Source organism: Felis catus, chromosome B1 (genome assembly GCF_018350175.1).
Source record: "Felis catus isolate Fca126 chromosome B1, F.catus_Fca126_mat1.0, whole genome shotgun sequence".
In the NCBI taxonomy this organism is placed as follows: Eukaryota; Metazoa; Chordata; class Mammalia; order Carnivora; family Felidae; genus Felis; species Felis catus.
The window spans coordinates 137,900,581-137,972,669 of record NC_058371.1 but is presented as its reverse complement, the minus strand read 5'-3'; the positions used below and the strand labels follow the sequence as shown (position 1 = coordinate 137,972,669).

General features: G+C 38.5%; 1 long non-coding RNA gene across 1 annotated transcript; it reads right to left on the bottom strand.

Annotated features, from left to right (window-relative positions):
• Positions 1-30,714: 30,714 nt before the first annotated feature.
• Positions 30,715-43,661, bottom strand: LOC123385024. Its single transcript, XR_006596986.1, has 4 exons — positions 42,499-43,661; positions 38,945-38,975; positions 38,091-38,216; positions 30,715-31,650 (listed from the first exon to the last, which is right to left on the bottom strand). It is a non-coding gene; the product is annotated as an uncharacterized LOC123385024 (long non-coding RNA).
• Positions 43,662-72,089: the final 28,428 nt, after the last annotated feature.

Here is a 72,089-nt window from a genome sequence, read left to right as displayed (position 1 = left end):
GGTCTGGAGCAGAGGAGAGCATCTCTGTGGCCCTCCTTGTTAGATCAAATTGGCCAAGGGATACCTGAAGCAGACCCTGTGAGTGGTCAAGACCACTGGGGCTTGAAGTGGACCTCATTTCTCTATCAGTAGGAATAATCTTGGCTGCAAGAAATGGCTCACTTAAATTTCATGAACAATTAAGGAAATTTTTACTTCACAGCTCTCCAAGCAGTGATCAGAGATGACTGGGTCAGGGTCCTGGTTCGTTTCTCTTTGATTCTCTCTATTCTCTTTCCATGTCTCTGCTTCAAGTTGGCTGTAGTAGTTCCAGGACTAACATCGTAAATGTGCCCAGAGGAAGAGATGTCTGGTGCCCACTCTTAAAGCTAAAGAAAATACTCTACCCAAGGTCCCCAGCAAGCATCTGTTATTACGACACATGTCTATTCCAGAACCAATCGCTATGACAGTAGGGACAGAATTACCCTTACACCAATCAGAACCCCCTGGAACTGAAGATGGGCCCATCTGCCACCAGAGTCCATGAGCCATGTTGGCAAAGGTGGATTCCTAGATTATAGGGAAGTTACTTTGGGGAAAGGGAAGAAAAATAGAATTTTTTTTTTTTTCTGAGAGAAAACTGACAATATCCTCCGCATTCATGTAGCAGCTTAGTGCTCTCTGGTCTTTCCTTTTTCTTGATCAAAATTCCTGGGTCCAAGAAGCATAACAATAACCACAGCAAGAGTCCAGAGAAGTCTTGGATTCTGGCATTGTAGCCGAGGCTGTGGGCTTGCAGTTTACATAGAATTGAAAATCACTGACCCATTCCATTTCCTCCAGTAATGTGCCAAACTGTCAGTTCTGTATGCTGACAGAGGCTTTTAAAAGCTCTATACTCAATTTTTGCAATTGAGAATACTGAGTGTTACCAATAATGAAGTCATATCTTTACAACACCTATCTTCATTCTTCATTGTCATTAAGCTGGAAAATTCAACTATTCAGTATGATGATCATTTCTAGCCTTTGATAAGATTTTTCCATTTTCTCTCTTTTTTAATGCTTTTAAATTGTAATAAAGCTTTAAAGACTGAGCTACCAATAGTTTCATTTGTCTATCTTTCAACTATAATGAATACAGATGGGCAGAGAGGAAAAGAAATCCTGGATTTGGTCTAATCCTATAATCTTTCTCATTTGCTTCTGAAAGGTTGAATAATTCCAGATGAATACCTTGTAATGCCAGTGTTTTCTCATACCAATGATTTATTTTCTCATCGACACTAAAGAAATATTCAATATAATGTGCATATATAAACTACAAAATGATAATAACCCACATATGAAAAGTCATAAGTAACCAGTGTAATCAGAAGTAATGTGTAAGTCTGTATGCACATATATACACACATTATTAATACAGAAATACATCCTAGGAAAGAGACCACAGATATCACTAAATGGAAGAAAAAAAAAAACACTGAGTGCATTTTCTGCCCCATAAAATAAGAAATCATGGTGTTTTTCTTTCTAACCATATTTGTCCAAATATCATAGTTGATATATCCATATTGTGATAAGCTGTGACATTAAAAATTCTTCTACTGGAGTCCACTTTGAAAATTTTATTTTACTTTACTGTCATTTACCGAGTCATTTGTCAGTCTAGTTATGTATGTGGAAAAAAAAATTGACTCTGGGTTCTTCATATATCTCCAGAGAATTGACGCTGTCTACACATAAATTTTACTATTTTCCTAGTCAAAAAAAAATGAAAGCCCAAGTGCGCTAGGTCCAGAAAGTCAGGAAAAATAAAATCAGCTCAATTTCCCTTGGGTTGGTATCACACTGTGGTAAGGGATAATAATATAGTAATATGATAAAACAATGATAAGCAATGATTTTCTGATCCACAGTGAGCTCTGTGTACTAAATGAGAGAAATTGCATGAAAATGAACAACCTTTCCAATGAGGGAGAAAAAATAAACTCTGGGGGCACCTGGGTGGCTTAGTCAGTTAAGCATCTAACTTGGTTTCAGCTCAGCTCACGACCTCACAATTTCGTGAGTTCAAGCTCTGTGCTGGACTCTGCACTGGATTCTCTCTTCCTCTCTCTCTGCCCCTTCCCCATTCACACTGTTGCTGTCTCTCTCAAAATAAGTAAATAAACTTTAAAAAAGAATAAGCTCTGGAAGGAAAATTTCTGAGTGAGCAGTGGTAGGTATGTAAGTAGTCTGTTTATTTCCTCTTCAGTTTCATCTATCTCTTGCTGAGTCTCTTACTCCAATTCTACCTTGTTGTCAACATTCCGACTCTCAGGGCAATACTCTTCCCTCTTCGATATTCTGACTCGAGTATATATACAACCAAAATCCATTTCATTCATCCCCAGATCAAAGAAGTTTGAGCTAATTTCCAAATGAGATGAAAAAATACAAGAAAAACTTACAAAGCATAGTGTCCTGATCCCCAGCTTATTCAGTTCATAAGCCCTGTTTCATTTAACATCCAATCTCAGATGTGTTAGAAAGGACTACCAAGAAGAATTTGGGGTTATTTTGCCTATGATTGGCACAAATTTGAAAGGGAAATGGGGATCTAAAAAGGTGATATATAGTTCAATCATGAAAATTCATTATTTTATAGATAGGCATATCCTTTTAATCAAACTCAAGCAAATTTAAAGTAATAATCTCACCTTAATTTAAAGCATTCACTTGTGTTTCTACAGAAATTCTTGAGTGGTAAGAATACAATTCTTTGAGCATTAAAGGCATATTTAAAAAGGCTTTTACTTTCATTAATACAGATTGGATGATTTAGACCAAACTTATTGCTGAGAATGACTTGAAAAATTGATCAAATATTTTTTGAATGTTTGAAGGCACAGATAGTAAGACAGTAAACAATTACACAATCTTGGCCCAGAAAAATAAGGAAACCCAAGAAGAAAGCCCGGAATTTGAAGCCACTTTTCTACCAGAGAATTGTGCCAATGTTCCACTAGTAGCAGCTGAGAGGCTGAGAAGCTGATCAGAGGTGGTTTTGTTTTGTTGGCAAGGTTTATTTTATTTTTGAGAGAAAAAGAGAGAGAGAGTATGGGGGATGGCAGAGAGAGATGGGGACAGGGAATCCAAAGTGGGCTCTACACTGACAGCAACAAGCCTGATGCAGGGTGTGAACTCATGAACTATGAGATCATGACCTGAGCCGAAGTCAGATACTCAACTGACTGAGCCATCCAGTCAGGTGGCCCCAATTAAGAGGTTTTAACAGACTCACAGGGCTAGGAGGACAAAAATTGGAATTCAGGGCCAACTGGGAAATGAGTAGTGGCTGATAAAAGCCTCCCCCAACCCTCTAAACATACAATTTGAGATCCTTGAGGACCTACCCACTATAACCAAGGGTAAACTGAAAACAGATCAGCCCCTATAGAGGTTGAAGCTCAACTTCTTTGCATTTCAAACACTGATTGGATTAGGAAGATGTGGGATTTCCAGCATACCTAGCCTACATAAATGCAAATATAAATTCTCCCAGAGGGGAAGGTAATATCCAGAGCTGCAAATTATCTCTAGTTTTTCATAATCTTCAGCACTTAATCAAAATAGCTAAGGGACCTGAGATGACAAGACAATATGACTAAAGACAAAAGTAAATAGCAATCAAATACAGACCTACTAGAGAGGGTCTCCAGACTCCCCACAGAGTTAATAGGCATAGACTTTAATATAACTATACTTAATATGTTCAAGGCTATAAAAGACATGATTCTTAATTTGGGAAGAGAACCAGAAATTGTGACAGAGAACCAAAGGAGAATTACAAAGTTTTTAAATAAAATAATTAAAATTCAAGATTTTATGTGTTATATGTAGGATTTAAGAAACAAAGCAAATGAACAAAGAAAAAAAGAGACACATGAAAAAACAGACTCTTAAATATAGAGAACAAACTGGTGGTTATCAGAAAGGAGGTGGGGGGGGGAATGGATAAAATAGGTGAAGGGGATTAAGAGTACACTTGTTTTGTTGTGTGCTGGTTTTTTTTTTTTTAAGTTTATTTATTTATTTTGAGAGAGAGAGAGAGAGAGAATCCTAGGCAGGATCTGCACTGTCAGCTCAGAGACAGATGCAGGGCTCAGTCTCACAAACTGTGAGATTATAACCTGAGCAGAAGTCAAGAGTTAGACGCTTAACCAACTGAGCCCCCTAGGAACCCAAGGGTACACTTACTGTGATGAGCACTAAGTTATGTATAGAATTGTTGAATCACTATATTGTACACCTGAAACACTGTATATGGTACTGTACATTAATTCTACTGAAATTAAATAAAAATAAAAGGCAAACTTAAAAAAAAAGCTTTTATGTGTTAAACAACATTCAAGACACAGTCAAAAAGAGAATTAATGAATTGGAAGATAAGTCAAAAATTGCTCAAACTATAAATCCACACTGATGTGATCAATTAATCTATGACAAAAGAGGCAAGAATATACAATGGAGAAAAGCCAGTCTCTTTAACAAACGGTGCTGGGAAAACTGGACAGCTACATGCAAAAGAGTGAAACTGGCCACTTTCTTACATTTAGGTCTTAGATTAAAGACCTAAATGTGAGACCTGAAACCATAAAACTCCTAGAAGATAACATAGTAGTAATTCCTTTGACATAAGCCATAGAAACATCTTTCTAGATATGTCTCCTAAGGCAAAAGAAACAAAAGCAAAAATAAATTACTGGGACTACATAAAAATTAAAAGCTTCTGCACAGCTAAGGAAATCATCAACAAAACAAAGAGGCAGCCTACTGGATGGCAGAAGACATTTGCAAATGATATATCCAATAAGGGGTTAATATCCAAAATATGTGGACTAATGCAACCCAGCAACCAAAAACCGAATAATCTGATTTAAAAATGGGCAGAGACCTGAATAGGCATTTCTCCAAAGAAGACATACCAATGGCCAACAGACACATGACAAGATGTTCAACATCACTAATCCTCAAGGAAATGCAAAGCAAAACCACCATCAGATATTACCTTACACCTGTCAGAATGGCCAGAATCAAAAAGACAAGAAACAAGTGTTGGTGAGGATGTGGAGGAAAAGAAACCCTTGTGTACTACTGGTGGAAATGTAAATTGGTGCAGACACTATGGAAAAGAGTATGGAAGTTTCTCAAAAAAATTAAAAATAGAAATACCATAGGATCCAATAATTACACTACTAGGTACTTACCCAAAGAAAACAAAACACTAATTCAAAAAGATATATCCACCCCTATGTTTATTGCCCCATTATTTACAATAGCTAAAATATGGAAGGAACCCAAGTGTCCACTGATAATTAATGGTTAAAGAAGGCATGGGGTGTGTGTGTGTGTGTGTGTGTGTGTGTGTGTGTGTGTGTGTCTGTATACACAATAGAATATTACTTGGCCATAAGAAAGGATGAGATTTTGCCATTTACAACAACATGGATGGCCCTAGATGGTATTATGCTAAGTGAAATAAGTTAGACAGAGAAAGACAAATACCATAAAATCATTTCACTTATACATGGAATCTAAAAAACATAACAAATGAATAAACACACAGAAAGCAGAATCAGACTTATAAATACAGAGAACAAATGATAACTGTCAGAGGGAAGGGGAGTGGGATGATGGGCAAAATGGGTGAAGGGGAATGGGAGATATAGGCTTCCAGTCATGGAATGGATAAGTCATAGAGATGAAAGGTACCACATATAGTTAATGGTACTGTAATAGTGCACGGTGAGAGGTGGTAGCTACACTTGTGAACATAGCATAACAGAGTTGTTGAATCAAGTGAATATGTTGTTCACCTGAAAGTGCTGTAACATTGTAGTCAACTATAGTCAAAAAATTTTAAAAAAAAAAGGAAAAGAAAAGAAAGAAGGAAACAAGAGGACTGACAGGATAAAAATTGAGTAAGACAGGGCACCTGGGTGGCTCAGTCAGTTAAGCATCTGACTCTTGGTTTTGGTCAGGTCATGATCTCACAGTGACAGCATGGAGCCTCCTTGGGATTCTCTCTCTCCCTCTCTCTGCCCCTCTCCCACTCATGCTGTTTCTGTCTCTCTCAAAATAAATAAATAAACTGGGGAAAAAAAGTGAGTAATACACACAGGAGATACAGTGAAAGGGTAAGTATAATCTAAAAGGAAGAGAATAGAAAGAATAGGTAAATAATGACCGAGAATTTTCCCAAATTGGTGAAAGATACTGTGTCACAGCTCCAAAATACCCTATGACCCCAAGCAAGATGAGTGCAAAGTAAAACACACTTGTGCAAACCATATTAAAACTTCTGAAAGAGAAAGGCAAAGAGAAAAATCTTGAAAGCACTCCCCGTTACAAAAAGAAATAATGCCTTCACAACAGAAAATATCACTTTTCAACAGGGACAAAGGAAATCAAAAGACAATGTATATTTTTTTCAAAGTGCATCAAAGGGAAAAAAAGCTGCCAAACTATACCCAACAAAAATATCCCTTAAGAATGCTGGTAAAATAAGAACATTTGCAGGCAGGCAAACAAACAAACAAAACCTGAGAGCCACTTCTAGAACTATATAAAAAGTATATTGAAAGTTTCCTTCAGGCAAAAGAAAAGTAATCATAGGTAAAATATTAAAGATGCAAGAAATAAAGGAATGAAGAGAGAAAAAACGGGAAGTAAACAAATAGTGATTGTATAAAGTAATAACACTAAATCCTGCAGTTCTTAAAATACAGAGAAAATTAAATAAACAGCAATAATAGATCAGGGTAAGTACAAATGGAGTTAAAGTATTCTAAGGTTCTTGAATTTTCTGGGAAAAGGTAAAAGTACTAATTTACAGGGCTCCAGAGTGGCTCAGTCAGTTGAACGTCTAACTTGGGCTCCGATCCTGATCTCGTGGGTTCAAGCCCTGCGTCAGGCTCTGTACTGACATCTCGGAGCCTGGAGCCTGCTTTGGATTCTGTTTCTCCCTGTCTCTGCCCCTTCCCCACTTGCACTCTGCCTCTCAAAAAATAAACATTATAAAAAAAAATTTTAAGTACTAATTTATGTTAAACTTTGATAAATCAGGGATGCAGATTGTAATCTACAATCAAGAATAGCCATTAAAAGCATAGTAAAATGTCTTATAATTAATCTATTAATACAGAAAAATAATAAAAATACTTAATTCAAAAGAGGACCAGAAGGAGAAAGAAAAAGGAAAATGGTAGATTTATGTATCAGTAATTACATTAAACATAAAAACACTCAATGTTCCAATTAAGAGACAAAGATTGTGAGACTGGGTTTTAAAAACTCAAAAAACACATTGTATGCTGTTTTAAAGAGAAACACTTTTTTAAAGTAGAGATACAAGGGGCGACTGGGTGGCTCAGTCGTTTAAGCGTCTGACCAGTTTAGGTCATAATCTCGCCATTTGTGAGTTTGAGCCTGCGTTGGCTCTGTGCTGACAGCTCAGAGCCTAGAGCCTGCTTCAGATTCTGTGTCTCCCTCTCTCTCTGCCCCTCCCCGGCTCATGCTCTGTCTTAAAAAAAAAAAATTAAGTAAAGATACAAAAATGTGTAAGTAAAAAGTGGAAAAAGATACAATATGCACATACAAATCAAAGAAATCAATGTAGCCATCTTAATACAGATAAAGTAGACTTTAAGACAAAAAAGGCAGAGAAAAAGGACACAGAATCATAATGATAAAAGTTTTAATTGCCCAGGAAATTATAGCAACTCTAAATTTATGTCCCCAATAACATGGCCTTTATCTATACAAACAAAATTTGATACTATTGAACAGTAGGAAAGAAATTAGGAAAGAGAAGGAAATTAGGAAAGAGAAGAAATGCCAAATATTACCAATTCTGTTCAGTATTTCATGGAAGATTCTAATTTATATATTGTGTGCATAGAAAACTCCAAAGAGTCTGCCCCATCCTCATAGGATATCATCTCCATGCTGGTGAATCATATGCACCTTCAAAAGACCATTTCATCCCACTGTGTGGCAGGCAGCTTCTGAATAATGCAGTATTTAACAGGACCAATAGATCTAATGGTCATATGGCCACTGTCTTACCTTCCGTTCTGTAGAGTAGGTTCCTCAGCCCTCAGATGGTGGTGCTGGCTGAAGACCTGAATATATGAAAGACAAATCCATGTCTGAAATATATGTCAATTTTGGTCAAGATGGAAGATGCCCAATGGAATCAATTCTTCACCAAATACCTGGTTGCCTTCCTCAAGGGATGGTGCTGTACTGGGTAATCAATATTCTCTCTGCTGTTGGAAGAGTAGACATTCATCAGTGGCAGTAATTAAGTCTCCTTTGTTAAGTGGGCGTCCATGCATGTGGGCCCATACATAATCACCATCCCTGCTTAACTGGCTACTCTGTTCATGATCCCAATCGTACCAACACTGTGATCATCAATGGCAGAAATTGGTAGATGTCAACTGATTTTATATGGCTATTGAGTGTCTCATCACTGAGGATGCTTTCTGACAGGCATGAATATATGCAGCACTTTACACCCAGTCCCATTGATCCATTTATATGCCTCTTTTCCAGAGATCCTTGTGTCTTGTCTTCTGTTATCTCCTCTAGGCACCTGACCAATCATCCGAGGCATTCTCCATTGCCTGTGAGTCTTTAGGCTTACCTCCGGCCACTTTTCTTTCCAGACAAATTGAATAATCAGAGACAATGACAAAAGCTTTGCCAATTAGGATGATTTCTTCTCACTGCTATCTTTCCCACTCCAAGTGAGGATATGATATAGCTGCAGTCCATTTTTGGTTTACACTCACATCCTGAACTAAACCATCTATGGAACAAATTCAGCCTCTTTCCTTCTTCATCAGCTAATCATAATGAACTCTCCATGAAGTACAAGCTGGGTCAATCAGGACCAACTGTAATCCAATCCAAAGATGTAAGTGCTACATCTGGAATCAGGCATGAACAGGGCCAAGGGCACATGAGCAGGAGGCCCAACATCCATGTCATCCACCACTGTTGCACTGGTACCTCTCACTGAGTTTATACTTCATGGTCACATGGTGCACCACAGTCAGAGGTTTCATCTTTATCATGTGAGCATGAAGCCTGAGTTGCCCATCCTGGACCTAGATCTGTCAAATCCACCAAGTCATGAGCTGAGTAGACTCATCAGTAATCTATCAAGTGTGAGACTCTTTCCTGTCCTGGGCCACACTCAAAACTGGAGGCCTTCTTCTGTGTTACTCAACAAATGGGTCAAAGCAGTATTCCTCAATGAAGAATATTCTGCCTCGACAACATAAAGAAGACCTAAGTTGCTGCTTCATGATTGAAGGTAGAGGTTGTAATAACATGTCCTTTACTTCAGAGAGAATTCCCTGGCATGACCCAGATCATAATACTTTTTTCTAAAACTTTACTGATGTGACAGATGTCTGACTCTCCATCAAGTTTATCCCCCATCCTCTGGAGTGTATGTATCTTACAAAGGTTTCCAACATTCTTGTCACTTATGGCTCATCCAGCAAAATTAATCAATGTCACTGATACAGTAGATCAATATAATGTTCTGAAGAGTACCCAGGTGGACCAGAGCTCTTTGGATTATATTATGACTAAACATGAGAGAACTAACATCTTCCTGGGTCAAGACCATTCTGATGTCTATCCCATATGCCTGCAAATTACTACTGATTCTTCCTGAGAAAAACTGAAAGAATATTTGCCAGATCACTGGTCATCAAATATTAACTATGTAAAGCTTTGTTAACCTACTCTAGAAAAGGTGCCATATCTGGCACAGCAGCTGCAACTACAGATGCAACTTGGTTAATTTGTGGTAGTTTGCCTATTATCATCCATCAGGATCTGTCTGGTTTTTGTGGAGAAAAAACTGATTAATTAAATAGAAATATGATGGGAACTATCACCCTTTCATCCTTTAAGGTTTTTAATGGTGGCATTAATTTCTTCCCTGATGCCCAGGATGTGAAACGACTTTTAATTTACTATGTTGGCCATGGGAAAGGGGACAATCTCAAAAGCTTCCACCAGGCTTTCCCTACTAATACAGCTCTTATCCTACTGGCAAAGGACCCCATTTTGTGGTTCTGCAAAATTTAGTGGAACCCATACCCTATCTCTAGCAAAAGTGTTCCCAACCCTGAATCAGACCTTGGAATAATACCCCTAATGTGGCAGAGCCTAAGGATGTAGGAATAAGATCCACAAATCCCACAAACTGGTCACTGGAACTGATGGCAAAAAAAAAATAAAAAGACCAATCCATCATTTGGAGTCATTGTGCTAATCAGCTGTTGATTTTGTGTATATACAATACCCAGGAGGCCAGCACCCAAACTCTACAAGATGTTCCCAAGCTAGGTCCTTAGCTGACAGCTCTGACAAGATACCACAATGAGATTCAAACCACATTGAGATACCACTACACATACAATAGAATGTAAAAAACTTAAGAATGCCCTTACTAACATTGTGATACTGTGATTTATAATAAGACATATATATTTGGTCTTTGTCCCCTGTTTTAGCACAGAGCTTCTAAAACCCTTAGAATTTCTAAGTAATGAAAGTAATCAAGGTGTCTTTCATTACGTTAATGAGGTGATTTTTGGACCTAGAGATGGGGGCTGGTTGTCAGGACAACCATCTATGTAATTAGAGAATTGGAACTTACAGTCCCACCCTCCTGATGGGAGGTAGTGGGGAGAGAGTCTGGAGACTGAATCAATTGCCAATAATCAATGATTTACTCAACCATGCCTATGCAATGAAGCCTCCATACAAACCCCAAAGACAGGGTTCAGAGAGCATCCAGACTGGTGAATGTGGAGATGTAGGGAGAGCAGTGCACCTGGAGAGGCATGGAAGCTCTGTGTCCCTTTCCCCACACCTTGCCCCATGCATCTCTCCCATCTGGCTATTCCTGAATTATTTCCTTTTATGATAAACCAGTAATCTAGTAAGAAAATAATTATCTGAAAGGCAACCAACAGAATGGGAAAAGATATTTGCAAATGACATATCGGACAAAGGGCTAATATCCAAAATCTATAAAGAGCTCACCAAACTCCACAAACGAAAAACAAATAATCCAGTGAAGAAATGGGCAGAAAACATGAATAGACACTTCTCTAAGGAAGACATCCAGATGGCCAACAGGCACATGAAAAGATGCTCAACGTCGCTCCTCATCAGGGAAATACAAATCAAAACCACACTCAGATACTACCTCACGCCAGTCAGAGTGGCTAAAATGAACAGATCAGGAGACTATACATGCTGGCAAGGATGTGGAGAAACAGGAACCCTCTTGCACTGTTGGTGGGAATGCAAACTGGTGCAGCTGCTCTGGCAAACAGTGTGGAGGTTCCTCAAAAAATTAAAAATAGACCTACCCTATGATCCAGTAATAGCACTGCTAGGAATTTACTCAAGGTATACAGGAATGCTGATGCATAGGGCAGTTGTACCCCAATGTTTATAGCAGCACTTTCAACAATAGCCAAACTATGGAAAGAGCCTAAATGTCCATCAACTGATGAATGGATGAAGAAATTGTGGTTTATATGCACAATGGAATACTACGTGGCAATGAGAAAGAATGAAATCTGGCCTTTTGTAGCAACGTGGATGGAACTGGAGAGTGTTATGCTAAGTGAAATAAGCCATACAGAGAAAGACAGATACCATATTTTTTCACTCTTATGTAAATCCTGAGAAACTTACCAGAAGACCATGGGGAGGGGAAGGGAAAAAAAAAAAGAAGAAGAAAGAAAGGTTAGAGAGAGAGGGAACCAAAACATAAGAGACTCTTAGAAACTGAGAAAAATCTGAGGGTTGATGGGGGGTGGGAGGGTGATGGGTGTTGGGGAGGGCACCTACTGGGATGAGCACTGGGTGTTGTATGAAAAACAATTTGACAATAAATTTCATATTTAAAAAAGAAAAGAAAAGAAAAGAATTATCTGAATTCTAGGAGCCACTGTAGCAAATTAATCAAACCCAAGGAGGGAGTTGTTGAAACCCCCCAATCCACAGCTAGTGGGTCAGAAGCACAGGTAACAACCTGGGGCTTGTGACTGGCATGTGAAGTTGGGGAGAGGCAGTCTTGTAGGACTGAACCTGTGGAATCTGACACTATCTCCAGGTAAACAGGGTCAGAATTAAGTTGAATCATAGGTTGCAGTTAGAGTGCTAGAGTGCAAGAATTGCTTGGTGGAAACTCCCCAGCCCATGTTGACATTGGGGCCAGGAACCCAAAATACAAGTGTTGGAGAATATGTAGAACAACTGGAATTCTCATATACTGCTGGTGGGAATGCAAAATGGTACAACTGTTGGAAAACAGTTTGTCACTTACTTAAAGTTAAACATACACCTAAAATAGGGCCCAGCCATTCTACTCCTAGGCATTTACCAAAGAGAAATGAAAACATATGTTCATACCAATGCTTGTACACAAATGTTTCTAGTAGAAAGGGGAGCTTTTGATATGGAGGAAATATAAAGGGGGATGTAGAGGTACTGGTAATGTTCTATTTTTTGACCAGGGTAAGAAATACACACGTGTTAACTTTGTGATGGTTTGGGGGACCAAATACTTAGGATTTGGTCACTTTCGTGTTTGTTATATAAAATAAAATTTTTTCCAAGCCTATAAAAGAAAATATCCCTAAAATATCACTAAATCAAAATAGTTATTGCTCCTTTCAGTATGTAATATAAAAATATCATCACCATGTAACTAGCAGTGACATTTAAATTGAGGGCTAGCAATTGGGGAGAGTCACTTATGTGAAGGAAGCAGTAATGGAAAATTTAAGGTTTATATCCTTGCCTAAAAATATGAAGAATAAAACCTTGCTTTTCTCAACTGAATGGCAAAATGCATCAGTTTCATTATTGTGAGGTGTTTCTGATAGGAGCAACAAAATTAAAAAAGGTTCAAAACAACAACAAAAAAGGTGTGTGTATATGTCCAAATCTGAAATTGACCTAAAATTTGAAGTAATCTAAAGAAAGTGACAAAAATAAAAGGGACAATCAATTATCTTGCACATGGTTTTAAAAGTTAGTTGCAGAAGAAATCGTTCTTAGTAGAAATTTAAAACAAGTGATATGGAAGGGGAAGTCTTATTTATTGATATTTATACATTCCAATGTCCAAAAAGGATTTAAAGTGACTTACAGGGAAGAATAAAGATACATAAGGAATGGTTCATGAAATAAGAATGAAAAGAGGAGGGGCACTGAGGAATCTATTCCTGAAACCATTGTTGCACTATATACTAACTAATTTGGACATAAATTTAAAAAAATAAAAAACAAAAAAAAAAAAGAAATTCAAAAATAAATAAATAAATAATAAAAACTCATCTTAAGCAGCAACAACAACAACAACAAAAAGAATGAAAAGAGGAAAGCGGTGTTATTAAAAATAAGGGGGAGGAATAAATATGCCAACCAAAAATAAGTTTCCAATTCAGATTTTTCCCCTGAGCCCCACTCTTACATATATCTTATTGCCTATTGGATTTGAACTATGGCATTTGTACTTTAACATGCCCCAGCATAGACAGAGATACCTATATATCTGCGTTGGTAAATTTAAGTTGCACCTTAGGTATTACCAATTAACCTAACCAGGAATCCATGTCCTAAGGGTGGTCAGCTAGTGCTCCAATCATGAAGCCCAGCTCCAGCTGTGACTATTACACATTCTTCTCTTATCTTTATCTTCCATCAACACCAGAGTTCACTAATTAGCATAATGAATATTTAAAAAATGAGTTTCACTGGTTGAGTAGCCCAAAGGAAGTCAGAAATAAGCTCTCTTGATGGAGAAATGAGTACTATTTCATTGATATTTATTGAATAAAATACATTCAAAACACTCTCCTCCCTCACAAGGGTAAGGTTTAAGGAGACAGCAGAACCTAGAGTATGAATCTTTATGGACAGTGGTTGAGATTTTATACCTCAATAGTCCTCTCTCCAGCCACTGGGACTAAGGGCTTGTTGCTTCATGTATCTGCCACAGCTGAACCTCTTATGGAGATGGCATTGTGACAGCTAATGGGACAGAGGACAATGATTCTATCAACCTTACAAAACAGCTTATATTAATTATTTTGTGCCTTCTTGCCAATAAATGCCCACCTTAAATATAAAAGTCTGTGTGCATGGAAGAAATTGCTCTAAAACTCGCTACCAGTGTGACCTGATATCAGTCTATAGAATAGCTGACCCTCATCCATCTTAGATTTTCGGGTCCTTACTATATCAACCAAAAAAACCTAATAGTTTTGCAAATTGAACTGGCTTAGATCAGTGCACAATTTACAGTTGAGATTCCTCTCAAATGCAGAAAGCCAAAACTAAACTCAAGCTACCCTGCCTCCAACATGCTATTCCTTCTCTTTTCTTTTTTCCTCAATTAACAAGACTCCCATTATCTTGTCATCCGAGCCAACATCTGGTGTCATCCTAATTCCATCCCTGCCTCACCCAATATAATTTCCTATATGCCAATACCTCTCTAAGTTGTTGTGGTTTTTTTAATGTATTAAGTAATATCTTACAGTAGGGTATGAGGAGGGTATGAGAAGAAAACTGAAGCACCAAGCTTAAGTAGTAACAAGGTCACACAGCTACTAAGAGGTGGAACTAAGATTCATACCCAGGCAGCCCAGCTCCAGAATTTTCACTCTTACCCACAACCCCTACCAGTCTTACCTTCTTACACATGTTAATCTATATCCTTATCTCCAAGCCCAAAACCATCCCTTATGCCAGGCATTGTTTCTTGCCTAAATAATTGTGAGAGCCTCTGGTCTCAGACCTCTCAGATCTATTTATACTATCTGTATAAAATATACAAATTATATGTAAATATGAAAATTACATAATGGTGCTCACCTACTTCAACCTTTCAGAGGTTTGTCATCACCACAGGGTGATGGCTGAACTCCTTGACAAAAGCCTTAGGGTCCTTATGATCTGGTTGGCTGACTCTTCCCACTGAGATCAGCCCTGATCCACATAGCCCTCCAAGCCCGAGCTGTGGCAGCCTATTTAAGGACCCAGAAACTCTCTCCTACTCCTTGCTGTTTCCTCTACTGGGAATGCCTTACCTCTCCCTGTCCACTTGAAGAAATTCTATCCATCCTTCAAGATGCAAACCCTCTGTGATAGCTTACCTATACCCCCACGGAATTAGTCAGGCCTTCTGCTGCATTCCAAGAGAGCTCCTTCGCTTGGTTTCATTATAGCATGTGTACTCACATGTCTGTTTCTTCTATTAGCATTCCTGGAGGGCAGGAGTCACATCTTCTCTTGGCATCTCTAGTACCTGGTCTCTAGTAGCCATGTAAATAAACAGGTATTTAATTTAAAAAAAAAAAGGGGGGGGGCGCCTGGGTGGCGCAGTCGGTTAAGTGTCCGACTTCAGCCAGGGCACGATCTCGCGGTCCGTGAGTTCGAGCCCCGCGTCAGGCTCTGGGCTGATGGCTCGGAGCCTGGAGCCCGTTTCCGATTCTGTGTCTCCCTCTCTCTCTGCCCCTCCCCCGTTCATGCTCTGTCTCTCTCTGTCCCAAAAATAAAAATAAACGTTGAAAAAAAATTAAAAAAAAAAAAAAAAAGGTGATTGAAACAGCCACCATATTCAGGTGAAAGATTTGGCTCTAGGCTTCCAGGCAGCCATGGCAAAATAAAGGAGGAGTGGGGAGGAGAAGAAGGAGGCGGGAGATGCAAGAAAGGAAGGAGGGAGGGAGAGGGGCAAGGAATAGAGAAGAAATACACAGTATTATATTACTTCCAATTAAAGCTTACTATAAAAAACAGACCTATAAATTCTGCTTTTTCATTTTCTACACTGTTTTTGAACTGCAGTGAAAGTAAAGGAATGAGAGAGTTAGAAAGACTGAAATTGTCTTCAGAATGTGTTATGTTGGCATCTGAGGTTTCACAGAAAAGTCTGGATGGTGATAGGGGCTGCCAATGAGTCCAGGACTCAGAATGGCTACAGTGCTGTTGAAATTCCTTCCAGTCTCTGTGCTAGATCCAGGTGCAAAAACAGAGCCCCTGACTTCATGGAATTTTCTTGCTAATTGGAGGGGGGAAAAGGTATATATTTATCAGTCAAGATCTAATCAGGGAAAACAGAAACCACCTCTCCCCAGTTCTGCTTTATTCCCTTCCACAGATGATGATCTCTTGAAGAGTTTCAAATTACCATGCTAATCTCCATTTTAGAAGCTGCTTCCAGGGAGCACAACCTGTGTCACTAGCATTTCTGGAATTTTCGGAACAGACAAAGGCCCAAGAATCTCCCTGAGACCCAATGTATTCACTGCCTTTGGACTTTGCCCAGGGTTCCAGATACAAATTAGTAATAATAGCCAACATTTACCAACTACTTACATGTGCAAACAATTTATACATGTTAACTCATTTCATCTTTACAACTTCATTTTAAAGATGAGGAAACCACAAGGCACATAAAGTTAAGAAACTTGATTAAGATCATACAGCTGGTATGTTAGTGGTGCCAGGTGACAAACACAGACAGTCTTTGATGTAGGCAGACCTTCACTATAATTCTCCTCGTGCATATGGGTTTGGTAAAGGTTTGTTTTCCTGTGTTGGTGAATGTAGATACCCACATTCTCTTGGTGGAACCAGATTTTTAGAAGAAAATTGTACATACTTTCTATTAATAGATATTTCTTTCTATTTGTGTTCTATTTATGTGAATACCAACATTTCTTTGCATTAATCAGAGACACCACCTAGAAGGTGTAAGACAGACCCAGAACTAAACATCTGTTGGAATAACTCCTAGAAGTACTCAAGTAGATTATCAAGAGGCAAATATGTGGGTATATTAAAATTATTCTTAACCTTTTCTTGCTTTGAGTTTTAAATTATTTTTCACCTTTATCAAGGTATAATTGACACATAGGAATTGTATGTATTTAAAGTGTACAACTTGATGTTTTAATAGCAAAGCACTGTATACACTGTGAAATGATCACCACAATCAAGCTAATTAACATACCCATCACTCCACAGTTACTGCTTTCCTTCTCTTTCTTTTTTATTAAGTGAGAACTAATATAGTGAGAAAACTTCAGAAACTGCCTTCTTAACAAACTTCAAGTATACAATACAGTATGTTAACTGCAGACCATGTTGTTCCAAAGAGACAACACCACACACCTGTTAGAATGGCAATTATCAATAAGACAAGAGATAACAGGTGTTGGTGAGGCTGTGGAGAAAAGGGAAAGTTTGCACACTGTTGGTGGGAACACAAACTGGTGCAGCCACCAAGGACAAGACGGAGGTTCCCCAAAAAATTAAAAATAGAATTACCAAATGGTCCAGCAATCCCACTTCTTTATATGTACCTGAAGGAAATGATATCACTATCTCAAAGGGATATCCATTCTTCTATGTTCATTGCAGCATTAGTCGCAATACCTGAGATATGAAAACAACCTAAATATCCATCAAAGGAAGAATAGATAAATAAAATGTGGTATATGGAATAGAATAGAGACTCCAGAATTGGACCCACAAATGTATGGCCAACTAATCTTTGACAAAGCATGAAAAAATATCCAATGGAAAAAAGACAGTCTCCTTAAATGGTGTTGGGAGAACTGGACAGCGACATGCAGAAGAATGAAACTAGACCACTTTCTTACACCATTCACAAAAATAAACTCTAAATGGATAAAGGACCTGAATGTGAGACAGGAAACCATCAAAACCCTAGAGGAGAAAGCAGGAAAAACTTCTCTGACCTCAGCCGCAGCAATTTCTTACTCGACACATCTCCAAAGGCAAGGGAATTAAAAGCAAAAATGAACTATTGGGACTTCATGAAGATAAAAAGCTTCTGCACTGCAAAAGAAACAATCAACAAAACTAAAAGGCAACCGACAGATTGGGAAAAGATACTTGCAAATGACATATTGGATAAAGGACTAGTATCCAAAATCTATAAAGAGCTCACCAAACTCCACAAACGAAAAACAAATAATCCAGTGAAGAAATGGGCAGAAAACATGAATAGACACTTCTCCAAAGAAGACATCCAGATGGCCAACAGACACATGAAAAGATGTTCAATGTCACTCCTCATCAGGGAAATACAAATCAAAACCACACTGAGATACCACCTCATGCCGGTCAGAGTGGCTAAAATGAACAAATCAGGAGACTATACATGCTGGCAAGGATGTGGAGAAATGGGAACCCTCTTGCACTGTTGGTGGGAATGCAAACTGGTGCAGCTGCTCTGGAAAACAGCGTGAAGTTTCCTCAAAAAATTAAAAATAGATCGACCCTATGACCCAGCAATAGCACTGCTAGGAATTTGCCCAAGGGATACAGGCGTGCTGATGCATAGGGGCACTTGTACCCCAATGTTTATAGCAGCACTTTCAACAATAGTCAAATTATGGGAAGAGCCTAAATGTCCATCAACTGATGAATGGATAAAGAAGTTGTGGTTTATATACACAACGGAATACTACTTGGCAGTGAGAAAGAATGAAATCTGGCCATTTGTAGCAACGTGGATGAACTGGAGAGTATTATGCTAAGTGAAATAAGTCAGGCAGAGAAAGACAGATATCATATGTTTTCACTCATATGTGGATCCTGAGAAACTTAAGAGAAGACCATGGGGAAGGAGAAGTGGGGGAAAAAAAGTCACATAGAGGTAAGGAGGCAAACCATAAGAGACTCTTAAAAATAGAGAACAAATTGAGGTTGATGGGTGGGGAGAGGGGAAAGTGGGTGATGGGCACTGAGGAGGGCACCTGTTGGGATGAGCACTGGGTGTTGTATGGAAACCAATTTGATAATAAATTTAAAAAAAAAGAAAATGTGGTATATATAAATAACAATAAAGTGTTATTCGGCCTGTAAAAAGAAGAAAACCCTCGGGGTGCCTGGGTGGCTCAGTGGGTTAAGCATCTTGATTTTGGCTCAGGTCATGATCTCATGGTTCATGAGTTCCAACCTCATGTCAGGCTCTGTGCTGCAGTGCGGAACCTGCTTGGGACTCCCTCTCTCTCCCTCTCTCTCTCTCTCTCTCTCTCTCTACCCTTTTGCCATGCACGCTCTCTCTCTCTCAAAACAAACTAAAAAAATAAACATTTTAAAAAAAGAATAAGAAAACCCTGCCATTTGCAACAACATGGATGAAACTGGAAGACATTATGCTAAGTGAAATAAAGCAGATCCAGAAACACAAACATTGCATGATCTCGTTTATATGTCGAATCTAAAATAGTCAAACTCATAGAAGCAGGGAGTGGAACAGTGGTTGCCAGAAGGGGAAATTGGAAATGTTGATCAAAGGTGATGATGTCTCAATGACTGAAGTTCTGGAGATCTAATGTATTCTTAACTTTTTAATTGAAATAATAGGTAAAAGTGCATGATTCATCAAACTCATGGCGAGAAGATACGGTATCCCATACACTACATTCCAAAGGTCAAGAAATCATGGATGGTTTGCAGTTACCATGACTTGTCTATTTCCTAAATTTCCATCTAGAAAAATATCAATTTGACAGAACTCAATACAAAAAGAAACTATTATGTAGGAAACAAATATAGTAAACCAAACTTCCTAAAAAGATCTAATTGGCTTGGTCTTTAAGGTTCAGTTTCCTTTTGTGACTGGGACAGAGTCCTAAACACATTCTTGATTATGTTAGTATTCATATAATTAAATGACAATAAAACAATTCTCCTTTATATATGTTTTCTTTTTCATCCTCTATAGTGTGAAATAAACATGAAGCTGTCAGAGAGAATGAACTGAGACAGGCTGAACTAATTTGCCACTGATTATAGTCATTATAAACAATCTGAATACTGTTCTACCTCACTAGGATTTAAATAATCTGTCAAAAAGCCACTTTATTCTAAAATCTGCATATGGAATCAGGGACATGAGGAAGAAATGAGGGTATAGTTAGTAAAGCCAACAGAAATACCCTCTTTCTGACACCAAATCAAAAGAGACACTCTAGGGGCACTTAGGTGGCTCAGTCAGTTAAGCATCTGACTTGTGCTCTCAACTTAGGTCATGATCTCACGGTTCATGAGTTCGAGCCCCATGTCAGGCTCTGTGCTATCAGCTTGGGATTCTCTCTCTCTCTCTCTCTCTCTCTCTCCTTCTCTGCCCCTCCTTTGCTTGTGCTCTTTCTCTCTCCCTCTCTCCCTCTCTCTCTCTCTCTCTCAAAATAAAGAAATAAACATTTTTTAAAAATTAAAATTTTTAAACTTTAAAAATGAGCTACCCTAGGATTAATTTCTTTAAGCCCCTCTTCTCTCCCTCCTTCAAATGCCATCTCCATGCAAATAATTATTGCTAGCCCATTTCTTCTTCATTATTTAGGAATATCACTCAGTGTCTCTAGAAAATTACCTCTTCAGGACCAGCTAGAGGCAAAAGTATTAAATAGGATGAGCTTTTCTGTCATTTTAAAAATGAGACTACCTAAGGCCAGTGAAGATCTGGTTACATGTAAAGCCTCAAAACTTCCTGGAGAGAATGTAAAATTCTTTTGAAAATCAAATTATCAATTGTATTCCATTTGTGAGAATATACTCTAATGTAATCATCCTGAAGATGGAAAACCCTTTATGCATAAAAATATTTGCAACAGTGTTAGCATTTATGATGAGAAAACATGGAAATAAATTAGATGTCCAGAAACATGGGAATGGCTAAATAAAATATGATGCAACACACAGGGAATAGTATGAGCAATCTTAAAATTTGGTAAAAGTTTTAATAACATTTTTAAATCTTCTGTTATCAAGTTAAATGGAAAATGGCAGGTTATGAAATTGTACACATATGTTCTCAGTTATGCTAAATCATGCAAAAATATGGTAAAGAGTCAAAGATAGCTGGGTCAATTTTGAAGAAGGTAGAGGAGGGGGATTTTACTCTTCTAGCTATGAAGGCTTACTATTGTTAAGTTCTAATTATTATAACAGTATTATAGCAGAAATAGATGAATAGATCAATGGACACTTTATATACGGTATTTTATAAATATAAATACGCACACACACAGGCATATCTCATTTTATTGTGCTTAGAAACTGCATTTTTTACAAGTTAAAGGTCTGTGGCAATCCTGCCTCAAGCATGTCTAATTGGCACCATTTGTCCAACAGTGTTTGCTCACTTCATGTCTTTGTGTCACGTTTTGGTAATTCTTTCAATATTTCAAACTTTTCCACTATTATATTTGTTATGGTGAACTGTGATCTGTGATATTTGATGCTACCTCATGGCAAACCATGTCCATATAAGACAGAAAGCTTAATTAATAAATTAATAAATGCTCTGACTGTGCCACCACCTGCCCTTCACTCACCCTCTCCCAGGCCTCCCCATTCCCTTAGACACAACAATATTGACATTAAGCCAACTAATACTTTACAACGACCTCTAAGTGTTCAAGTGAAAGGAAGAGTCGTCTCTCACCTTTAAGTCAAAAGCTAGATATAATTAAGTTTAGTGAGGAAGGCATGTCAAAAGCCAAGATAGGCTATAAGCTAGGCCTCTTGAGCCAAACAGATACCCAAGTTGTAAACGCAAAGGAAAAATTACTGAAGGAAATTAAAAGTGCTACTCCAGTGAACACATGAATGACAGAAAGCAAAACAGCTGATATGGAGGAAGTTTGGTCTGGATAGATGATTAAACCAACTACAACATTCCCTTAAGCCAAAGCATAATCCAGAGCACGGCCCTAATTCTCTTCAGTTCTCTGAAAGCTGAGAGAGGTCAGGAAACTGCAGAAGAAAAGTTTCAAGCCAGCAGAGTTTGGTCCATGAGGCTTGAGGAAAGAAGCCGCCTCCACAACACCAAAGTGCAAGGTGAAGCAGCAAGCTCTGATGGAGAGGCTGTAGCAAGCCATCCAGAAGACCCGCATTCATGAAGGTGGCTACACTAAACAACAGATTTTTAATGTAGACAAAACAACTTTATATTGGACGAAGATGCCATCCAGAACTTTCATAGCAAGAGGGGAAAGGTCATTGCCTGGCTTCAAAGCTTCAAAGGACAGGCTGACTCTTATTAGGGGCTAATGCAGCTGGTGACTTTAAGTTGAAGCCAATGCTCATTTACTATCCTGAAGATCTTTGCACCCTCAGTAATTAGGCTGAATCTACTCTGCCTGTGCTCTGTATATGGAACCAGAAAGCATGGATCACAGTGCATCTGCTTACCAAATGGTTTACTGAATCTTTTGAGCCCCTATTGAGACCTACTACTCAGAAAAAAAAGATTCCTCTCAAAATTCCTTCATTACTGCTCATTGACATTTACTTGGCCACTCAAGAGCTCTGATGGAGATATACAAGATTAGCACTATTTTCATGCCTGCTAGCACAACATCCACTCTGCTGCCCATGGATCAAGCAGTAATTTTGACTTTCAAATCTTATTATTTAAGAAATACATTTTGTAAGACTATAGCCACCACAGTTACCACAACTACCAATGGAAAACCTTCTAGAAATGTTTTACCATTCTAGATGCCATTAGGAACACTTGTGGTTCATGGGAAGAGGTCCAAATCTCACCATTAACAGGAGTTTGGAAGAAGGGGATTCCAACCTTCATGGATAACTTTGAGGCGTTCAAGACTTCAGTGGAGGAAGTAACTGCAAATGAGGTGGAAATAGCAAGAGAACTAGAATCAGAAGTGGAGCCTGAAGAGATGACCGAATTGCTGTAATCTCATGATAAAGCTTTTAACAGATGAGGAGTTGCTTGTTAGGAATGAGCAAAGAAAGTGACTTCTTGAGATGGAATCTACTCCTGGTGAAGAAATGACAATAAAAGATTTAGAGCATTACATAAGCTTAGTTGATAAAGCAACAGCAGGGTTTGAGAGGACTGACTCCAGTTTTGAAGAAGTTCTCCTGTGGGTAAAATGCTATCAAATAGCATCACATGCTCCAGAGAAATGTTTCATGAAAGGAAGAGGCAATTGATGCAGCAAACTTCATTGTTATCTTATTTTAAGAAATTACCACAGCCACCTCAACCTTCAGCAAGGTTGGTCAGTCACCCTGATCAGTCAGCAGTCATCAACATTAAGGCAAAACCTTCCACCGCAAAAAGACTATAACTCACTAAAAGCTCAGATGGTGGTTAGCATTTTCTAGTAATACAGTGTTTTTAATTAAGGTATGTACATTGTTTTTTTTTTACACAGAATGCTTGGTAGACTACAGTATAGTATAAACATAATTTTTATATGCACTGGGAAATTAAAAAATTCACTTGACTCACTTTATTGCAATACTAGCTTCAACACAGTGGTCTGAAACTGAACCTACAACATCTCTGAGGCATGCCTGTAAACAAAGGTGGTATTATAATTAAACTAAATAATGCTAAAACAATGAACTCCAAATGTAAATGTATACATAGTTTAGATCCCTACTTCATACTGTATATAAAAACTAAATTCCACATGTATTAAAAGACATAAACATGATTTAAAAATCTAAAACTTCCACAGAGAGATATAGTAGTACATCATCATGATCTGAGAGCAAGAAAGTATTTCTTCAATAAAATGGAAAAAGCCAAACCACAAAGAAAAAGACTGATAAATTCAGTTGCATTAATGGTTAAAACCCCATCTGGCAAAAATAAATACATAAATACACAAATAAATAAAGTGAAAAAATAAGCCACGGACTGAGAGAAGCCATTTCTTTTTCCCCTAGTTTTGTTGACATATTATTGACATATAATATTGTGTAAGTTTAAGGTATACAACATGATTTGATAACATACATTGAAAAATGATGACCACAATAAAGTTAGTTAATACCTCACATAAATACCATCTTTGTGTGTGCTAAGAACTTTTAAAATCTACCCTATTAGCAACTTTCAAGAACACAATATAGCACTGTTAACTATAGCCACCATGCTGTACATTAGATCCCCAGAATTTATTCATATTATAACCAAAAGTTTATACTCTTTGGCCATCTTCACCCATTTCCCCGACCCCGCTCCTATCCCTGGCACCCACCAAGTTACTCTGTTTCTAGGAGATCCATATATTTTAGATTCCACATATAAGTAATATCATGTAGTATTTGTCTTTCTCTGCCTTATTTCACTTAGCATAATGCCCTCAAGATTCATCCATACTGTCACAAATAGCATTATTTATGGCTAAATAATATTACACACACACACACCACATTTTCTTTATTCATTCAGTCTTCAATGGACAATTAGGCTGTTTCCATGTCTTGGCTATTGTAAATGTTTCAATGAACCTGAGAGTGTAGATATCTCTACAAAACGATTTTATTTCCCTCAGATATAGACTCAGAAGTGGGTTTACTGGATCATATGGTAGTTCTATTTTTAAGTTTTTGAAGAACCTCCATACTGTTTTCCATAGTGGCTGTACCAATTTACATTTCCAGGAAGAGTGCACAAGTTCCCTTTCTCCACATTCTCACTAGCACTTGTGATTTTTTGTCTTTTTGATGATAACCATTCTAATAGATGTAATTGTGGTTTTGATATGTATTTCTGTGATAATTAGTGATACCAAGCACCTTTTCATGTACCTGTTAGCCATTTATGTATCTTCTTTAGAAAAATGTCTATTCAGATCCTTCATTTCTTTTTAATTTATTTTTGAGAGGAGGGGCAGGGAGGGGTAGAGAGCAAGGGAGACAGAGAATCCCAAGTAGGCTCTGTGCTACCACCATGGAGCCTGATGTGGGGCTCAATCTCACAATCCATGAGATCATGGCTTGAGCCAAAATCAACAGTCAGACATCCAACCAGCTGAGCTACCCAGGTGCCCCTGTCCATTTTTTAAATTGGATTATTTTGGGGTTTTGCCATATTGGGCAAATATTTTGGATATTAACCCCCCATCAGATATATGATTTGCAAACATTTTCTCTCATTCCATAGGTTGCCTTTTCATGTTGATCATTTCTTTTGCTGTGCAGAAGCTTCTTAGTTTGATGCAGTCGCACTTGTTTATTTTTGTCTTTATTGCTTGTGGTTTTGGTGTCATATCTAAAAAAAATCAATGGCAAGACCAATGTTGAGGAACTTACCTCCTATGTTTTCCACTAGTTTTATGATTTGGGGGTCTTACATTTAAGTCTTTAATCCATTTTGAGTTAATTTTTGTGAGTTGTGAAAGATAAGGAATGAACAGAATTTTATTCTTTTCCATGTCAATATCCTATTTTCCCAACACCATTTATTAAAGAGACTATCTTTACCTCATTAAGTATTCTTGGCTCCCCTGTCAAATATTAGGTGACCTTATATGTGTGGGTTTATTTCTGGATTCTCTATTCTGGTTCATTGGTTCTATGAGTCTGTTTTTATGCCAGTACCATGCTGTTTGATTGATAACTTTGTAGGATAGCTTGAAATCAGGAAGTATGATGCTTCCAGCTTTGCTCTTTCTCAAGACTGCTTTGGCTACTTAGGGTCTTTTGTGGTTCCATACATGGCTCAAGTGGGGCTGCTGGGTGGGGGCAGATCTGCTGGCTGTATTATGGTCTTGGGCTTGGGGGGTGGGCACAGTTGGACTCTGCAATCTCTTCTAGGCCAGCAGAGTCATAGGCTGTGTTCTCTGACAGCACAACCTCTGGTTGGATTCCATAGTCGAGCAGGGCTGTAGGCATGCTCCACAATCTCTTATTGGATAGGGCCTCAGGCTGTACTACCGGCTGGACTCTGAGTCCAGGAGTCCAGGACAGGATAACCCCAGTGAGCCTCCCAGGAGCATCTTGTAATGTTGGGGAGCTAAATGAACACCTTGGGCTCTCTTTTTCCCACTAGAGAAACCATAGGCCTGGGGCACCCTCTTGACCCTGGGGCACCCTCTTGCTGTGCCAGCCTAGGGGAGAGGCAATGCAGTCAAAAGGTAGAGCTCCTCTTACACTTCTAAAGTGGTCTGTCTCAGTCTCTCTTGCCCAGGGGAGTGTTTCAGGTTCACTCCCAGATTCTAGGATCTTCACAGTGGTGTCTCATCTTGTCTATAGACAGCTTCTACCTGGTCTTCTTGTGAGATGGGGGGTAACAGCCAGGAATATCTACATCTCTATCTTAATAACATCACTCTTAAGATATTTCAACATCAATTTGTATCTTGAATCATATAAATCAACATGAGAAACCTAAACTGAACAAACAGAAAAAGAACAATGGCTATTGAGCAAGCAATTTGTAGAGGAAAAAAATCCAGTGGTTGAATAACATATGAGAAGATGTTTAAGCTCACTAATAACCAAAGAAAAGCAAATTAAAACCGGAGTAAGATACTATTTCATATTTGGAAGTCTGGCAAAAGATTAAAAAGTCTAACAATATCGGCAGATATGTCAAGAGAAAGAAACGCATAGCTAACATTTTCTAGGTGAGAACTCCAGAAGACAGCCCAACTAGGGCTCCATTTTGCTTTCCAGAAATCAGAAGGTAAGAGAGAGTCTAGTCCACTCTTAAATCTCAACAATGATCAACTGTCAACCACAACTTCTAAGCGTAACAGACCTTCCTCTTTCTGTTCCTTTAATGAGACTAATTATTCTCTCCCTGAACCTCTGAACTGACTCCCACAGTTCCAGTCAACTAAGTGAATGGAAACATAAATCACTTGCCCCCCTTATTCTTTTTCTTTCTTTTTCTTTATTGAAGTATAGTTGATATACAATGTTACATTAGTTACCTTCCTTCTGTCATATAAAAACTAGAATAAAACTTTGAGCCGTTAGCAAGGCAATTATACGAATACTAACCTTTGGATGATTAAAGAGACCCATTAAGAGCCAAATGGGGTGGTACTAGACCCTCTACTTGTTCCCAGTAGATCCTAATGGGAACGATTTAAAAGAGAAAATGAGGGGTGCCCAGGTGGTTCAGTCAATTAAGCGTTAGACATTTGATTTTGGCTCAGGTAATGATCTCACAGTTTGTGAGTTTAACCCCCACATCAGGCTGTGCCCTGACAGTGCAGAGCCTGCTTGGGATTCTCTCTCTCCCTCTCTCTGCCCCTCCCCCACTTGTGCTATCTCTCCCTCTCTCTCTTCCCCTCTCTCTCTCTCAAAACAAATAAGCTTTTTTTAAAAAAAAAAAAAAAAGATAAATATTTTTAAATAAATAAATAAACAAATAAAAGGGAGAATGGAGAAAAGGAACCAACACTGCTTGGCACAATATGTAGTGGACTGACTCGATGGGTAGCACCACACGTTACAAATTATGAGGCAGTCAGAAATTTTTTTTCCTTCTCCTTATGGGTCTAAACTGCACTGTCTCTGGGAATTCATGTTTGTCCACAAAAGGAATGTGTGTGTGTGTGTGTGTGTGTGTGTGTGTGTGTGTGTGTGTGTGAATTTGGGAGACAAAATAGAAGTAACTCAACTCTGGTTGTGAGATCTTAAAGAGGACACAAAAGGGAGACCCCTGTCCGGTCTGGATCACAGTGGGAGACTTGGGGTATCACAGTCCCCACCCTCATCTGACCTCCGTCTAGACAGTTCCATCGTATTTAGATCTATGATCGCATCTTCCATGGTGGGGTGCCATCACTTTAGGCCCCACCACTCAGACTTGGGGAAACAGACTCCCAGAGGAAGGAAGGAAGAGGAATAGTTCCTAGAAAGGTGTGGGGTCTCCCAAACAAGACCTGGAGATACTCTCAAGGAGGGAAGTGAGAAGGAATTATATGAAACAGGAATGATTCTGAGATGAGGAACACACCCATACAAGAATCCCATCAGTTTCCTTGCCTCTTCCAGCTTCTGGTGGCTATCTATATCCCTTGGCTTAAAGCCACATCCCTCCAATCTCTGCCTCCCTCTTCACACCCCCTTCTCCTATATGTGCATAATCTCCTTTGGCCTCTCTCTTAGAAGCACACTTGTGACTAGACTTAAGGCCCACCTGGAAAATCCAGGATAATCTCCTTATGTCAAGATCCTTAATCTAATTACATCTGAAAAGACTTTTTCTTTATAAGGGAACATGTACAGGTTCTAGGGATTAGGATCTCATATCTTTGTGCAGCTGTTTTTCAGCTTACTACAGGCACTCTCCCATGAAAGATTTCATTTCTTGCATTTCTTCCTCTTAAATCCTCCAAAAGGGTATATTCCCACAGATATAAATTTTCAACTCCTACCTTTCAATTTCCCTTTTTTAATGTTTATTTATTTTTGAGAGGGGCAGAGAGAGAGGGACAGAGGGTCCAAAGTGGGCTCTGCACTGACAGCAGAAAGCCTGATGTGGGGCTCGAACTCACAAACCATGAGATCATGACCTGAGCTGAAGTTGAACGCTTAACCAACTGAGACATACAGGTGCCCCTCTTTTAATTTCTTTTCATTGTCCCCCCAACTGTTCAGCAAAGAAAGTCAAGTACACTAATATACCCCTCTGTGAGGTGCTGGCAATTGGGAGGGGAATAAGGGAATATGGCAGGAAATGGGAAGGATGCCTCATCTATATCAAACTCTCTGCTTGTCCCTGTGCAGAGAAGCAGCAGTCTATCAAGGAGACGTGTTTGAGAGCCCCAGAAAGTGACCAGCAGCCACAGGGTGAGTGGGGGTTCATGGCAGACTTGAAAACAATGGAGAAAAGCATGACATGTTAAATCATTTTCCAAGTTGATAACCAAATAGGGGCTGCAAATAAAAGGTGCCAATTTTCCACCCTGTTTTTGAGCAAGCTGACCCTGAGAAGGCAGTACAGGTAAATCCTTATGTCGTAAGGTCTCCTGGATGACCTAACAAAGACTTTACCCCAGGGCTTAAATGCTTTAATAATAACCTTGCTTCCACCCTCTTTCGCCCTTTCCCTGTTTCTACTCCCACACTTCCTTCTCTCTGTGTCTCCCTCTGCCTCTCTCTCTCTCTCGCTCTCGCTCTCTCTCTCTCTCTGTCTGTCTGACACACACACACACACACACACACACACACACACACACACACCCCTTAGCTCCCTGTCTCCTGGCAACAACGGTTAACTCAAACAAGGCTACCCAAAATCATTATCCACTTCTGCTTTTCTCACCACCACCATTAGAAGCGTCACTCAATACCAAAAGAAAAAAAAGTAGCTTGATTCCACACAATACATGACCATGGAAAATGACAGATTGAGATATAGTGCATTGCGTGTGCCGCCAATGGTAATATTGTTAAAGTAAATTCATCATCCTGACATGTTCATAATACTCCGACACCGCTGTCTTACTACGTCGCAAGCTGCCTAAGCTTGCCGCTCAGGGCGACACACAGCACGGAGCAGAGCTGCGTCACCCCTTACATCTCACCTAAAGACTCCACCGCATGCCAGTATGTGCCCACCACTGCCCGGGTGAGGGAAATAAAGTGGACGAGGACAAGGGCAAGCGGGTGTTGGTACCTGATTGAAATGGAAGCTAAATGGCTTTTCTCATCGGGGCTTTTCTGAGGAGATGCTCTTGAGCAAGGCCATCAGATCAGCTTTGCAAAATGTGAGGAAAAGACTGGTCGTGAAAAACTGTATTTCAAGCAGAGGAGATTTTTCCCAAGTGATGCAATTACTAGTAGACAAGAAGGACTCTCATTCCCTCAACACTGATGAATTAACAGTCCTCAGTGAGCCAGGGAAATCCGATGTCAACAGAAACCCATACCTTCACACACCTGTACCTCCACCCCACACTTCTCCCAACCCTCACCAAAACCAAAACAAAACAAAACAAACCCAGGGGCACCTGGATGGCTCAGTCAGTTAAGCGGCCGACTTCGTCTCAGGTTCGTGGGTTAGAGCCCCTCATCTGGCTCTGTGCTGGCTGACAGCTCAGAGCCTGGAACCTGCTTCAGATTCTGTGTCTCCCTCTCTCTCTGCCCCATCCCCCTACCCTCACCCCCCCCACCCCCACTCACACTCTATCTCTCTCTCAAAAAATAAACATTAAAAAAATGTTTTCAAACAAACCTAGCACTTTTTCAACATATATATAATTTATTGTCAAATTGGTTTCCATACAACATCCAGTGCTCATCCCAACAGGTGCCCTCCTCAATGCCCATCACCCACTTTCCCCTCCCTCCCCCCTGCCCATCAACCCTCAGTTTGTTCTCAGTATTTAAGATCTCTTATGGTTTGCTTCCTTATCTCTATGTAACTCCCCCCCCCCCACTTCTCCTCCCCCATGGTCTTCTGTTAAGTTTCTCAGGATCCACATATGAGTGAAAACATATGATATCTGTCTTTCTCTGCCTGACTTATTTCACTTAGCATAGTACTCTCCAGTTCATCCACGCTGCTACAAATGGCCAGATTTCATTCTTTCTCACTCTCAAGTAGTATTCCATTGTATATATAAACCACATCTTCTTTATCCATTCATCAGGTGATGGACATTTAGGCTCTTCCCATAATTTGGCTATTGCTGAAAGTGCTGCTATAAATACTGGGGTACAAGTGCCCTTATATATCAGCACTCCTGTATCCCTTGGGTAAATTCCTAGCAGTGCTATTGCTGGGTCATAGGGTAGATCTATTTCTAATTTTTTGAGGAACCTCCACACTGTTTTCCAGAGCAGCTGCACCAGTTTGCATTCCCACCAACAGTGCAAGAGGGTTCCCATTTCTCCACATCCTCGCCAGCATGTATAGTCTTCTGATTTGTTCATTTTAGCCACTCTGACTGGCGTGAGGTGGTATCTCAGTGTCAAACCCAGCAGTTTTTAAGTGATGACTACAAGATACTAGAGTGTACTTTGGAATGAGCAAAACCCATTGCCTTACCTCCAATAGCTGAGCAGGAAATGAGGGAGGGAAGGGAAAAAAGTCACCAAAGGTATGACGCCAAGCTAGTTACTGTTGGGGGTGACTACAGCCTAAACCATGGGGAAATGGGGAAACAGTATAAAATATACATTCTCAGGTCATCCAACAGGAGAAGCAGCAGTGGGGTATTTGTTCCCAAACACCCACCGGCCATTGGCTGAAGACTGCTCCCAGAACAGTGTTACTGGGCATTTCTGGTCCAGCATTTCTGGTCAGCTTTGGACATGTCACTCATTCCAGCCTGCTAGGTATGGGACAGCATTATCCAATGACGTGTCCCCTGGGAACTGCAGATGAAGTTAGTGATGTGCATAGTCACTAACACCAAACCCTAAAACCATGTCACAGAAGAAAAAAGTCACTGCCAACAACAAAACCAAAGTTCTATGCTTAGACTCGATATCCAAAAGATATCTGATAATAGTCCTGGCACAGGATTATAGCTCTAGGCAGCCCACTATGCACTTGGGCACTAAAGGAAATGCTCATAGTGACTGTACCCACTGGTTTTCATTTTGCATGACAGCAAGCACATAGGTTTTTTCCCATGTCTCTCGAGCAGCTCCGTTCTCAGTGAACCAACTTAGGGTTGGCTGCAAGGGAAACTGTGAAGGAGATGATGTTTCTTTAGTATTCTCAGCCTCCTCCCTCTGGTTCTTTCCTCTTCTCCTGGGGCCCCTTCAGCACCCAGACCCTGGCAGGACCAGCTGTCGGGAAAGGTTCTAATATGAGTCATTTATACCTAAGTACAAGTGTAACTTTTATTCATTCAACAAATATTTAATAATCAACTTATTTAGGGCCTGACACTGTGCCGGATGCTAATTATAAAAATATAATTCACAGTCCCTGTCTATACAGTATGATAAGTACCAGGATTAAGACATACAGAATGGTATGCGAGCCTTCAGGAGTGGCTGCTGTGAAGTGTTTCTTAATGACTTTCAAAGCCTTTGTCCCTTGTTAAATGCATTTCAAGCATCAGTGAGTAGCCAGAAAGGAGTGCAGAAAGGAAGGAAGCCTTTTGCCTCAAATTCCTGAATCCCATGTTGTTGCTATAGAGAATTCAGGCACTTGGGCGTTTTTCTATTCCAACCTACATATAGAGCTGGCCTGTCTCCATGGCCTGCAGAACAAATTGAAAACTGAGCAGTAAGCAGCAATGTGTGCATCTGTTCCGAAATCCTGCTGTGCATAAAGGATGTTTTTTAATTTGCTTGCACATTCCAGAAAAAAAAAGAGAGATTTCCTATTTATAGATGGATTCAACATTTGGATAATAATGCTTTCTTGGCATATTATTCAGTGTGGAGATTTCCTCTGTTTCCGGCTACACCTGCTTTGGTCCCTCGTCCCTACATCTCACTTTAAGGAATCAGAGCCAGAGCCCTTGGAAAAGTCTCTGTCTCACATTTCTTCATCTGTGAAAGGAAGCTGATAATTCCTCACAGAGAAGTTGGGAAGATTAAATAAAATAATGTAAACCACTTAGAAACTAATGTCTGACATGGAGAAAGTAATCAGTAATAGAGTTTAGGAAAGCAGGTTTACGAGTTCATTTCTCCCAACAAGCTCCAAGTTTGTCTGAGAAATTAAATTAAATCTTAGGTTGTGGTTAATAAGAAGAATAGTTATCAAATACTTACTGATTTCAATAAGCAGAATATCATCAGAGCCCGAGGGCTACCATATTGGGTTATACTCCTCCAGCACAACTAAGCAGAGGATCCCAGACCTTTAGCTTACACTCCCATCCCCGACACACACACAATACTCATCCAACAAACACATCTTAATTCAATAAAGTTTATACGTCTGGGCACCTGGGTGGCTCAGTCAGTTAAGCATCTGACTTCAGCTCAGGTCATGATCTCACAGTCTATGGGTTTGAGCCCTGCATCAGGCTCTGTGCTGACAGCTCAGAGCCTGAAGCCTGCTTCAGATTCTGTGTCTCCCTCTCTCTCTGCGCCTCTCCCCCCCGCCTCTCAAAAATAAATAAACTTTTGGGGCACCTAGGTGGCTCAGTCGGTTAGGCATCCGACTTCGGCTCAGGTCATGATCTTACGATTCATGAGTTCAAGCCCTGTGTCGGGCTCTGTGTTGACAGCTCAAAGCCTGGAGCCTCTTCAGATTCTGTGTGTGTCTCTCTGTTCCTCCCCCACTCATGCTCTGTCTCTGTCTCTGTCTGTCTCTCAAAAATAAATTAAAATGTTTTAAAAAATTTTTTACATAAATAAATAAACCTTAAAAACAATTTTTTTAATAATAAAGTTTGTATGTCCTAAACAATATGAGTGCGCTCCTTTTCTTTGGCATAACTTGCAATGTCAGAATTATCTACCAAATGGGGGGGGTCAGTAAAATCTCCATAAAGGTCCAGATAGGAAACCTTTCTAGGCTTTATGAGCCAAGAAAACAATGTACTCAATCCTTTGGCAATTGTTCCAGTAGAAAGGTTAACAGTCTTTTCAAATTTACATTTAAAAAGGTAGAAGCCGCTATAGCTTAAGGACTGGAACCAGCCACAGCATCTGTAATTTGTCCACCCTTGTTCTAAAAAGATGAAACCAAGAGTTTCAGCTGTTGCATTGCTTTATAAATTTCAATATGAATGAGAATGCAGTTCCTACCTAATAGACATCCACACCAAACAGACTAGGAAGTGTATGGTACAGTCACTCACCTACAGAAGAAACAGTCTGTGAATCCTACTGTGGCCCCACGCCCCCAAACATACCCATTTACACTGAAAATGACCCATCTACTTTGGCCTAAAATTCTTCTATTCAAACGTGGATTCTTTTTTTTTTTTTTTTTTTTTTGCATTAAATAGATTCATTTTTTAAGAAACCACTTAGAGGGGTAGTACCTTAAGTCACTAAAACTAACAATAATTTATTTTTTCAAATGACTTTTTCTTCATGTGGGAATTTTGAAATGATATATGAAAGAAAGAAAGAAAGAAAGAAAGAAAGAAAGAAAGAAAGAAAGAAAGAAAGAAAGAAAGAAAAGAAAGGAAAGAAAGAAAAGCAAAAGAAATGAGGATAAACAAGAGTGGTCCTCAAAGAAATTTGGATTTTGTCTCCTAATTCCAGATCACTTATTTTTAAAAAGATTAGAGATGGGACAATGTTATTCTGATGCATTTGCATTCTTCACCTAGTTTCCCTACTACAAACAAAATAAGCTAGTGGTAGCACATACAAGACTCTGCAAGCTGAGTCTGGTTCTCACCAGCTGTATAACCTTGGGCAAGTCGTTTAACTTAATAAGCCTCAGTTTAATTATCTGAAAAAAAAAATGAGAATGGTAATAGGATCTATCTCAGAGTGTCGAGGTTAGAATTAAATGAGATGAATATATGAAGAACACTTAGAATAGTATTGGCACATAGAAGATTCACAATAAGTGACAGAAATGACTGTTATAATTGTTCTCAAATTTCAGTGCAAAGAACAAATATAGAACTTATTAAAAATTCATACTCCTACCCCTAAAGATTTTAACTTAGTGGTGCACCTGGGTGGCTCAGTCGGTTGAGTGTCCGCCTTGTGCTCAGGTCATGATCTCGCGGTTTGCGCATTCGAGCCCCACGTCAGGCTCTATGCTGACAGCTCGGCGCCTGGAGCCTGCTTTGTATTCTGTGTCTCCCTCTCTCTCTCTGCCCCTCCCCTGTTCATGCTCTGTCTCTCTCAGTCTCTCAATAATAAATAAACGTTAAAAAAAAAATTTTAAGATTTTAACTTAGAAGTTCTGATTTGAGGCGGGGAGGAATCTGTAATTTAACGAGAATGTCAGGTGATTCTAATGTCAGTGATGCAGACCACGATTAAAAATAAATAAATAACAGCCTACAAACCTCAACAATAGTGTAAGGAGTTGAAATAGTGGTTACATGAAAGCATGTGTAATGTAAGAGGGATGCAAGGGTAATGATCAGCGGGAGCTCAAGGGGACTGAAGAGGTGCAGGTAATGGTCTACATCTTGGCCCAGGTGTTGGTTACACAAGTATGTTCACCTTGCCATGATTTATCAAAATACACAGTTATGATGTACCTGCTTTTCTGCATGTAAGTATTTTCTTCAATAAAGAAGTAAAAAACAAATGCCAAAGCCAAAAACAACCTTATAAGACCAGTGCCCTATATCAGTCAGTGGTTCTCTTCCCTGATTGAATAATAAACTCAGTTGGAGAGTATTTAACAAACATCGACCCCAATTCTCAGAAACTTTGATTTAATTGATCTAGGGTAGGACCAAGCAATTAGTACATATTTTTAAAAGTTTATTTATTTATTTTGAGAGAGAGTGTGAAAGAGAGAGCAGGGGAGGGACAGAGAGATAGGGAGAGAGAAGGAGAGAGAAAATCCCAAGCAGGCTCTGCGCTGACAGCACAGGGCTCAATCTCATGACCTGCGAGCTCATGACCTGAGCCAAAATCAAGAGTCAGACATGTAACCGATTGAGCCACCCAGGCGCCTCACCAATTAGTATATTTTAGAAGCTCCTCAGATGAGCCTATTTTTCACCGCCATGGTTGAGAATCCATGCCCTTATACCAATGTCCTCAAACCTTAGCATGCATCAGTCTCACCTGAGGGCTTGTTAAAACAATGACTGGGCCCCCCTTCCAGAGTTTCTGATCAGTGGGGTCCAGGATGGGGGCCAGAGAATTTGCCTTTCTAAGCTATCAAGAAATGCTGATTCTGCTGGTCCCCACCTCTGGTGATTTCTTTATAAGGTTAAACCTCTGGCATCAAACTCTTCTTGTCCTCATTTACCTAATATTCTTCTATCAATAAAAAGTTAATGTTCCTTGGATATTAAAAACCTATAACCCAGGAATTAGACTGTTATTGTTATGGAATATAGGTAGTTCTGACACTGGAACTTTTGGTTATATTAGAAAGCACATTCTGTCATTGAAATGTCCACCTATTCTTTAAACAAACATTTCCTGAGTCCCTACAATGTACAAGACCCAGAGCTGTGTGCAGATCTTGCTTTCAAAAAGTCCTCATACTTGAGCAGAACTCCTGAGTCTCATACATAAAGGAAGTAGTATTCATGCTTATTTTTTATTGCAAGATTGCTCTCTGGATTAATACTTGGAGTGGTTCTCCCTTTCTGTTAGTGGGCACCAGAAGAACCTGGAGGTCCTTGGGAAAGGACTGTGGTACTCTCAAAAGAAGGGTATTCACACCTCAGTGTAAATCTAAGCAATGTTTGTGTTGTGTATTTTTAAGTGGTCCCAACACATTTGCCCTGGATGACTGGTAAGAACTTTATCTTTTACCAGAGAGAGAGACAGAGATTCCTTTGTGACAAATCTAATGACAACCTTACAGATTTACAGTCATAGCTTCAGATATAATACAATGCAGAATTATCCTCAACAGCATCAGAAGCATAACCCTTGGATCACCATTCATAACTGATTTACTCCTAAGGACTTTGCTCTGCTTATTTTCATTCCCCCATGCCTTTTATTTACATTACTTAAATTCTATTGGGAACAAAGGTCTTGATATTGGACTGCAGAGACCATGTAAAATGTCTATGCTATTGTATTTGTCAGCTCTCAAGGCATGTAGAATAATTGAAGTCCATTTGGAAAGCTTTCTATAGCTCACTAGCAGGGATATAAACTGACAACTTCAACAAAAATATGAGGAAGGAAAATTCTTATGAATTTTCTACATTTCTTTTAAATTTTTTTTTTCAACGTTTATTTATTTTTGGGACAGAGAGAAGACAGAGCATGAACGGGCGAGGGGCAGAGAGAGAGGGAGACACAGAATCGGAAACAGGCTCCAGGCTCTGAGCCATCAGCCCAGAGCCCGACGCGGGGCTCGAACTCACAGACCGTGAGATCGTGACCTGGCTGAAGTCGGCCGCTTAACCGACTGCGCCACCCAGGCGCCCCTGAATTTTCTACATTTCTAAAGACTTTTCTGTAAAACAAAGTTTTGGTTTAGTGTCAGTTAATACTATGACAACAAAACATACCACTTATTATCCTTGATGGCTACAATCTTAATTTTAGAGAAACGTTTGCTCTACCTTATACCTTGCATCTCACTATCTCTTTTAACAGAATTAATGTTAAATGAAATCCTATGTGACCATCACCCACCTTTATGAAATAAATGGTATTTCCGCAGAATTAAACCCAACAATATGTAAAAAGAGTAAAATACCATGATCAAATAGCATCCCAGAAATGGTTTTGGTTTGTCCCAAAAACTAAAGGTTTAACATCAGAAAACCAATCAATGTAATTCACTATATTGGCAAAAAAATAAGTGAATACAATATGACTACCTCATAAAATGCAGGAAAAGCATTTGAGAAAAATCAAAATCCATTCATGTTAAACTCTCAGCAAGCTAGGAATAGAATAGAATGTCTTTAGCTGATATAGAAAAACCTACAGTTAACATACTTACTGGTGAAAGACTGAATGCTTTCCCTCTAAAATCAGGAACAAGAAGTCCTTCTTTTACCACTTATTAAACATTTTGCTAAAAGTCCTAGCCAATGCAATAACGTTTAAAAAAAGGAAATAAAAGGCATACAGATTGGAAAAGAAGAAATAAAATTGCTGTTATTAGTAGACAATATGCTCATATACATAGAAAATCCTGAGGAATCTAGACAAAAGCTACCAGAAATAATAAGTGAATTTAGGATGGTAGCAGGATACAATGGCAATACCGAAAAATCAATTGTATTTCTACATTCTAGAAATAAGCAATTAGAAATTAAAATTAAAAAGCAATATCATTGGGGGGCCTGGATGCTCAGTCAGTTAAACCTCTGACTTCAGCTCAGGTCATGATCTCCCGACTCGCGGGTTCAAGCCCTGTGTCCGGCTCTGTGTTGACACCTCAGAGCCTGAAGCCTGCTTCAGATTCTGTCTCCCTCTCTCTCTGCCCCTCCCCTGCTTGTACTCTGTCTCTGTCTCTCTCTCTCTCAAAAATAAATAAACATTTTTTTATAAAGCAATATCATTTATAACAGAATCAAAAATACTAAATACTTGTCGACAATTATTTTAAAATGTGTTTGAGTTCTTACATTGAAAACAACAAAACATTGCTGAGACAAAATAAATACCTAAATAAGTGGAAATGTATAACTTACTTTCAGGGTCAGAAGACTCAATATTCTTAAAATGTCAATTCTCACTAAATTGATCCATAGATTCTTCATAATAGCAATAAAAATCCCAGCAGACTTCGCTGTAGAAACTGACAGGCTGGCTCTAAACTGTATATGGAAATATAAAGAACTTAGAATAGCAAAAAAAAAAAAAAGTGAAAAAGAAGAACAAAACATCCACACTACCTGATTTAAAGATTTAATATAATGTTATCGTATAAAAAATGTCTATTTTTATGCCAGCAAAAATGGACATACAGATCAATGGAACAGAATAGAGAGTAAGAAAAACACCCATCCATATGTGGTCAATCTATGTTCAATAACAAATGGTGCTTGGATATCCATATGGGAAAAAGTGAACCTTGATCTTTACTGTCACAAAAATTAATTTGAAATGGATCATAAACCTAAATATAAAAGCCAAACTAAAAATTCTAGAAGAAAATATTCAAAATGCATATATCTGACATAAAGGACTTATCTCCAGAATATATAAGAACTCTTCTAACTCAAGAACAAAAAGACAAATAAGCCAGCTGAACTGGGCAGAATATTTGAACAGAAATTTCACAAAAGGAGATGCACGGAATGCCAAAAAGCATGTGTAAAGATGCTCCACATCTTTAGTCACAAAGGAAATACAATTAATACCACAATGAGATACCACTACTTTCCTACTCACATGGCTAAAATTTTAAAAACTGACAATATTAAATATAAGTAAGGATGTGGAGCAACTGGAATTCGCAGACACTGCTGGTAGAAATGTAAAACAGTATAGCCACTTTGATAAACTCTTTGACAATTTCTTAGGAAGTTTAACACACACTGACCAGGTAACTCAGGAATTCCTCTCCCAAATACCTGCAAAAGAAAATATATGTACAGACTCATTTTTTAAAAACTGTTACATGGATGTTTACAGCAGCTTTATTCATAAAAGCCCCAAACTGAAAACAACCCAAATGCAGTTTAAAAAAAAAAAAAAAAAACTGTTCCATGCAACAACATAGTTGAATCTCTAAAACACTATCCTGAAAATAAAACATAAAAAACTAATCTAATGTAAAAGAGTGCCTACCACATAAGTCCATTCTCATGAAAGTCAACAGAAAACAAACTTAATCTAGAAGCAGATCAGTTGTTGCCTAAGAACTGAAAAGAGGAGATGGGACTGGTTGGGAAGGAACACATGGGGACCATTCGGGCAGATGGCGATGTGCTATATTTTGACTGTGTATACATTTGGCAAAACTCATGGAAGCATTGTATCTTTACAAATTATACTTCAATAAAGTTATTTTTTTCAACAAAGTTATTTTTAAATTAAAAAGGTAGCACTTTTTACATCTCCGAACACATTTGACACCGTTGGTCTAAAGAGGCAATGAACATGAAACATCAAATAAGAAGAGCTACCACTGATTGTTTACTGTGCGTCAGAATCGATGCTCAGCATTTTAAAACTATTTTCTAGTAAAACCAATGGCTTGAGGTTTATCTCTGTTGCCACTTCACAAATTAGGAAAATGAGACTTAGAAAAGTCAACAGTTAATAAGTGGTGTGATGGGCTTGGAAAGTCAGATCCGTCTATCTCCAAAGTAACCCTTGCTCCCAGAATCTGCACCACGCTTTCTCCCAAAGGAGAAGGACATCGTGCCTTCTGCAGAGCCTCAGGGGTCATTATAATAAAATGCTCTAAACAAGATGCCAACAAAGAGGAAAATAAGTGGATTTGTTGCCTGGGCAGAACAAGAATACAATAATAAACCATCAAGAAGCTTTTCAGGGATCACTAATGTCAACAGAGCATCAAGTCTGAACTGATGGAACAGCAAATGTCATTATTGCAGCAGGAAAATTCCCTATTAAAATATATATTAATCTCAAAAGTACAAAGGTCCTTGTTATTCTTATTTGAGAAGGGAAATTAACTTATAAAGAAAAGCAGACATTTGCAAGGAATAAAAATATGTATCCTATCTTCTCACATTTTTTCTTGTCTTATTTACCAGAATGCTTATGTTCCCAGCTCATGCTATTTTATAAGTGAAGTCTTTCAAATTTTTAGGAACAGAGAGTGTCATATTAAATAAATAGACCCATGGGGCACCTCGGTGGCTCACTCAGTTAAGGGCCTGACTCTTGATCTCGGCTCAGGTCATGATCTCACAGTTCGTGAGTTTGAGTCCCACATCGGGCTCTATGCTGACAGCACCGAGCCTGCTTGGGATTCTGTCTCTACCTCTCTCTTCCCCTCCCCCATGCTCTCTCTCTCAAAATAAATAAATAAATTTTAAATAAATAAATAAACAAACAAATAAATCCAGCTCCAAAACGTAAGAAATGGAAAACAACCTAATTAATTCTAGAAAAGCAAATTTAGCCCTGGTGCCAAAACCTTACAAAAATAGCAGAATGTTTTTTAAAGGAAAAGAGGAAAAGGAGGGGAGGAGAAAAGAAAGGAGACTTTTGAAAATTTTCAGTTAAGAGTATGAGTGAAATTACAAATAAAATATTTGCAAATAGAATTCAACAAAATATCTTCTAAGGTAACCAAATAGAACTAAACAGGGAAACTAAGAAAGGCCCAGTCGTGAGACATTTATTAATAGAATATGCTATAATAAAAAATTAAACAAGAAAATTCATAAGACAATTCTCCATGTAATCATTTAGCCTAACTATTTTTCACCCTGATATATGAATAATTGGAAGTTATTGAAATTCTCTCTTGGAATACGAAAGAATATCAATTTATATAAAGTATTAAAAATACATTTATAACACCATTACATCAACAAATAAAAATCACCAGATGCCAAAAGGTATTTGATGAAATTAACCTCCATTCCTGATTTCATTAACAGCTTAAAAGGTAATTTTGAAGTTAAACAGACCCAGGGGCAAATAACACCACTATTGACCTCATGTATATATAGCACAGCACCTGGTACATGATAAACACCCAGTAAATAGAAGCTATTTTTTATATCAAACCAACAATTAGTCTCATGCTTAATGAAGAAATTCTATAGGCATTATACTGAAATTAAGCACAAAACAAAGAAGATTTCACCTTATTTAATTAATAAATAAAAATTATAAATACAGGAATGAAAAAGACAAAATTATCATTATTTGCAGGTGAATGACTACTTTGATATCCTAAGAGAAAATTCTCAAAACTAGTAGAACTAAGAAAAGAGGCTAGAGGAGCACCTCGGTGGCTCAGTCGGTTAAGTACCCAACTTCAGCTCAGGTCATGATCTCGCAGTTTGTGAGTTCAAGCCCCACGTCGGGCTCTGTGCTGACAGCTTAGAGCCTGGAGCCTGCTTCAGATTCTGTGTCTCATTCTCTCTCTGCCCTTTCCCCACTTGTGCTCTGTTTCTCTCTCTCAAAAATAAATAAATGTAAAAAAAATTAAAATATATATATATATATATACATATATATAATTCATCAGAAAGAGCAAGTAGGTAAGAATATCAAATAAACAGTTATAAAAAATGTTATTAATAAATTACTGAGCTTAATACATGTGAGCTCTCAATAAATATGTGCTGAATCAACTCTAAAATTAAAGCAGTTAAAATCATGTAATACATAAGCAAATATGTAAAAGGCACTCATACCCACATAACAAAAAACTCAGATTTAGACCTTACCTAACTTTTGGTACCAATTTTTGGTACCTAAAAATTTAAAGTATGATATTGGAGTTATCATAAAACAGCAGAGAGGGGAAGAATTATTTAGTAAATGTCAATAAAATGAGATTAAAAATTGAAAAACCAATAGAGAACTTCCTTTCTTGCTGTAACTAAAGTAATGTCCAGATGGATCAAAAAGTCAAGTAGTTAAAACTCACAGCAGAGAAAAAAAAAAAACTCATAGCAGAAAAAAGCTATAAAACTTCTGGAGGGAGAAGGAATTCCTAAGCTTAAAACCAACAGAAGAAACAAAAGATCAATAACTTTATTACCCAAAACTTGGAAAATTTCTCCAAACTAATAAAAAAATTCAAAATTAAAAAGCATACACTGAGGGAAAAAATTAGGTTATATAGTAGATAAATGATCATTCTTGTTACAATTTGTAGGGCTCATATATACAACAAAGGGAAACTCACAACTCTGATAGCCTAATAATATAAAAAGACAATCCACAAAAGAAAATACAACTAATAAACAAACTTGGGGAAATGTTCCAATAGAAATTAAAGAAATGCAAAATAAAACCACAGGGAAGTGCTATTTTTCTCATAACATTAGCAAGTTCTTTGTTGAATGATAATTCTCTACTCTGGCACTGGTATTGTGAACCTGGTATTTTTATACCAGGTTAAAACCTTTCCACCTTATTGAAAATATAAATTGGCATTACCATTTTGAAATCAATTTGAAAATATTTTTCAAAGGCCTTGAGTTCATTCATAGGTTTTGATCCAATAATTCCATTTTGAAAAAATTTATCTAAAAGAAATAAATATGGGAAAAGCTTTATGTGTGAAATATTCACCAGAGTATTACTTATAATGGCTAACATTGGAAGAAAAATCTTAAATATCCAATAATAATGAAAAACCTACATAAATTAAAAACCTAAGTAAATTATACCCACTGAATGGAATAATAAGTAGGTGTTTCAAATGACAGATAAAACTATTAAACACCTTATCTCTGGGAAGTAAAATTATAAAGAATTTTTATTTTGCACTTAATGCATTTCTTAAGGTTTGAATTTGTTATTTCTTTCATATTATAATGAGAAAAGGGATATGAAGATATTTCCATTTTCAAAAAACATAGTTGAAATGATGGGTACAAAGATTATAATAATAACATGGAAGCATTTTCATTATCCTTGGGGGAAAGATAGGGAATGAAATACCCATAAATGCTAATGGTGGATGTGTTTCTTGATGAAAATATGGATGACTTTTTTGCCTGTTTTCCAAATTATCTGTATTCAACAAACATTTACTGAGATCCAAAGTTAAAGGTCTTGAACTATGACAAAGATGTAAAAGTCACTGCCATGCTATTTATCAAAAATTTATCAATTTTTACAATATTCAGGATAGACCTTTTCTTCATTCAAAAGACTTCTCAGGGAAAATAGTATAATGCATCAGAAAACAATCCACTAAGAGTTTATCATTACACAAGTTTCTGTGGCATAAAATTAAAATATCCATTTTCAAACACATATAAGAAAATACTATTGATATTCAATAATTTTGGTTTACAATAACAACTTCCAAACTTCGAAACATCCAACCACTGCATATGAGAAAAGAGAGATATATGAGAAAAGAGAGATATAAATTTCTTTCCTGTTTCCTCAGATCCGTGAGATTATTTAAACACCTGCTTCAAGCACAGAAGAGTGAAAAGTTTATAGTGCATTCAGTATATATTTCTTAGTAACCCCTAACGTGGGTTTAAACATACCCAGAGGGGCGCCTGGGTGGCGCAGTCGGTTAAGCGTCCGACTTCAGCCAGGTCACTATCTCGCGGTCTGTGGGTTCGAGCCCCGCGTCGCGCTCTGGGCTGATGGCTCGGAGCCTGGAGCCTATTTCCGATTCTGTGTCTCCCTCTCTCTCTGCCCCTCACCCGTTTATGCTCTGTCTCTCTCTGTCCCAAAAATAAATAAACGTTGAAAAAAAAAATTTTTTTTAAATAAACATACCCAGAAATTTCAATAAAATATCTACCAGATTAGATTTCACATAAAAATGTGAAACATACAATTAATACCTTTATGTTGATTACTTTTACAGTGATAGTATTTCAGAGATACTTGGGTAAGTAAATGTAGTATTAAAATTTTTAATAACTATAACAGGTAATTTTCTAAATACCATTTCTAATAAACCTTAAAGAATTCAAAGACAAAAAAATATGTACCAGATTAATGTCTACCAAACTTGGAATCATTTTCTTCTGTTATCTTTCATAACATCCTTTTATTTGTTAAATGCACTAATTCATACAATGCACTTAAAATAGTGCCCAGCTTATAGTGATTACTCCACAAATGTTGAATGTTATTTTTAACAATTTAAGAAATATTTTTAAGCAACTACGTGTGCCTGGCATGATACTAACCACAATTAAAGCAGAGCTAGGTCTCTGAAGAAGAGGAGCTTTGAAGGACAGGAAATCCTGGCCCATCACATCTCCTTAACCAATAACAAAATGGGAGCAGGATATCTACACTTCTTAAGAGAAAAGAGAAATTATGTCTTTGCTTTAGTGTCCTAAAAACAGTAGATTCTTGATGGGGTTACTCAACTGTCCACAGTTGAAGCAAAAAAGGGTAGCCAAGGGACAAATATGTGAAAGCCAAGGTGGTAACAGAAAAGGGTGGTGAAGTCTCTGGAAATAATAGGAGGGTTTCCTTGGATGAAAGATGAGGGGCAATGATGGCAGTGTTGATACTGTGTTTTCATGGACCCTCCTCCTTTAAATCACCTCCTACAACTGTCTCCTCAATGTCACATGCTAATGGCTGAGTGACATCTCACAGCAGGGACATGGCATTCTCCAAAACTCAAAAGAAAAGGAGTATAAAGATATCACTTAGAAACAGCTACTGGAGGAGTTCCTGGGTGACTCAGTTGGTGCATCTGACTTCGGCTCAGGCCATGATCTCATAGTTCATGGGTTCAAGGCCCATATCAGGCTCCGTGCTGATAGCTCACAGCCTGGAGCCTGCTTCAGATTCTGTGTCTCTTTCTCTCTCTGACCCTCCCCCAATCATACTCTCTCTCTTTCTCTCTCTCAAAAATAAGTAAACATTAAAAAAATTTTTTTAAAGAAACAGCTACTGGAATCAAACAAAGGTCAGCTTTGCTAATGCGAACTATGTCAAATGTCACAGAAAAAATAAACACAAATCATAGTTAGAATCCATTTTCTGGGAAGTAGATCTAGAGTCAAATTCAACACCTTAACCAATGATAAACAAAGAGCTTCCACACTTCTTCTTCTTCAAAATAAAATCTTCCAATAAGGTAAATGCAGAAGTGCTTAAGTGATAAATAAGAAAAGCAAACATTATGATAAGCACCACAGGAGGTAGATTTGTATTTTGACAGGCAACAGGAATAGAATCCAAAACTCTAAACAGTACTATTAAAAACACTAAAACAACTTGTGTCAGTTTCACAATTCCCTTGCTTTATTACCACATTGCTGGCTGATTAGAGGACTATTATAAATGTTTTTTCACACAGTAAATTTCTAGACATTTAATTGCAGTTAAGCATATATTTCTCCAATATGTAATCTAATTAATGTGAGGGAGTTAATAAAGATAAGACCATTTCGTGAGCAGCCTGAAAAGTGAAGTAGGCCCAAAACACCCCAAAGGTGTTCTTAAGTCTTCTTTGGCTACGACAATGAACAGTGCCTTTCCCAGAAAGGGGAAGGATTCTCTTTGATTCCTTAGACAGATTTCTGAAGCCACAGCCTTGGATTTATTTCTCTGGTAAACGTTATAAATAAAACATTAATCATTATTAAACCTGCCTGGAAAAAAAGAATGCTCTGCTACAGACCAATCCACATTTTTCTGGGCCCAATTCAGAAGTTTTTACACTTGAAGGAAATGCTTTGTTCCTTTTACTGAAATTTTTCTGACTCGGGTAAAACCCCCAAAGGATCTTCAAGGTCGGAAAACGCCTTGAATTATCATGAACACCATGGCCAAAGACTTGAGTAAAATGAATCTTGTCTTCAGCTGCCAGAGGAAAGTATCTTGTATTATTTTGCTGGTATGTGTGCCTTAGCTTCTTTCTGAGTAATGTAAAGATGCAAATGCTTAACAATGTCTTAACTACAGATTATTTGAACACACAAGGCCCAACGTCCTGCCAATTCCTATCCAAAACCAGACACCACTAGCAAGCAAAGGATGACATTCACTACCAGGCAAAGGATCTCCCTTAGGACACACTCATAAATTACTGCCCAGCTTTCCATTCATACAGTAAGTGAAACTATTCTCTGATAATCATGGAGAAACACCAGTACCACTAGAGACCTATGTCCAATTTACCTAACAACTTGGACCTTGGCACTGACTAGTTCCATCTATTATTGATAAAGAAATTGCTCATTACTGCAACCCCTCCAGGTGCCATTATTCTTCACACAGCAGAAGTCATTAGGCAGTGTCAGAAAGGGTTGACATGCCTGAGATCACACTGAACGTTTGCCCACTAAGAGTATGTGGTGGTCACACATTTCTTATTAGGAACAGAAAAAGTTAAACATGCATAAAGAAGTTACACAGAGTAAGCTCATTTTTTAATCCGCTTCACCAGACCTCCAAAGAGAAATGACTTAAAAACTCGCATACTATTTTCATGAGTTTTTGTCAGAGCACCAGAATTCATATCCCTTGCACTGAAGCACGGAAAATTTCACTAACTTTGGTTATTATTATTTTAAACTTCTTCTGGACAGATGACTCAGAAAAGACAAAGGCTAGAGAGATGAGGCAGAAAAACATAACCACAAATAAAAGGAGGTCTTCAACCTTCTAGTTCAACAAATAATAATTATTATCATTTATGTTAGTATAGTGGTTTAGAGTTCACCAATAACTTTTAAAAGGATTCTTCTACATATGATTCTTACAAGAGCCTACTTAATGTTGGAGAATGTGAGAGGAGGGCACTTGTTGGGATGAGCACTGGTGTTGTATGTAAGCCAATTTGACAATAAGTTATATTCATAAAAAAATATTAGAGCAGATGATAACATTAATGGACTGCTATGCAGCCAGGCAAAAGAACAGTGTTGGAGAACAAATGGAATGGAAATATATTCCTAATATATTGAGTACAAAATGCTGGTTTCAAAATAGAATGAATTGTTTGGTCCTGTTTTTATAAAAAAATATACACATTCATACATACATATACATGCATTTGTACACACACATACACACATAGAAAATAGGCTGGAAAGGGGGCGCCTGGGTGGCTTGGTGGGTTAAGCGTCTGACTTTGGCTCAGGTCATGATCTCACGGTCCGTGAGTTCGAGCCCCGCGTCGGGCTCTGTGCTGACAGCTCAGAGCCTCGAGCCTGTTTCAGATTCTGTGTCTCCCTCTCTCTCTGCCCCTCCCCTGTTCATGCTCTGTCTTTCTCTGTCTCAAAAATAAATAAACGTTAAAAAAATTAAAAAAAAAAAAAAAGAAAAGAAAATAGGCTGGAAAGATATCAACAACTGTGGTCCCTGTGTTATGATTACTGACCATCTCTTCTCTTTATTTTATTTCCTGATATATCTGCAATGAACATGTATTACATGTATGACCAGTAAAAGATAACAATATATGATAATAGGAGTCATCTTCTTGTTCTTTTTTTTTAACATTTATTTACTTTTGAGAGAGAGAGAGAGAGAGAGAGTGCAAGTGGGGGAGAGACAGGGAGAGAGAGGGAGACACAGAATCTGAAGAAGGCTCCAGGCTCTGAGCTGTCAGCACAGAACCTGATGCAGGGCTCAAACCCATGAAGGGCAAGATCATGACCTGAGCCAAAGTCAGTTGCTTAACCGACTGAGCCACCCAGGTGCCCCAGGAGTCATCTTATTTTTCTAATGAATTTTTCACTAAACTTCAATGATCATAACTTAATACCAAGGAGAAATGGGACCTTCATTTGAAATGCCTTGAGAAAAGGCAATTTTTAAAATATCAGAATTCACTGATCTCTTATACCCATCCAGAGTTATAAGTTCTGCTAGTTCAGAACAATTCAGGAGGGGCCAAGATGGCAGAACAGCATGGAAGTCTTTTTTGCATCTCGTGTCCATGAAATATAGCCAGATCAACACTAAATCATCTTGCACACCTAGAAAACTAATTTGAGGATTAACACAATAATCTGCACAACCTGAACCACAGAACTCAGCAGGTATGTGGTGCAGAGAGTTGAACTGGGGGAGAGAGAAGCCATCATAATGGCTAACATGAACAACTCAGGCAACAACAGATGTTGGCAAAGATGGGGAGAAAGAGGATCTCTTTTGCACTACTGGTAGGAATGCAAATTGGTGCAGCCACTCTGGAAAGCAGTATGGAGGTTCCTCAAAAGATTAAAAATAGAACCACCCTATGACCCAGCAATTGCACTACTAGGCATTTATCCAAGGGATACAGTTGTGCTGTTTTGAAGGGACACATGCACCCCCATGTTTATAGCAGCACTATCAACAATAGCCAAAGAATGGAAAGAGCCTCAATGTCTATCGATGGATGAATGGATAAAGAAGATGTGGTATACACACACAGACACACACACACACACACACACACACACACACACACACACACACAAAATGGAGTATTACTTGGCAATCAAAAAGAATGACATCTTGCCATTTGCAACTACATGGATGGAACTAGAGGGTATTATGCTAAACAAAATTAGAGAAAAATATCATATGACTTCACTCATATGAAGACTTTGAGATACAAAACAGGTGAACAGAAGGGATGGGAAGCAAAAATAATATAAAAACAGGGAGGGGGACAAAACAGAAGAAACTCATAAATATGGAGAACAAACAGAGGGTTACTGGAGGGGTTGTGGGAGGGGGGATGGGCTAAATGGGTAAGGGGAATTAAGGATTCTACTCCAGAAATCACTGTTGCACTATATGCTAAGTTGGATGTAAATTAAAAAAAAAATAAATAAACATGGTTAAAATTTAAAAAAAAAAAAGAACAATTCAGCATAAAATATACATTGGGTGATGTCTCCGCCTAATTCCTCTAGGAAGCAGAACTTAACAGTGAGCATTAAAGTGCTATCATTTGGACACCTGGGTGGCTCAGTTGATTAAGTGACCGACTCTTGACTTTGCTCAGGTCATGATCTCAGGGGTTTCTGAGTTCGAACCCCCCTGCCCCCATGGGCAGGGAGCTTTCTTGGAATTGTCTCTCTCTGCCCCTCTCCTGCTCGTAAGCACGCACAGGCATGCTCTCTCTCTCTCAAAATAAATAAATAAACTTTAATAAATAATGAAATAAAATAATAAAATAATAAATAAATAAAGTGCTGATACTTTATTCGGAAGTTGTAAGTCCAAGACAGTGAGAAGGTGAGAAGGAGGAGGAGAGGCGAGGAAAGAAGCAAAGCAATGCAATGTAGTGCCATCTCCTGATCACCGACTGCCTCACAATGCTCTTGAGTGACACAACCACTCAGGCAGCTGGACCGTTCCTTGGTACGTGGGGCTTCTCTAACTGATTACGAGAAATAATGGCCCTGGAGCAGTCCAAAGAAGGGAGAAAAGGAGGGTTTATTTGCCTAGTTCCTTACTATCTCCAGTGCTCTTTGATCAAGGTCCCTCAGGGCCCACCATCCAGTGACCCAGTACCCACTCAGGAGGCCAAATGCCATGGCTTGAGTGTCCAAGCACAGACATAAAGAGCTAATTTCATGCAGTGGGGCTCAGCATGTGGGTTTGTGAAGCCGGAGAGATACAGGGCCTAACCTCAGACTCCAGTAAGCAAGGCAACCAGCAAAGGTGGCAGTGTCAGGAGGAAGGCAGCTCCTCCAGGAGGTGATTCAAGGCCTCTGAGAGGAGTGTAAAGGCTTAGTCCAATATAAATGTCTTGCTGTACCTTGGAAATAGTTGGCTATTTTATTACATCAAATTCCATTAACAGCATCAATAACAAAAAATTTCCCCCATATCTATAAACATACCACAGACTATGAGAGATCTTATTTTATTCATCTACTTCACTAACATCTGGCATAGTCACATGTACATGAAATGGGTGTACTCAGATTACTGACATGCAGGTTACAGTAATTTCCTGGTGCACAAAATATACTTCTACCCTTTACTGTCCCACTCAGGAAAGCACACTAGAATGCAAATAAATGAAGCAGATGTTAAAAAAGACATTATGGTAAATCCTCATTGTAGTTTTTTTTAAGAAAACCATTTATGAACATTAGTAGTTTTGAGTTTTAAAAAAAAATCACTTATGAGGTACCTTGATGGTTCAGTCGGTGGAGCATCCAATTTTTTTAAAATTTTTTTCTCATGTTTATTTATTTTTGAGAGAGAGAGAGAGAGAGAGAGACAGTGCAAGTGGGGGGAGGGGCAGAGAGAGAGGGAGACAGAGAATCTGAAGCAGGCTCCAGGCTCTGAGCTGTCAGCACAGAGCCAGACTCAGGGCTTGAACTCACGAACCGCAAGATCATGACTTGAGCCGAAGTCGGTTGCTTAACCGACTGAGCCACCGAGCACCCCTGAGCATCCAGTTTTTTTTTATTTCAGCTCAGGTCATGATCCCAGGGTCATGGGATTGAGCCCCTCGTCAGGCTCCGTGCTGAGAGTGAAGACTACTTAAGATTATCTCTCTCCCTCTCTCTCTCTCTGCCCTCTCTTCTGTTTGCATTCTCTCTCTCTCTCTCTCTCTCTCTCTCTCTCAAAAATAAAAATTAAAAAAAAAAACACTTATAATTTATGTCACGAATGATCATTCTACATTGTATGTAGAAATGCTGATTAAAAAGCACGATGAGGGGCACCTAGGTGGCTCACTGGGTTGAGTGTAGGACTTCAGCTCAAGTCACGATCTCACATTTGGTAAGTTCGAGCCTGCCTTGAGCTTGCTGCTGTCAGCGAGGTGACTGCTTGGGATTCTCTGCCCGCCCCCTCCCCCCCACCGCCTGCCCCTTCCCCACTCATTCTATCTCAAAAATAAATAAACATTTTAAAAAGCACTATAAGATACCACTCCATACCCATTATGATGGCTATTACTAAATACATACATACATACATACATACATACATACATACATACATACATAGAAAACAGCAAGTGTTGGTGAGGATATGAAGAAATTGGGGCTCATGTGCATTCCTGCTGAGAATGGAAAAAGGTGCATCCACTGTAGAAGATAGTATGTATGGCAGTTCCTCAAAAAAATAGACCTAGAATTCCCATATGACCCAGCAATGCCACTTCTAGGTATAAACCTAAAAACTGAAGGCAGGGACTCAAACAGATATGTGTGCACCAATGTCTACGGCATTATTATTCACAGTAGTCAAAAGTTGGAAGCAACTCAAGTGTCCATCGATATATGAAGGAACAAAATAAGGCACATACCTAAATTAAATCTGTTTATGCATGTATCTTTAAACAGCACTTTTTTCCAGATTTACTGACACATAATTGACAAATAAAATTGCATATATTTAAAGTATACAATGTGATAATTTGATACACACATACATTGTGAAGTGATTACCACAATCAACTTAATTAACACACCCATCACCTCACACTGCTACATTTTTGTTTTTGTGGTGAGACACTGAAATGTTATTCAGTGTCAAAAAGGAAGGAAATCATGACATATGCTACAACACATATGAAACTTAAAGACAATATGCTGGGGCTCCGGGGTGGCTCAGTCAGTGAAGCAACCAACTTCGTCTCAGGTCATGATCCCATGGTTTCTGGGTCCTAGCCTCCCATCTGGCTCTATGCTGACAGCTCAGAGCCTGTAGCCTGCTTTGGATTCTGTGTCTCCCTCTCTCTGCTCCTCCCTCATTCATACTCTGTCTCTCAAAAATAAATAAACATTTAAAAAAAAGACAATATACTAAATTTTGGTTCAGATCATGATCTCACACTTCTGGGATCCAGCCCCACTACAGGCTCTGGGCTGGGCAAGGAGCCTCTTAGGACTTTGTCTCTTTCCCTCTCCCTCTGCCCCTCCCCTCATCACACGCATGCGTGCACTCTCTCAATAAAAAAAATTTTTAATTAAAAAAAATTGTTAACGAACAATGAAGCGACAGAAAGAGAAATTAAGGAATCAATCTCATTTACAGTTGCACCAAAAACCATAAAATACCTAGGAATAAATCTAACCAAAGAGGTGGAAAATCTATATACTGAAAACTACAGAAAGCTTATGAAAGAAATTGAAGAAGACACAAACAAAAAAATGGAAAAAGATTCCATGCTCCTGGATAGGAAGAACAAATATTGTTAAAATGTTGATACTACCCAAAGCAATCTACATATTCAATGCAATCCCTATCAAAATAACACCAGCATTCTTCACAGAGCTAGAACAAATAATCCTAAAAATTGTATGGAACCAGAAAAGACCCCGAATAGCCAAAGCAATCTTGAAAAAGAAAACCAAAGAAGGAGGCATCACAATCCCAGACTTCAAGCTGTACTATAAAGCTGTAATCATTAAGACAGTATGGTATTGGCACAAAAACAGACACTCAAATCAAGGGAACAGAATAGAGAACCCAGAAGTGGACCCACAAACGTATGGCCAACTAATCTTTGACAAAGAAGGAAAGAATATCCAGTGGAATAAAAACAGTCTCTTCAGCAAGTGGTGCTGGGAAAACTGGACAGTGACATACAGAAGAATGAACCTGGACCACTTTCTTACACCATACACAAAAATACACTCAAAAAGGATGAAAGACTTAAATGTAAGACAGGAAACCATCAAAATCCTCGAGGAGAAAGCAGGCAAAAACCTCTTTGATCTTGGCTGCAGCAACTTCTTAGTATGTCTCCAGAGGCAAGGGAAACAAAAGCAAAAATGAACTACTGGGACGTCATCAAGATAAAAAGCTTCTGCACAGTGAAGGAAACAGTCAGCAAAACTAAAAGGCAACCAATAGAATGGGAAAAAATATTTGCAAACGACATATCAGATCAAGGGTTAGTCTCAAAATCTATAAAGAACTTATCAAACTCAACACCCAAAAAACAAATAATCCAGTGAAGAAATGGGCCAAAGACATGATTAGACACTTCTCCAAAGAAGACATCCAGATGGCCGACTAACACATGAAAAAATGCTCAACATCACTCATCATCAGGGAAATACAAATCAAAACCACAATGAGATACCACCTTACACCTGTCACAACGGCTAACATTAACAACTCAGGCAACAACAGATGTTGGCAAGGAAGTGGAGAAAGAGGATCTCTTTTGCATTGTTGGTGGGAATGCAAGCTGGTGCAGCCACTCTGGAAAACAGTATAGAAGTTCCTCAAAAAATTAAAAATAGAACTACCCTATGACCCAACAATTGCACTACTAGACATTTATCCAAGGGATACAGGTGTGCTGTTTCGAAGGGACACATGAACCCCCATGTTTATAGCAGCACTATCAACAATAGCCAAAGTATGGAAAGAGCCCAAAGGTCCATCGATGGATGAATGGATAAAGAAGATGTGGTATATATACACAATGGAGTATTACTTGGCAATCAAAAAGAATGAAATCTTGCCATTTGCAACTACATGGATGGAACTGGAGGGTATTATGCTAAGTGAAATTAGTCAGAGAAAGACAAAAATCATATGACTTGACTCATATGAGGACTTTAAGAGACAAAACAGATGAACATAAGGGAAGGGAAACAAAAATAACATAAAAACAGGGAGGGGGACAAAACAGAAGAGACTCATAAATATGATGAACAAACTGAGGGTTACTGGAGGGGTTGTGGGAGGTGGGATGGGCTAAATGGGTAAGGGGCACTAAGGAATCTACTCCTGAAATCATTGTTGCACTATATGCTAACTAATTTGGATGTAAATTAAAAAAATAAATAAATAAAACAAGTTAATTTAACTAATTAATTAATTAAACTTAAAAAAAAGAACATGTCATAATGCTATATGTTGAGACATGGTATCATTTAAATTTAAAATTTTGAGAAACTGACCTTTCATACACTTTTACCCTCCTTTCTCCTTCATGAAAATTATTGTTGTCACTAAAAATAAACCAGCCTGTGCTTTTAAGAAAACAAAGAAATACTTACACTGTTTTCAGATACATGCTTGAGTCAGGAAAATTACTTCTGTAAGCCAAGTTTTCAAACTTTTAAAAGTCACAAAACTTTATCAATGTGACTTATATTTATCTCTATCTGAAAAGTAAAAATGCATATACCCATTGCCTCAAAATCAATTAAAACTCTTTAATTATTTAGCATTTAAAGTTATTAAAAATTATGTGCAATGGATATTTTTATCTCATATGTTTGTGATCTTTTATCTCATATGTTTGTGATCTGTCCTGTGTGCTAAGAAATCCAGTTGTTACCAGTTGCTATGCATACTAAGTTTGCTTAAATGTTTCCTTTGATTTAAATTACAGAGGGGCACCTGGATGGCTCAGGTCATGATCTCGTTCAACTTCGGCTCAGGTCATGATTTCACTGTTTGTGTGTTCAAGCCCTGTGTCTGGCTCTGTGCTGACAGTTCAGAGTCTGGAGCCTGCTTCGGATTCTGTGTCTCCCTCTCTCTCTGCCCCTTCCCTGCTCATACTCTGTCTCTCTCTCTCTTGCTCTCAAAAAAATAAAAATAAACATTCAAAAACAACTTTAATTAATAAATAAATTGTGGGAAAAAATGTTAAAGTGATATATTTTATGTTTATGTATAGTTTTACCATAATAATTTAAAAATTTTAATGCTAAAAAAACACTCTTGAACACAGTAAATAATCAACCAATATTTATTGATATGAAATACACAACTGGAGCATCTGCACTGGCATTAGTCTAATAAGCTGCTCAAAACAACTATCAAACTATAAAATCCCATGTTAAGCCTAGTTTTGCCAAAATCTGAAATGAAAATAAAAGATAACCCCCCAAAAAATATGCCTGGAAGAAATTATTTGCAATGCTCAGAGTCACTAAAAAATTAATATAGCCCTCAATACACAAGAGACCATACAAATTAATGAAGGAAGACAGACTCATTGAAAAACAGTGCAAAGAATATGAAAAACAATTCACAAAATAACTGTAAATGGTCAGTAATATTTTAAAATAAATTCATCTTCATTACTAATCAGAAAAATGCTTATTTAAAACAGTGCAATGATATTTTGACACTTGACAGCTTCACAAAAAAAAATTTCTTTAAAAGAACATTGTTTTTAAATGTTTATTTATTTTTGAGAGAGACAGAGACAGAGCACAAGCAGGGGAGGGGCAGAGAGAGAAGGAGACACAGAATCTGAAGCAGGCCCCAGGCTCTGAGCTGTCAGCACAGAGCCCAATGCAGGGCTCGAACGCACAAATCACAGGATCATGACCTGAGCTGAAGTCAGCCGCTTAACCGACTGATCCACCAAGGCATCCCAGTGACAAAAATTTTTTAATTAATTTATTGTTCTGGGGATAAGTAGGAGTTTAAATTAATATAATTTTGTGCAAATAAATTGACCAACATCTATTCATATTTCAAAACATACAAATACTTTGACATGCTCAGTTCTACGTATAAAAGAAAACCATCCTAGAAAATACTTGCACAACTGCACAAGGATTTCTTGCAAGAAAGTTCACTATACTACTGTTTATAATCAGAGACATGTGAAAATAATCCAAACGCCCATCAAGAGAAATAAGAGTAAAAATTTTTTTGATAAAACCTTTCCATGAAATATTATGCACCTATTAAAAGAATGAAGTAGATTTTTATATATTAAAATGGAAAGATACACAAAATGTGTTAAGAAAAGATACATAAAAACACATAAAGTATGATGCCATTTATGTTTAAATATAAAATACCTATATGTATATACACATTGAGTGTGTATGTGTGTGAGAGAGAGAGAGTATCTTGGAGGACATATATCAAACTACTAACCCTAGATGTCTCTGTGGAATAGAGGCATACATGTGAGTATAAGGGAATGAGTCATTTGTAGATTCTTGATCACAAGTGAGAGAAACAAAACTAAAAATAAACAGAAACATAACTAAACATGCAGGGCAAGAAGGAAAACATTATCATAAACCCGGAGCTCCTGGCTTTAGACATGACTAGATTTAGGAACTCAAAGGATATCATCAGGCTCTGCTGTCCTCTCCTGAGTGTGTCACACTTTTTGTTCTTCAGATAAACCCATTTTCCAGGGTGGCTGAAGAGGTCCCTGAACACCCAGACTCTTATCCTTCTAACTGAGCGATGCCAGAGGAGAGAGGCTGTCTTCTCTTTTACTAATTGTTCCAGCTTGTGACACATGCTGAATTAATGACGGTTTGCATTTAGAGGCAAGTGACAGAAAATCCAACTAATACTAGTTTCAGCACATAAGAGTTTCAGGTTTCTCCCTCAATCACAGTGAGTCCCCAAAGCAGGCAGCTTGATGGCCTCAAGTCACAGGCACTGATGTTCTGTCAGTCTTCCTTGTGGTCTGAAGGCAGCACCTGCTGCGCCAGCTAGCACACCTCTGGGGACCGTGTGAGAAGGAAGCAGCAGTGGTGTCTGCATCAGGAAAGCAAAGGCTCCCCCCAAACTCTCAGCAGACTTGTTTATTTCTTACTGGCAGAACAACAGCACATGTCCATCTCCACCGCAAAGGGATCTGGGAAAATTTAACATTCTGAACTCCACGGCAAAGGAGAGCAAAGGAAGTAGATGCTGAAAGATTGTTGAGTGAGTCAACCTAGATAATATCCTACAAATCCCTGTTCCTGACTAACCAATCCCTATAGCCCACCAGGCTCATGTCTCAATTGTCATCCCTGGGTCAGGGGAGGGCAGTGCTCTGTGACCAACACCAAGGACCACATGGAATACATGAAGTCCAACCTCTAAAAATACCGATCTGGCCAAAGAAATGGTATGGAAAAGCACCCCGGACAGAAAGCAGTAGAGTTACCACAGCTGATTACAATGATCCATAAAATACACACACATACACACATGCACACATACACAAACACACATGTATACAAACACACACAAGCGTGCATACATACACACACCACACACAGATACCGGACTGAGGAAAGCTGAAAAAAAATTTTAAACCCACACTATTACCTGTGTTTATCTTGTGGGGGAGGAGTGCAGAGAACAGGATGACTTCCATTTCTTACTGCATGCAGCTCTCTAAAATAGTTGAGGAATTTGGGGCGCCTGGGTGGCGCAGTCGGTTAAGCATCCGACTTCAGCCAGGTCACGATCTTGCGGTCCGTGAGTTCGAGCCCCGCGTCAGGCTCTGGGCTGATGGCTTGGAGCCTGGAGCCTGTTTCCGATTCTGTGTCTCCCTCTCTCTCTGCCCCTCCCCTGTTCATGCTCTGTCTCTCTCTGTCCCAAAAATAAATAAAAAACGTTGAAAAAAAATTAAAAAAAATAAAATAAAATAGTTGAGGAATTTAAGGTGATTTTTCCTTTTTTTTTTTTTTTTTTGCTTTTTTGGTTTTCTCAGTATCTTTCAACTAACAAAGAAATTTTATTAAATTATTAATAATGACATGGTAACAAGTCACATTTTACTGAAGGAGGAAACAGGACTAACCCAGGTTTTTCTCATTTTGATCCTGGAAATTATTATCAAGAGATGATATTTATTAGGAAGGGCATCAAAGAAGAAAAAAAACTGGGTAAAGAAAGAGTCATGAATAATGAAAACTGATCTCTCCCATTTAATTTTCCCTACATCTGTCTAGATGAAATTACACCTACTAAATATTGACTTTGCTTCTAAGGACCTGAAGGCATGTGACATATTTTATTGGACAGAGATCACTACATTTAACCTTTGGGTAAAGATGGAGCCAGCACATCTCATTCAGTGACAGAGAAGAAAGTGATGCATAAAGAGGTGAAGTGATGAATCTGGGCTCAATTGTCACACAGTAATTGCCTTATAGATCCTGCTGCCACCTATGAGGAGGCCTGGGTGACCAGATCTGTAGTGGCTGCTTTACCACCAGTCTGTCTTCCTACCCAAAGAAAAAGGGTTCTTCACCTAGGGCATTGTGAACTTGGATTAGAAAAAGAATGACCTTTTTTCCCCCCACAAACCTCTAATTTAGGTTTCCTTCCATTATAATATGGTGCACCAACCACAGTGGTATTAGCGGCACCTATGAATTTGTCACCTACAGAAAGCCCAGATTTTTTCCTATCACATCACATTGTTGCTGATTCCTTGCCATTTCATCTGCACACATCACCAATTCAAAATTACAACAGTTACTAGATCTCTATATCATATGAGCTGGATTCCAATAAAACCTGTTTTCTCTGTAAACCTACACATTTCATTTTATGCATTCAAAAACATTCTTCTGACTGCCAAAAGGATCCATGGCACAAAAAAAAGAAAAAAGAAAAAGAAAAAGAAAAAGAAAGAAAAAGAAAAAGAAAGAAAAAGAAAAAGAAAAAACACAAAAGATTAAGAATGTCTACACAGAATATCTCAAACACTGGAACATATGTAGGAGCCTTCAAAAACTTCCTAAGACCTTCCCAGGATAAGAAAAAAACATCTTTATTCCAAGTCTTTTCTGATGCATGACCACAAAAGCATGAGGCCCATTGTTTGGGGTACATGTTTGCCTCATGCTACAACATAACCATATGACAATCAAGTCTCAAGTCCCCATTTGGTGCTTTTCTCCTCCCAGGCCTCTCAAGAGAACCTTCACTTTCACTGCTGTTAATAAGCAGTACATGTTGCCTGGGTCACACACAAAACAACTGCCATTTCTCCAACATAATCACAGACACTGTAACAGTACAACAGTTCACAGTCGACATTCCAAGACACAATCAATAAAACTAGAAGCCATGTAAAAAGGTTAAAAACTATCAATGTTTCCTCTTTAACTCGCCCTAGCTAGGGAGAAAATTATGAGTATTTCTTCCACTCCATCTATTAGCTGTCACTTTGGGTGTTTTCCTATGGGCACTGAAGTCAAGCAGAACTGGTTTTGAACAAGCTCTTCTAGTATCTATTGTGAGTGACCAGATATCTTTCCTGAGCTTTGGATTTCTTTTCTTTCATTCATTCATTTGTGCACTCATTAATCAACAAATGCTTTTGAGCATGTCCTATAAGTTGTCTTTACCACAGTTCTGAAATAGATAATGCAAAAATAGAAGGAACTTGAGAAGACCCAATATCAGCATGGGTAAAACCCTCAAGACAAAAATCCACAAATGGTTCAGAAATAGTGGGCCCATCTTGTTATATCTCAGAACTCAGTGTCAGATCAATGGTGTTTCCCAGCAGCACAGAACAGGTGGGGAGGAAGCAGATTAGGATACCACAGATGTGCCTCAGAGTCAGGTTAGGACAGTTGCCTGAAAAGATCCAGCCAGCAAAAGAACATGGGCTGGGAACAACGGAAAGAACATCAGTGGTTGAAACAAAGATCCACAAAGGAAGTCCAAGAAAAGACTGTGGGAGGCTACTCAGCAGTGGGTGGAAAATAGCAGCTGTAAATCCAAGGTCAAGAAGGAGTCCAGAGTTACATGGTAACATTGGTCCAAGGCAAAGCAGAGCCTATGTTACCTATCCTGGAAGCAGAGGCAGTTCTGTAGCTTATGGGAGAAAGCTGAGCAAGAACAAAACAAGTTAACAGGGCCCAGAGCTGACAGCCAGAACACATTCCTGGCACACACAGGATGGAGAGGATGCAGCATAGGGAGAGTGTTAGAACCCAGTAGTCATTGGAGGGTGAAACTCTGGCTAACAACACAAGAGAGCCAGGGAGTGAGGCAGGAGCCTCCAAGTGTACCCAAATCTCAGGTTTAGGAAAATGACTAGTGCTAAACAAAGTGAGGGAACTGACACCACACATGTCCTGCTTCAGGGAGGACAGACTCTGAAACTGGGCCACAGTGGGATGAATATACAAGAGGCTTCAGTCGTACTAGCTTTCAAGCACCAAAAATTGTGAAGCAGAGGAAGTGAATGATGGGAGGGGGTTGACCTAACCAATGGTTCAACTTTAGTTTTTTTTCTTTTTTTTTTAATTGAAGCATAATTAACATACAGTGTTATATTAGTTTCAGGTATATAGTATAATCATTCAACAATTCTATACATTATTCAGTGATCATTATGGTAAGTGTACTCTGAATCCCCTTCACCTATTTCACTCATTCCCTTACCCACTTCCCCTCTGGCAACCATCAGTTTGTTCTCTGTATTTAAGAGTATGTTTTTATTTGTTCCTTTTTTTCTTTGTTCATTTGTTTTACTTTTTATGAGTGAAATCATATGGTATCTGTCTTTCTCTGACAGACTTATTTCACTTGTAACCTGTATTGTTGCAAATCTTTATTGTTGCAAATGGCAAAATCTCATTCTCTCTTATGGCTGAGTAATTTTCTATTGTGTATTTACACCACATCTTCTTTATTCATACATCTGTCAATGGATACCTGGGCTGCTTCTATATCTTGGCGATTGTAAATAAGGCTGCAATAAACATAGGAGTGTATATCTTTTTGAATTAGTGTTTCCATATTCTTTGGGTAAATATCCAGTAGTGGTATTACTGGATTATACGGTAATTCTATTTTTAACTTTTTGAAGACATTCCATACTGTTTTCCACGGTGGCCTCACCAACCTGCATTTCCACCAATAATACACAGGGTTCCTTTTTGTCCACATCTTCATCAACGCCTAATATTTCTTGTCTTTTTTATTCTAGCCATTCTGATAGGTGTAAGGTGATACTTCATTGTGGTTTTGACTTGCAATTCCCTGAGGACTAGTGATGTTGAACTTCATGTGTCTGTTGGCCTGCTGTATGTCTTCTCTAAAAAAAAAAAAAAAAAATACCTATTCAGGTCCTCTGCCCATTTTTTAATCAGATTATTTGGTTTTTTGGTGTTGAGTTATAGAAGTTCTTTACCTATTTTGGATATTAACCCCTTATTGGTTATCATTTGCAAACATCTTCTGCCAACTAGTAGATTGCTTTTTTTGTTTCGTTGATGGTTTCTTTTGCTATACAAAAGCTTTTTATTTTGGTGTAGTCCCAATAGTTTAATTTTACTTTTGTTGCCCTTGCCTGAGGAGACATATCTAGAAATATGTTTCTAAGGCCAATGTTAAAGCAATTGTTGCTTATGTTTTCTTGTAGGAATTTTATGGTTTCAGGTCTCATGTTTAGGTCTTTAATCCATTTTGAGTTTATTTTTGTGTATGGAGTTAGAAAGTGGTCTAGTTTCATGCTTTTGCATGTAGCTGTGAAGTTTTTCCAGCACCATTTATTGAAGAGACTGTCTTTTCCCACATTTTATATTCCTGCCTCCTTTGTCATGGAGTAATTGAGCACCTAAGCATGTTTATTTATGGGCTGTCTACTCTTTTCTGTTGTTCTATGTGTCTATCTCTGTGCCAGTACCATACTGTTTGGATTCCTACAGCTTTGTAGTATATCTTGAAATCTGGGGTTTTGATACCTTCAGCTTTGTCCTTCTTTATCAAGATTGCTTTGGCCATTCAGGATCTTTTGTGGTTCCATACAAATTCTAGTATTATTTGTTCTAGTTCTGTGAAAAATGCTATTGGTATTTTGATAGAGACTGCATTCAATTTGTAGATTGCTTTGGGTAGTATGGACATTTTAATAATGTTGGTTCTTCAAATCCATGATCTTTCCATTTGTTTGTATCATCTTCAATTTCTTTCATCAATGCTTTATAGCTTTTAGAGTCTAGGTCTTTCACCTACTTGGTTAAGTTCATTCTAGACATTTTACCATTTTTGGTGCAATTGTAAATGGGATTCTTTTCTTAATTTCTCTTCCTGCTACTTCATTATTAGTGTGTAGAAATGCAACAGGAGCACCTGGGTGGCTCAGTCAGTTGAGTATCCAATTCTTGATTTCGGCTCAGGTCATGATCCCAGGGTCATGAGATTGAGTCCCACATCGGTCTCCATGCTGAGCGTAGAGTCTGCTTGGGATTCTCTCTCTCCCCCTCTGCCCCTCTTCCCCACTCACACTCTATCTCAAAAATAAAAAAAAAAGAGAGAAGAGAAAAGGAAAAAAAAGAAATGCAACAAATTCCTATCAATTGATTTCATATCCTGTAAATTTACTAAATTCATTCATCAGTTTTAATAGGTTTTTGGTGGAGGCTTTAGGGTTTTCTTTATATAGTACCATGTCATCTGCAAATAGTGAAAGGTTTATTTCTTCCTTACCAATGGTTCAAGTTTAAAAGGTGTCAAAAGAGCAAATGCAGATGAAGTTCCCCCATCACTCTGTAAGTCCACCCACTCCCTATTAAGGGTCTTCCTATCTTGGAAATATCCAGCATCTACAAGTCTGTTGAGTCAGGATTTGCCAAGGAAATACATCACTTTTGGTTACAGAGTGAAACCTTTCAGAGAAAGTCCAGGTTAGTGACTAACAGATGTTGCCTAAGAACACACAGTGAAAAAATATATCAGAGATGAATCCATTTCAAAAAATAGTTCCTCCCACTCCAAATGAACACAAAAAAATCATGGGAAATGAAATAATTTCTTATATCTAGACTTAAGTTTGTGGGGCAAAATATTTGTACACCTGATCACAAGCATACAGGGAAAGGCACTCAGTCTGCAACCCTCTCCAACAACAACCAAAGTCCCCTGTCATGATCAACCTTACTTACCATGTGAAACAATTTCCTAACAATTTTGTTATAATCTTTCTACATATTAGGCCCAAGTAGGAGATGTATTTTAAAGTCAGATGGCCTTAATTTTCAAAGGAAATATTTTTAAATGACAAAAATATGCTTTGCTTTACCATAGAGAAACACCAATATTAAAACAGTATGTTGCTCAGCAACATGCAGAAGAATGAAACTGAACAACTATCTTACACCATACACAAAAATAAACTCAAGATGGGTGAAAGACCTAAACGTGACACAGGAAACCATCAAAATCCTAGAGGAGAAAACAGGCAACAACCTCTTTGACCTCAGCCACAGCAACTTCTTATTTGACATGCCTCCAGAGGCAAGGGAAACAAAAGCAAAAATGAACTATTGGGACCTCATCAAGATAAAAAGCTTCTGCACAGTGAAGGAAACAATCAGCAAAACTAAAAGGCAGCCTACAGAATGGGAGAAGATATATGCAAATGACATATCAGATAAAGGGTTAGTATCCAAAATCTATTAAGAACTTATCAAACTCAACACCCAAAAAACAAATAATCCAGCGAATAAATGGGCAGAAGACATGAATAGATACTTTTCCAAAGAAAACATCCAGATGACTAACAGACACATGAAAAGATGTTCAACATCACACATCATCTAGGAAATACAAATCAAAACCATGATATCACCTCATACCTGTCAGAACGACTAAAATTAACACCACAAGAAACAACAGGTGTTGGTGAGATGTGGAGAAAGGGGAACCCTCTTACACTGTTGGTGGGAATGCAAACTGGTACAGCCACTCTGGGAAATAGTATGGAGCTTCCTCAAAAAGTTAAAAATAGAACTACCCTATGATCCAGTAATTTGTACTACGAGGAATTTACCCAAAGGATACAAAAATACAGATTTGAATACAGGTATGCATGCAGCGCAATGTTTATAGCAGCATTATCAACAATAGCCAAACTATGGAGAGAGCCCAAACGTCATCACCTGATGAATGTATAAAGAAGATGTGGCACACACACACACACACACACACACACACACACACACACACACGATGGAATATTACTTAGCCATCAAGAATAACGAAATCTTGCCATTTGCAATGATGTGTATTATGCTAAGCAAAGTCAGAGAAAGACAAATACCATATGATTATACTCATATGTGGAATTTAAGAAACAAACAGATGAAAAAAAAGAGAGAGGGAAACAAACCATAAGAGACTCTTAAAATTATAGAATAAACTGAGGGTTGATGGAGGGAGGTGGGTGGGGGATGGGCTAGACGGGTGGGCATTAAGGAAGGCACTTGTTGTGATGAGCACTGGCTGTTGTATGTAAGTGATGAATCACTGAATTCTACCCCTGAAACCAATATTGCACTCTATATTAACTAACTAGAATTTAAATAAAAATTTGAAAAGAAAAAAGAACAGTATGTCACTGTATTACAAAAGGAGTGGAAAGTTACAGAAATGAACAAACTTGTGTAAAGTTTCTGAGATCAGAGCAATTTTTAAATTTTTTTCAAATTCTTCTTTAATGCTGTCATATCATCTTTCCAAGAATAAATATATTCAAATGCCCTCCTTTCCTTGAATTCTTCTGAATTAGAAAATGGAATTGGTCTAGCCTTGGACTAACTATATCATGTTACTGGTATCATAATTTAAATCCAAGTGTTATGTGGTCACCTCTGTTACTTGTTCAGGCTCTCCTTTTAACCTGTCTGCCACTAAGGAGTTGCACTGACTGTGTTGTCTAAAGACCCCTCCAAAGCACTTTAAAAATGATTTACAAGTTTTGAAAGCAAAAGATTCTGAAGGTTTTATAACATCTCTCCCTCTCTTCTAGGATAATTGTAACAGAAGTCACTAAAGTGGCTATGAGGGGTCCCTCTGGGACTGCAGAGGTAGTCTCCACTTGACTATCACACCTGAGAGTCCATGGCAATGACTATTATTTTTGTTTGAAAGAACATTTTGCCTTATGTTCAGGGAAATACAAACTTCTGCAATCCCCAGAGCTTCCTCCTTCTAACATCAAGTTTGGGCTGCGGGCAAAAGCTGTAAGCCTAAATTCTAGAATCTCACATAAAAACTTCTATTTGTCCTTTTAAAAATGAAAATCTTTCCAGTAGAGAATATCTGAATAGGCGCTGATTGCCCAGTCAGTATCTGTACTTAGAATTAGCAAATAATAAAATGACTACAGTTAATTTTATTTTTTATATATAATTAAAGGTATTAGGCAATCCTATCTGCTATAGGTTAAATTGTATCCCTCTAAAAAGGTATATTGAAGTCTTAACCCCCCAGCGCCTGTGAATATGACCTTATTTGGAAATAGGGTGTTTACAGATGTAATCAAATTAAGATGAGGTCAGTAAGGTGAGTCCTAACTCAATATGACCGGTGTCCTTATGAAAAGGAAAGTGCCATAGGAAACCTAAGACTCACAGGGAAATGCCATGTGATGCCAGAGGCAGAGACTCAAGTAATGTAGCTGCAAACCAAGGAGCACCAGGAATTACTGGCAAACTACCAGAAGGTAGGAAGAGGCAGGTTATGATTCCCCTGCAGATTTCAGGGGGAGCATGGCCCTGCCAACATCTTGATTTTAGACTTCCAGCCTCCAGAACCGTGACTCCAGTTTCTGTTATTTTGAATCAGCTGTTTGTGGTATTTTGTAATGTGAGCCCTGAAACTCTAATACAGTATCTCTGCTTCTTTTTTTTTTTTAATGTTTATTTTTGAGAGAGAAAGAGACACAGGGAGAGGCAGAGAGAGAGGGAGACAGAGAATCCCAAGCAGGCTCTGCACTGTCAGAGCAGAGCCCGATGTGGGGCTTGAACCCACAAACTGTGAGATCATGACCTGAGCTGAAATCAAGAGTCAGATGCTCAACTGACTAAGCCACCCAGGTGCCCCCACTATCTCTGCTTCTTATTGCTAATTTTCACATCGGTGTGAGCTTCTTGGTGAACTTTTCCTTCAAAGTACCTTCTTCATTCAACCACTGTAATTGCGGTGATACAGAACCAGGCTCATCCACGCATGCAATGGGTTTAGTATTTTAATATGTATAACAAAAGGTCCTGCTTGCTAGGGTTGCCAGATAAAATGCAGGATGCCTCATTAAATTTCAATTTCAGATAAATGGTGAATAAATTTTTAGTTACATCCTATGCTTTACTTGGGACGTACTGTAAAAGCATTCATTGTTTATCAGATTTAACCTGGTGTCCTATATTTTTATTTGTCAAATCTGGAAGCCCTGCATTCCACCTCATAGATGTGAGGACTGCTTCTGGAATATTCTGTCATTTGCTGTTTGTTTCTAGTCCTTGAGCCAACAAGACAAACTACCTGATATAGAATACTATATAGGCTGTTCTTCCTCTTTGGTTTCCGGTAGCTCCAGTTTAATTTGTAGACACTGTTAACAATTATGGATGGATGGTGACTGCTGCGGTGAGTTTGCTTTGGGTAAGCACCATGACATCCATACAGCTTTTATAAAACGCTACACAATCAATAAAAAGAAATTAGAACCATCAATTCTATGTGTAAAGAGGTAATCAGCTTTCAGGGGCATTTTAAATTCTTTAGCTCAATGTTGTAAGCAACATAAGCATATAGGAAGAACACAAAAGGAATTTTTTTCCTTTTTACCAACACTAAATTAATTATATTTTATAAAAATGCAATATATCCCTTTATGGATAATGCTGCTATTAGGAGACTTTGTAATCCACTACTTCAATCTTACTTCTTATTCTCCCTGGACCTCTGCTCCTTCATCTGTAAAATTAAGGAGGGGACGACACAATTCCGGAGCCTTTGTCAGGATTCTGGAGTTAGCCTCAGGCTTAATCAACCTTTCTCTCTGTCTGCTCCCTTTTGCCTCCCTCCCCAAATGAACCCACCTCCCATCAAAGTTCCTTTGCCCTAGTGTCAGATAAGACCTCCCCAAGCATAACAGAAATCACAAAAGAAACAATTATTAAGTTTCACTGAATCCATCAAAAGACTCAATGAACAAAATTAAAAGGCAAATGACAAATGAGAAGAAATATTTGCATTATATTACATAGAAAAAGTTTAACATGCCAAGAAAAATTTGGTCAAAGGACATAGTGGGCAACTAACACCCTGACACATGGCACAACTAGATGTGCGTATGTGTGTGTACATACACTTTTATACACACGCATAAAGAGAGAGATAATAAACATGAAAACAGGTTTCATTTGTTGGTAATTAAAGAAATACAAATTAAAGAAAGCAAGCATCATTTTGCCTATCAAGTTGACAAAATTCTTTCAAGAAAACAACCCAATATTATAAAAATGTACTCTCATAGCATGCTGGCAGCCGTATAGGGTGATAGAATCATTTTAGAAATCAATTTAGTAATTCTTATGAAAGGTCTTAAAATCTACAAAGGTTTTAATTCAGCAATTACACATCTGGGAATTGTGTTCAAAGATTTACCTTAAGATCTCAGTCACTATATCACTGGTGACAAAAATAATTTGGAAACAACCTAAATTTGGATTTGGTTCAATAAATAATGATATAACCATACATTGGAATACTATGTAGTTACTTAAACGTACATAGTAGAAGAATACTTCATGATATGAAATATGTTCACAATATATTAAAACCATTTTAGGGGTGCCTGGGTGGCTCAGTCTGTTAAGTGTCCGACTTCAGCTCAGGTCATGATCTCATGGCTTGTGGGTTCGAGTCCTGCATTGTGCTCTGTGCTGACAGCTTGGAGCCTGGAGCCTGCTTCTGTGTCTCCCTCTCTCTTTGCCCCTCTCCTGCTCATGCTCTGTCTCTCTCAAAATTAAACATTAAAAAAATACTTTAAAAAATATCTTCTTTAAAAAAAAAAACATTTTAAAACAGTTTGCCAACAGTGTGATCCCATTGTCCTAACAGAAAATTTATATGTACATAAATATGTAACCCTAGATGAATACTAGAAAAAAACATATAAAAATTAATAATAGTTATTTCTAGACAGTAGGATTATGATCTTTCTTTTCTCCCTCCTTTCAAAGTGTTCTACAATGGTTGTATACACCTTTTCATGTTAAGGAAAAAAAATAATACATATTTTATATTTTAATTCATCTATCCTATCTTAAAACCTGCCCTCTGCTGGGCTGCAGTAGATTAATCTAATAAATCACACCTATTAATATGCTGGTGTATAAAATAATGCTTTAACTTAGTGAGCTAGTTTAGAACATTTGGTTGCAAGAAGCAGAAATTACCGTTTGGCCTAGATTAACCTAGAAAAATAATTATAAAAAGTAGGGTCACATAAGAATATGGTACCTCCTGGGGCACCTGGGTGGCTCAGTTGGTTAAGTGTCCATCCCGCTCTTGATTTCTCAGGTCATGATCTCACCATGCAGAGCCTGCTTGGGATTCTCTCCCTTCCTCCCTCCCTCCCTCTCTCCCTCTCTCTGCCCCTCCCCCTATTCTCTCTCTTTTTAAAAAATAAATTAACTAAAAAAAAAAAAAAAAAAAAAAAAAGGATATGGCTGCTCCTGTAACAAACAATGTAATTGGATTCACAGGGAAGGGGAGTTTCCGGAAGTAATGGAAAACAATTCCAGAAAAGCAAAGGCTTACCAGGAAAATATGTAATAGACATCAACCATACCGGTTAAATCACGGATGTATTTTTTCAGCAGGCCACTGAGTAGTTTCTCTGGTGAGCTTCCAATCTGTCTTAGATTGAGTTCCTAAATAGAATCTTAGGTAGAACATTGTGTGCTGGAGGATTTCAGACAGTGTTCTCGGGAGATATTTTACCTATAAGGATGTGAAGAAGGCAGGGCTGGGCAGAGGGAGGAGCCAACAGCAATAGACTTGCAACCGAGCTCTCAGCCAATCCTGCGGGGAGCTCTGGAGCTGGGACAGCCCTTCAGAGTTGCTCAGAACTGAAGCTAGGCGATAGGACTTCATACACCCCCATCAGCCAAGACGAGGCATAACCTTGGGCAAGGAGTTTCCCGCAACAGAGGAGCTAGCACAGTGAAGGACACAGCTATGAACCTCTGGCAGCCCATATTCCCAGCAGTCGGGGTGGATGGGTGTGCCCCATCCCTAAAGAGGGGATCTAGGCCCCACAGTATGTCAGTGGGGTAGAGCAGAGTTAAGCCCACCCCTACCTCCTTTTCAAAAGCATAGTAAATACCTATTTTTAAGATTTTAAAGGTAGAGTTTACACTCAAAAGTAAAATAAGCATATCTGTGACTCCGAAAATCTAGTGACAAGCAAGGGCTAAAGACAATAGACCTGCTGGGCTCTGGGATCAGAAGCAGCGAATGCTGGGCCACCTGGGTGGCTTCAAAGGTTAAGCATCTGACTCTTGATTTCAGCCCAGATCATGATCTCACAGCTTGTGGGTTCGAGCCCCGCATCTGGCTTAGCACTGACAGTGCCCACGCTGCTCTGGATTCTACGTCTCCAGCTCACTGCCCCTCGCCCCCACTCAAAATAAATAAACATTAAAAAAAAAAAAAAAAAAGCAGTGAATGCTGGCTACAGCATTGGGCTAGGGAGAGAAAGCCTAGAGCCTGGGAGATGGCAGCTCCTAGTACAGCTCTGTCCGTTGGTAAAAGTTAGTAGAAGATTTAGCCACCCAATATACTCAGTACAATCAAAGGCTCACACTCAATAAGTGAATGCTTGGGTTGCCCACCAAGTAAACAAATACCAACTCTACCCATTCAGCCAGCCTCCAATAAACTTCCTGCATATTTGCTAATTTTTCCATTTCAACACTGCCAGTGATGCAATATCTAATTGTTCTTTGTTTGGAATGGTTGACGTTAGCAGACATATTTATGACATTTCCTTTCTAGATAATACACCCTTTGGCTTAACAACAATCAAATGTGTCTACAAGTCTAATGAGTCACTATGAGTTAGCTGCTATACGTAATTCAGAAAAAAACTCCAGTAAGAACCTTATATTCAAATAGAATTATAAAGTACCTACTTCTTAATATATAATGCTCCACCATCTAACTATTCTCATATCCATTATCTTATTAATCCTCACAAGGACCCTGTAAAGTTAGTATCATTAGCATTTTACAGATGAAGAAACAACTGGTTATTAGAATAAAGTGACCTTGGCCAGTCACAGATAACAAGTGACAGACCAGGACTTTAACTCACTTATCGAGACATTATGCCAATGGTTTTTAGGTCTACACAAGTAGGAAAGAATCCAGTGATTTCTCAAATTTTACTATATGAATTATGAAACTTCAGGCATGTCATTTAAACTCTGTGATCCTCAGTATTTTGTCTTATAAATTAGAGCTTTAAGTATATTAAAGGTTCGCAATCACTAGTATAGCAACCAGTAAAGATGACCTAGTAAATCTCTGAGCCTCATCTTAACAGTATCTGAACAATTACCACTGCCACAATTCCTTTCCTTCCGACCCTTACCTCCAATATAGTTTTACTCATTCATACATTCACTCAAAATACATTTATGAAGCAACTCCCATGGACCAGACTTTCATGGGGAAATGTAAAGCAATCGGAACAGAGGTCTTCCCCAATGCCTAGGCTTTCATTGTCAATACATTATACCCCTGCCCTGATTATAAAAATTTTATGTAAAGATTAAAAGTGGTCAACTTTTGGGGTGCCTGGATGGCTCAGTCGGTTAAGCGTCCTACTTCCGCTCAGGTCATGATCTCGCGGTTTGTGGGTTCAAGCCCTGCGTCGGGATCTGTGCTGACAGCTCAGAGTCTAGAGCCTGCTTCAGATTCTGTGTCTCCCTCTCTCTCTCTGCCCCTCCCCTGCTCATGCTCTGTCTCTCTCTTTCAATAATAAATAAATGTTTAAAAAAAATGTTTTTAAGTGGTCAATTTCTGATGTTTCTTTGTGTTCTAAAAGGCTGTGAATCTATGAGTTTAGACATGAGAAATCTAATTAGGAGAGTGATTATAGGGGTGCCTGGGTGGCTCAGTCAGTTGAGTGTCCGACTCTTAATTTTAGCTCAGGTCATGATCTCACAGCCCCTGAGTTTGAGCCCCGTACTCACAATGTCAGCCTTCTTGGGATTCTCTCTCTCCTCTCTGTCTCTCTGCCCCTCTGCTCTCTTTCTCAAGATAAATAAATTTAAGTGAGAAAGAGAGAGAGAGAGAGAGAGAGAGAGAGAGAGAGAGAAAGAGGAAACAGTAAGGAGAGAAATGATCAGTGAAAGGAAAGGACTAAAGCCAGATGTAACAGTTCAGTTTTTTGCTATTACTATTTCCTCAGATGACACACAGCTTCATTTGGGTGAGGTCCAGATGAAGCCAGCACTTCCACAGACCCAAATGTGGCCTCATCACATCAGCCACATCTTCCCACATGCCCACTCTGCCTTACTCACAAGATCAATGCCAGAGCTTGATGATCAGATCACAGTTTGTATTACAGGACCCACCTGGGACCCTGGGTGCAGCCCTACACTGTGCCTGTGAATTCTCAGGTTTCCTAGTGGCAAAGATGGGTGGTGATAGATGCTTATGACTCCAGAGAGCCTCTGTGAAGATTAATGACTTAATGTTTTGCAAAGTGTTTTTAAATCCCCAGATGAGAGCTGCTCCTACAGCTGGCTTGCTTGATTAGCATTTGCTTGCTTTAAATTGGTTGCTCCCACCATATTTCAAGACCCCAAAAAAGACCCAGATTAAAGGAAATGCCCAGGAGTCCACTGATGGCTTTTCGATTGCACTTCCCCAGAGGCTGATGGGCTGACAGAGACAGAACACTCCTTCTCAGCACCACCTTTACGGAGACACACTGCATCTTTACTTTCAGATGTGGGATCAAAATCATGGAAGTCACATTTGAACCAACATCTGATGTCCCCCTTGAGGCCACACTGCAGACTGCCAGCAGCACACTGTTCTGCTTTTGGAACATTTCCAGACTAATAGCAAAATGATTTCTTATGGGACTATTGGAGAGGGAAAGACTGAGTGGAGATTTATCTTGCTATTTAGAAAAATGATTAGTAAATAAGTTTGAGTGATAATCACAGAAAACTCACACTGGTTTAATATGTGTGACTTCTAATGATGTGAAAGTTGGAACACCTGGGTGGCTCATTCGGTTGAGCATCTGACTTTGGCTCAGGTCACGATCTCCCAGTCCATGGGTTCAAGCCCCGCACCGGTTCTGTGCTGGGTGACAGCTCAGAGCCTGGAGCCTGCTTCAGATTCTGTGTCTCCCTCTCCCTCCGCCCCTCCCCCACTAACACTCTGTCTTTCTCTGTCTCTCAAAAGTGAATAAACATTAAAAAAAATTTTTTTAATAAATTGCATTGATTCAATAAAGAGAAAATAAAATTACTGTATTGCTTTTCCCCTGTGAAGCATTTTCCCTGGCCTTTCAAGTTTTGTTAAAGAATTATTAAAAGCACCGAAATGAGCAAGAA